Below are 72,089 nucleotides of genomic sequence, written 5' to 3' on the forward strand. Positions count from 1 at the left end.
CTCTCCCACAACTCCCACAACTCCATATTAATGGTGCTCCCGAGCGGCCGCACCCCCATCATCACCACACACACAATCCTCTCTCTCTCTCTCTCTCTCTCTGCTTGCATCCTCAACCCTGCTCTCAGCCCTCAAAGCCGTCAGTGTATGAGGATGTTGCTGAAGCGCCCCATCGGAGGGAGTGGCGGCGTCGGGGATGCTGAAGCACCGGAGGGCGACATGGAGATGGATAAAGAGGTTGCCGTCATCGCCGACGAGTTATCACTACACCCTGACATCGTTGAGCTTCCACATTCGGAGGCAGAGTTCCACACCGAATCTGGTGACGACTGCAGCGAAGACTCCGACGACCACTCCGGTGACGACTCCGACGACAAGGACAACTTGTTAGTCATCTATACCCATTTATGTGTCAAATAGATCATAGGGTTTCTCTTGTTACTTCCGCCTCCCCCTTTTTGGAATATAAATCCTATGGCTATGTTCTTCCAATCCATGAAATTTGAGTAAGTTTCGTTAGATCTGTGTAGTGTATTGATTGTTTGAATGGTACAAGTGATAAGTGATTAGTTGTTTCATCTGTGCAAATGATTTCTGCTAATAATCCAACTAGGGTTAGTGTTCGTGCTAATAATTCCTAGCCAGGACTTGAGAATTGATTTTGAATGACCTGCATATGTTTGTGCCATTATTTTCTTCAAGATTTGGATGTACATAGACGATTGTGCTTAAAAATCGAACCATAATCTCCGGATATGTATAAATAAATATCCATAAATTCCTAATCCTACTTCACGGCATGTAAACATTGATTTGATGCCAAATTTGTGTTACTGTTTGTATTGGTGTTGTCTGACGATGTGGACAGCGAGGATGAAGATGGCCAGAGGAGGTACAAGATGCAAATCCCGAGGGAGCTTTATTCATGAAAGCATAAAAGGCGTATTAGGACCGGGAACGGCGGCTATCGATATGCATTTTGCAACCACGAGCTTCATGACGTGTATCTAAGTGTTCTGGCGCATGCAAGAGGATGGGTCGTTGGCTCCTTCAAGCAGAAGTATTCTCATAGGGTGGCGTACGACGCGTACGCCGAGTACCTGGAGAAGCTTCAGGATCTTGCCAGCATGTGAGATGAGATGTGGGATCGAACTATGTATGCTTGAGTATGCTTAATGACGGTTGAACTATGTACTTATGGTTGAACTATGCTTGTGTACGTGTACGCTTATTATCTATGTATGAGTATGTTTAATCTATGTTTACTTATGTCTAACCGTGAGATATGGATGCAATTAGTTCGGTTGATGGAATCTACCTCCATCTTGGTTTAGTGGTCCCCTTTATAATTTGTGTTAAATTTTGACGAAAGGTTTAACTGACAAAATGTTAGTGTAGGTCAGCAAAAATTATATCGTTGGATGGGTATTTGAGCATAGTGTTCAATGATATAATTTTTGGTGACATGCATAAACATTTCTTAGTTAAATATTTTGTCAAAGTTTGGTAAAAATTACAAAGGGGGCCAATAAACCAGGACGGAGGTAGTACGTTAATCACACACGGTTCCCAAAACTAGAACCGTGTGCAATGACTTTCATTTTGCCTATTGTGTCAAGCATACATGGTTGGCTCTAGCAAACCGTCGCCTCCAAAATTATTTGTGGGACAGAATACCCTAACCACCCAATTCAAAAAAGAAAAAAGAAAACCCTCACCATCCCCACGTCACAAAAACCCTCACCTCGCCCGCCACCCCCTCCGGTCCCCATTCACACCTGCACAAGCTCCTCCGCGTCTATGCATGGCACTGCCTATCACGGCGGTAACCACTTAGCTCGACGCCTGCCGCCGCCGCTTGGCTGCCGGCAAAGCCCACCACATTTCGCCACTTCCACTTGCCGCCGCCTCGCCATCGACTTTTCTCAACGCTGCTCGCGGTCAACCCAGCTCCGCTCGGTTGGGGAATCTGCCGTACTAAGGGTTCTTTCTCATGGACAACAAGGTAACTTATTTAATGAGATATCACTACAAAAAAAGACACATCTGTGACATTTTGGGCCGAACGATTTTTTTTCTGTCATACATATGACACTTCTATGACGATAATTGTGACAAAACTCGGTATCATCATAGATGTGGTGGGCTCCTACTTCTATGACAAAAAATCATGACAAAAAGTGGGATTTTCGTCCTGGGCGGGCCGGAGACGCAGCTGCATGACATTCTTTGGGCCGTCCATGATGGAAAAAACCGTGGAAGAAGCGAGGGCGAGGAAAATTTTAGGGAGTTCCCGGTTATGGTGGGAGGTCGGGGGCCGAGCGATGCACGTTTCTCTCATACACGTACGCGCGTGTGTGCGAGGCATTGGCTCTAATTGAACCCGAGCGAGGCGTCGGACTCTAACTGAACCCGAGCGATTGCACTGCAGGCTACGCGTTACGGAACCCGAGCGATCGATCGATGGCTATTAACTAAACCCGATCGAGCGATTCCTTCGCTACTGCTGCTAACTGAAGCCGATCGATTGGATTAACAATGAGTGTTGCAGGGGGGTTGGATGAACACTGAGCCATGGCGTTGCCTCTGGATGAACAGGACCCCGTGGTGTGGTGGAGGGCTGGATGGATAGTAGACGATGGAGGGGTGCCCGTGGAGGGGTGGTTGAACATGACCCTGTGGTGTGGAGGGCTGGATGAACAGTAGACGGTGGATGGGTGGTTGAACAGTAGCCGGTGGAGTAGCACGCGGTGGAGGCTGGATGAACAGGAGCCCGTGGAGTCCCGTTTTGCGGTACGCCACACCCCTCCCGATGAACAGTACCCCCGTTTCGACCGTAGGAGGTCCATTTCGTCCGTTTTGCAGTACGCCACACCCCTTCCGATCAACAGGACCCCCGTTTCGACCGTAGGAGGTCCGTTTCCTCCGTTTTGCGGTACGCCACACCCCTCCCGATCAATAGGACCCCCGTTTCGACTATAGGAGGTCCGTTTCCTTCGTTTTGCGGTACGCCAGACCCCTCCCGATGAACATGATCCCGTTTCGAACGTGGCCGGTCGAACACAAGGCCGTTTCCTCCGTTCTGCGATACGCCAGGCCTCGTTTCCATCGCCTGTTCCATCCAAACCCTCTTGATGAACACGACCACACATTCCATTCTGACCCCAGCCGGTTGGCTCCCACGCGTTCCATTGCCTCCCGATGAACATGACGCATTCCGTGGCCTCCCCATGAACACGACGCATTTTGTTGCCTCCCCATGAACACGACGACGACGTTGATTCTCCGTTCTGACCCAGCCATGTACACGAGCCCTGGCCGTACGTATGCGCGAGTAGGCCTTCGAGACCCCGCCCGTATGTGCACAGACGTGGCCGTATGTTCTTTCTTGCACCCTGGATGTTGTACGTACGTGTACATGCTACGTGCGCGCCTCTACTACGACACGTGCGCGCCTCTACTACGACACGTGCGCGCCTCTACTACGACACGTGCACGCCTCTACTACGACACGTGCACGCCTCTACATCGACCAGTATGTGCGTACACATTCGCGACCAGAATGACAATGCTACGTACGCTTCGACTAGGAGGGTCCCGACTGTCAGGCACTTCCTTGCCTGCAAAGATGTAGCTGGTGGGTCCCAGCAGTCAGGGGGAAACATTTTTTTTGCGAAATACAGTGGCCCATCCGGTGGGTCCCAGCTGTCAGGTGGAGGAATCATTATTTTCCGTGTAATAAGGAGGCACTTCCTTGCTGCGACCGTGGACCCAGCTGTCAACCTCTCCACGTACAGTCCACGTCCGATGGAAGTTGTTCCTTGACCACGTTGACCACGCCGCGCTGAGAGCACTAGGGCGGTGGACGATGGCGAGGCCTAGGAAGGGGACGACAGGGAGCCGGGGAAGACGCGGCAGTGGAAGCCCGTGCGGAGAGGAGTACGAGGGTTCACTGGTTCGGCTGCGGTGTGAGGCTGCCGTCGCCGCAGGGCCTGGCCAGCGGTGGGAATAGTAGCAGGCGGTGAGGCCTCTGCGGCAGCACAGCCGGGAACGGGAGGCAGGAGCATGCGGCATGACCGGCGCTGCTTTGGGCGGCTAGAGAAAAAGAAGACCAGAGGTTGAAGAAGCACGACGGCCGTTGGATGGACATCGTACGGTCACTGCAGCTAGAATCGTTTATATTGACTAAGTTGACAAAGCCCTTGGTACGTCAACTTAGTAGGCCCACAGGTCAGCTTCCAAAATAGTGCGCCCCAGATGTCAGGGGGAGGAATCATTTTTTGGGCGGGTGAAGCTAGAATATCCGAGATTGAAGAAGAAGCACGGAATCCGTTGGATGGACATCCAACGGCCACTGCTACTAGAACCGTGTGTTTACTATAAGTTGACAAAGCCTTGCATACGCGTCAACTCTATTTTTTAGGGGACGCGTCAACTTAGTAAGGCCAGAAGTGTGTGGCAGAGAACTTATAGCCCATTTGAGATTTGTAAGAATGTGTAGCCCATTTTGGAATTCTAATGGAATTTACTACATCCCATTTACAGTTTGTTAAAAGTACAGCCCATTTCAACCAACCGTTCAAAACAGAATTCAATAAAAATTACCACATTTTGATGGGATCCAAAATATTTTTATCCCGAAATTTCTAGTCAGATTAAATACAATTTCAATATAAATTAATATTACGTAAAAATCCAAAGAAACATTGCGCTCGCAACAATTAATGAAATTAAAATTTTCAATATCCAAAAATAATATTTTATAAAGTAATCACGTGTTTGGTGCATTTTTTATAGTTACTGCCTAGTTTTTATAATTACATCCCATTTATTATTTCTTAAAGCCCATTTTCTTGTTAAGCCTAATGCATCCCTCCTAGGAAAGATTTGCAGCCCAGCGGGGCGGAGAATAACAACTTGACCTTGCCTGGGTATTCCTAAAAAAAGTATAGCTGGGCTAGCCATTTTCAACTTGAAAAAAATTAATATCTGGGCTGGATATCTGGCCTGGGCTAGACGGGCCACAGCCCGCCCAGTTAATACCTGCAGCGATGTTTTCGTTGTTGTTCAGAGGAGAAAAATTAATATCTGGGCTAAACATCGAAAAACTCTGCAGTGCTCACACCTCAAAAACACAAATACTGCTCGAGCTGCTTGGTCCCAGCTGTCGGCCGCTTCTTGTGCAATTCTCTCGTTTATTGACTACTCCCTCCTTTCCGGTTTATAAGGCTCAATTCAAAAATCTCACCAACCAAGGTAGATGATGAGTGGTGGAATATTTTTTGTAGTTTGCAAAAGCACCCAATTAATGCTCTTGTTTTCCTCAAACAATTATGTTTACGAATGCATTAATTGCAATGCATGCATGCATAAAGTGCATGCATTGGTCAGTTTTCTCTTAATACTTGCATGCAATGATTTAATGCACCTTGAAGTCTGAACATGTGATGGGGAACAACCAAATTGAGCCTTATAAAATGGAAAAACTAAAATTTTAAGATAAGCCCTATAAATCGGAAAGGAGGGAGTACTACATAGGTTGACAATGGTGTGGGACCGTGATGTCAGGAAACCAGGAGGAAGCAAAATAAATTATAGTTATATATATATATATAATAAGGAGGCACTTGCATACGTGAGGCTATGGACCTGGTGGGTCCCCATTGTCATCAACTCCAAGTAAAGTCATCTCCTCGCCCGCGCGCGCTTTCCGCCCGAAACAGTCAGCGCCGCCCTCCCCGCTTCCCGGTGCAGGCGATTGCTCCGCGTTCAAACGACACAAGTGCCGTCCGTCCATCCATCTGCCGCCCACATTAATGATATGCGGTTGCCGAGGCGGCTACTCCGGCTCCACACGTCCGTCCCTCCGCCCGCCCACCATTGCTATATAAACTGTTGCGCCGGCCATAGCCGCAGTCATCCGCATCCATTCCCTTTCTCCTGTCCACACCACTGCTGCCCACCATGGCTTCCTTGCGCTCCAGCGCTCTTCGGGATGGGCGGAGGACGGACCACAAGGAGATGGCAGCCATTGCTGTCGACCGGCTGGCCGGCAGGCAGCCGGAACACGACGACATCCCAATGGAGAACATGGTAGTCGACGATCCGGCGCCAAGCCCCTCCTCCGCGCCATCCTCGCCAGTGCATTGCACCATGACCATTGGCGAGGCCTGTGCCCAATATATGGACAGGGTGAGGAAGATGCGTGAGGAGCAGTTCCGGGAGGCGCTAGCCGACGCCGCCTACAAGCACCATCTCCTCGAGGAGCACCTGCAGGCGGAGGAGCAGATCGCCACGGAGCGAGCGGAGCAGGAGGCGCTGCTCGACTCGTACCGCTCCGCCCGCAAGGGCCGCCTCGAGTGCTGGCGGTACCGCATGTAGGTGGCGGAGGTTGCGGCCGCCTATAAAGAGGCTAGCAAAGAGGGCAATGAAGCGGGCGAGGCGCTGTTTGGCGAGACCGAGGACGAGGCAGAGGACAATGCCAGCTCCGACGAGTCCCCGCTCCATTGGTGTCAACGAGGCTCTACTCCACCGAGGCTCCGCAGCGCCAACAACGAGGCAAAGGACACCGCCGGCTCCGCGAGGCCCCACCCCGCCAACAATGAGGCAGAGGACACCGCCGGCTCCGCCGAGGCCCCGCCCCGCCAACAACGAGGCAGAGGACATCGCCGGCTCCACCAAGGCCCCGCCCTACTGCCAACGAGGCCGCACCACACAGAAAATGAGGAAGAGTAGAACACGGTAGGTCGCCGCCGCTCGGGTCCAAGTAAGACCACTGCTGCTACCCTCCGGTTGAAGCCAAGCTAGGCGGGTTGACCATTGACGGCCGGTTAGCTTTCTTGGGGATGACGTGAAGTCGGAGAGCTGCACTGGAGAAGAACGCTCCTTCTACTTAACTGCTGGTGTAGTTGGCTGACTGACACGTGGGCCCAACAGACCACATGTCAGTTACGCAACTTCACCTGCAGTTAAGTCACTGAAGCTTCTGTTCGGCTCAGCGGGACACAGGTGGGTAGCTTTGGTTAATTAATTATACCTCCAGCGCACCCCTTTTTAGGTGAAGAATGTATGAAATGTAATAAAATTCGGCATGTTTATATGAAATCCGACCATGTATGAATGAATTTATTTCGATTAGTTTGAATTCCTGTATCACTAGCATTGGATGAACATGCAAAACAATACGTACTAGCATTATTCCCAGGGTGATCACCTCGTTTGCAGCAGTTTCACATGTACTCCCTCCGGTCCTTTCTAGTATGCATACAAGTTTTGTCCGCAGTTCTGCAGTCAAAGTATCTCTACTTTGACCAATCTTATACAAAAAAGTATGCACTTTCACAATGTGCAAAGTAAAAAGGAACAGAAGGAGTACAAAGAGTTTGAGCAGCTTTTTAGCGTTTCTGTACATTGCAATCAAACACACAGGCCTGGCAATTCATAGAGAACATTCAAAACAATCGATGATTATGCATCTCAGCGACTCACATGTCAGAGGCAATATTTACTTCACAACTAAAGAATAAAGAAAAAATTGATCGACGCTGCTGACAGCAAAGGGCGTCCCATTCGAAAATATCAAACGCATGTCTTGCTAAAATCAATGAGCAAAATTTGACAAGGTTGTCCCATTCCAAAATATCAAATGCCTACGATTGTGGAATGGGCAGGGTTTGCCATCAGTTCGGACATTGACATGGCACCTCGTGCTAAATAAACCAGCTGTTCTTTTTGTGCAGTTCCACCAAAATCAACCAAATTCGCGCGTAGCTTGTATGATTTCGCCCTTATATGTTGCAACGCCTTGAACTTATCGGCACCTCCTTTCTTGTGGTGGAAATGAATGATTCGATGTATTCATGAACATTTTGTGCAGTTCCCATTGAAATCAAGCTGAGCACCCCTGTTTGCACAAATACAAAAAAGTGATTAGTATAAAGCAAACTGTACTATGAATTGACAGTTTCAACAGGCACATACATGGTCCATGTAGAGCACACTTTTAGAAAAATGGAACTCACCAGAAAGAATCCTAGAACAACATTGTACTCGCGCATCACAGCAAAAAGATGGAGATTTGTCAGTCCTTCTGAGCTGAAGTTAGTTTGGTCTTGTGGGGAGTAATGTAACCATCCTTCAACTGCTCCTTCTGATGAGAAGATAGACAGGGCTTCTTCATCCTGGCATAATCGGAACTAGTCACTTCACGTACTCCATATTCTTCTTCAGAGGAAGATGATCCTGTTGTGCAAAGACAAGAGGACTACTAAATGCTAGCATCCCTGTTTGCTCGAAAAAAAGGAAAGGAAATATTTAAAACAGCACAGATGAAGCACTTCTCAAGGACAATACCACTTTTTCATGACAGTATCTAAACAGTAGCACAACACCAATAGAGATGACAAAGCTCAATCATATGGATGAAATCAGTGGGCGAGTACCAACCTTTGTCAGGAGGCTTATTGTGTAGAGCATACAGATGAAGCACTTCTCCGGAACCATCTGTTGCTATCTACGGTGGTGGCCATGCTTACTATATACTCCTCGATTAGTTTAATGTTTCCAACATCTTCTTGTGCAGTTCCACTAAAATATATGGTATCTTCAAAGAAGATCCCTGTTTGCACAAGTTGAGATAATTACATATTACATTAAGAGTGGCATCAAATCAGTGGCAAAACAATTGCTCGTTCCAGCCATAGCAATAAATTAAGATGCAAAACTATATCATTACTTGTGTCATCACAGTTCCAGTGCTTCATTACAGCACCGGGAGTTGATTTTTGTTTTTCTTCCGCTTGTTCTTCCCCTTCATCACTTGGTTCAATAACAGACAAGCTTCACCTTCAATGTAAGATTTGGCATGTCAATTAGGGAGCACAAGTATAGTACTAAACTTAATTTTCTGATGAAAGTGGCAAAATACAGGCCAGCAGTTGTGAAATATCCTTATCTTACCTCAATGGGATATTACGGTGCACATACAGATTGGAAGTCTTGTCTCCATTTGTGCAGTTCACTAAAATCAAGCAACATTATCGTACAAGTAGCACAACATATGAAAGCACACTGCAGAATCATGTGAAAGAAGGCTAGTACTGACCTCTCATGATGCGGAATTCAAACAACTCACAAGAAGAAGATCTGAACCAAATTCGCCTTAACGGATAGGAAGTAAGATCTCCTCTTGTGCAGTTCCACTAAGATCAAGCAATCAAGCAACGTTGTCGGTGTGACATTTTGGTTGAACTGCACAAAACACTCTTAAAACAAAAGTGTTTTGTGCAGTGCAACAAAAGGTCACAATGGCAACGAGGTGAAGTAGATAACCCTGTTTACACAGAGGTGCAAAGGAAACAATTAGTGGTCAATAACGGTGGATGACACAGAAGCCAACAAAAAGAAGCATCTACCTTATCTAAATGGGAAAGAAAGCAAGACAGTAGCATTTCTCAAACGGTGGCATTGATTAATATTAACATAGAGATTATATTAACAATAAAATTCGTTAAACATGTAATTTGCTTTTAACTGTGGCATTGCATCAATTTTCCAGCGGCATTATTAGAGGGTGTTTGTTTACAGGGACATTTTGGTGTAGGGACTAAAAAAACTCCGTGTCAGTCCCATCTAAACCAAACAGGAGGGACTTTTAGGGACTAAAAGTGGGCATTTGGGACTAAAGAAAGAAGACCCCGAGGGAGTCTTTTTGGGACTTTTTCCAACAGTTGCCCCTGCCACGCATCGCACCTTGTCTCTATTAGTTCATTACTAGGGGTAACATGGTCTTTTAGCATGTCATTTAATAACCTCTAGTCCATGTTTAGTCCCTGGAACCAAGCAGGTAGGGACTAGGTAGTTTTTAACCAAACAGGGCCTTAGATTAACAACAGCTAATGAGTTGCACGGGACAGTGGACGCACCAGCACCATGTGCATCTACCGATGTACTGTGGTCATGCACAGTCTGTTGCAACAAAGAACAAACAACCAAGGAGCATATTTGTGTTGGTCCCAGTTTTGTTATCTTTAGACACCTTTCCCTATGTGAGCGCAGCAAATCTAGTCCTGCTCAAACTCTACAGCCTTGTCCCTTCCTTTCCTTTTTGAACTAGTACTTTCGCCCCTTCCTTTCCTCTTTGAACCACGTCCTAGATTTATGCGATACAACTTTCCCCACTACTTTCCCCCATTCCTTTCCTCTTTGAACCACGTCCTAGATTCATGCTATACAACTTTCCCCCTTCATTTCCTCTTTGAACCACGTCCTAGATTCATGCTATATACAACTTTTCCCACTACTTTCCCCCACTCCTTTCCTCTTTGAACCACGTCCTAGATTCATGGTATACATGCAGCTAGAGCAATGCATGTGGAGTAAGTAAATTATACCTTAATGTTCTTGGGGCGTGGTTCGGTGGGCGACGGGATGGCGGCAAAGAAGAAGGGGTGGAGGCCCTCCCGCGCCACCGCTGGGTAGAAAGTGAACAGTTGCACTAGTAGTCCCTCGCCGACGGCGACAACGTTAAGCCTCCTTCCCTTCCTGGCAGACGGATCATGTCGGCTCTTTGAGCAGCAGTGAGGGGAGAGAGAGGCCAACGAAGTCTTGTTTAGATCTGGAGAGGGCGAGAGAGTGTGAAGAGAGCAACAACTCCCTCTATTCCAAATTACTCATCGACGAAATGGATTTATCTAGAACTAAAATATATCTAGATACATCCATACCTGCGACAAGTAATTCGGAACGGAGGGAGAGGGCGAGAGAGTGTGAATAGAGCAAATACAAGCGCTGAGGCTCCAGCGTGTATATATATACTTGAGAGAGAGTGTGAAGCATGCAAACCCTAGAAAACATTTTGACCAGTCAAAGAATCCTCCTGGCAAAAATTATGCTCAAGTGTAGTTATCGAACCCGAGACCTCAAGTTAGAAGGTGCAACGGGACCAACGTGCGTGTGTGTGTGTGTGTGTGTGTGTGTTTAACACCATGTGTGTGTTAGAGAGAGCGACAAATCAACCTACTCCTACAAAGAGATGTTGTGTAGTGTACGATTTTAGCCGCGAGAGTCGGTGCATCCTATCATTTACGGGCATGTCTAGTAGGGACATGCGGACAGTTGCCACGCCCGCTCCTGACCAGCCTGGCCCACCCAAAGCCCCTCCATCTCCCCCGCGCGCTTCCTGCCCGAAATGGTCAGCGCCGCTCCAAAGAATTGGTGCCGCATTAATGCCCGGGCAGAGCAGACGCGACCTCTCATTGGCGCAAGAGTGATGGTTACTTCTGGGTCTATGTGATTTGATGGATCATTAGTCTTTATTACTGTGGTGGTAGGATTGCTAGATGTCCCACGCTTTCGACAAAAGGAGGTACTACTACTAGATTACAATTTTCTCCATTCTTACAGCGGAGGCGTGCAAGAGCAGTGAAAACACGCAGGCTCAGTGATTACATGGCCCACCTCACACTATCACCGTGCGACACCTAACTCTTTACATAGTACTCCCTCCGTTCCTAAATATTACTAGATGAGTCCCCGCGCGTTGCCGCGGAACAGCGGTATATCTCTCTGCGCAAAATTATCGATTTCATAGAACTAAAAAAACTCTATAACCGCATGACAAATGTGGTAGCCAAACTAAATAAACTCCCATCATCATTTAGATCATCCCACGTAAGGAAAAAAGATCAGCCAACTCCTACTGCATAATGGGATTATATTTTTCTTTTTGACATGTTAATGGGACTTAAAAGCTCACTTACATGCATGCTACCGGTGCATGCTTGCATGCAGACATGTTGATGTGATTTAAAACCCACTCACATGCATGTGCCACGGTATTTCTGCATGCTTGCATGTGGCTTAGTGCGGAGCCTCTCAACGTCTAGATCAGACGGCTATTATGGACTGATTTACTTCATCTAACGGCTACATCAATTTTGATGATGTGGCTCAAGGAGAGGATAGAGAATTCCTAGTAGTGGGGGCTAGCTATTACTAGTAGATAAGTCTTTGTAGAGATTCCACTACATACGGAACAAAATGAATGAATCTACACTTAAAATGCATCTATATACATCCGCATGTGGTTCATGGTGAAATCTCTACAAAGACTTATATTTAGGAACGGGGGAGACGGCGTACTAAGCAAGCTTCTCCTCGTTCTGCGAGTTGACGGGACACATCAAAAGTACTCCAGTGTATAGAGCCTTGCCTCTAAGGTAGGCCCCACATGGTTTGCCTCTTTTTTAACATAACACGTCAAGTCGCAATTTGTTTGTTCACCCGTGGTAGACGATCCTCCCTCCACCAAGTGGACAACCAGTACACGTGCCAAATTACCACGTGGGCTGCCTTTTTCGTACAGAAATGAGCTCCACAGTGTACCCGCGCGGGTGTGGTTGGGAAAGAGACGGGAGTACGTGCGCCGTGCATGCACCTCTTCTCTTCGTGCACGTCCCCCACCTACGTGGGTGTGTGTGAGAGATACAAACCGCGTTCGTGAGTGTTTTTTGTTTTGGGGTGGGGTGGGGTGGGGGGTTGATTTCGTGAATTATTTGTGGGAATATGTGTCAATGACATCTCAAACAAAATTTTGCATGCAATGTGTGTGAAATGGAGGCCTATCCATATCATACATAGAGGGTCGGGCAATCCACAAGAAGAGAGGGAGGGGTCATAGCTATCGATAGAGTCGAAGAGAGGATCAAGTGGGTGGGTGCGAGATCGATGAAGAGAGCCATCAAAATTGTGTGTGTGTGCAAGTCAAAGATATAGGGCGACTGGCCTAACGAAACGTTAGAGGGCACATGTCAAGTTTGTGTGTGGCAGGGAGACATGACTAGAGCGCTCGATATGTGTAGGCGGAGGCCTAACTATAGAGGTAGAACGACTCGTATATGTGTTGAGAAGGAGAGACCCAGCTATGTCTTGAGGGAGATCGGTGGACATCCATACATAACTGAAGGACGGGAAATATGATGGGACAGAGAGTGACAGGAGAGAGGGAGGGAGGGAGAGGGAGGGAGGGAGAGGGGTAGAGTGCTGGATGGGTGATGGAGTTGCCTCTCGAAGATGGTGGGAGAGGCCTACTAGACAAACTGAGGGTGGAACTGCAATGTTATCAATAAGAGTGGGGATGTGTTTCTGTGTGTGCCTGTGCGTGATAGATCTGTCGAGACGCATCCATGGATGATGAAGGGGAACCATGTGTTTGGTAAGCAAACCTAACTAGATCGGTAGATCAATTGTTGTTTGTCGGAGGAAGGGAGAGACACAACTAATGAGGTAGATCGATTGACGTGTGGGTAAAAACGAGTTATAAGGACCTAGCTAGCTATATGTATAGCGAGAGATCGGTCGGTGTACGTCCATTTGTTAGAGGCAAATAAGGCCCAGCGAGACGGATAGACAGAGAGAATGGAGCTAGGAGGTGGTGCGAGAGGCCCAACTACTAGCTAGATACGGGGAGGAGTGTGCGGTTGTGAGATCGATGAAAAGAGGGGCGAGAGTTTACACGTGTGTCTGACCGTATGAGAGACACGAGGCAAGGACACATAAAGGAGGAGATTGAAGGTGTGTGTGTATGTTGTAGGCAGGCATCGCTGGAGAGGTTTATCGATCGGTGTGTGTCGGAAAGGAGTTGTGGAGACTCTGGGAGAACGACCTAAAGAAAAAAATGAATGTGCCCGGTGTATAGAATGCCGAGGGAGGGGGAGGGCGAGGAGGGCGTGTGCATGCACGAGAGAAAGTTAGTGGTAGCTACAAAGGTTAGAGGATTGTGTGGGTGTAAGAGACTAACAAAGATCATAATTTGATATGAAAGCGGATTCATATATTTGAATAGGAGATCATAGTGTTTTAAACATTGCATGCATGAATATAGCGGTGATACACGTGTTGTGCACATGTTATACCATAATGTGATAATGCATGGCGTTTGCAACTCACAGCTAAATGCCGAACAATCTAAACCATACTATACATCAAACAATCTCACATTTTATTTGAATTTGTGATAATGTGTGGCGTTTGCAGCTTACAACTAAATATCGAACAATCTAAACAATACTATATATCGAACATTCTCACATTTTATTTGAATTTGTGGTAATGTGTGGTGTTTGCAACTCACATCTAAATACTTGTAGGCGTAGGGGGCGGGGCACCATACATAATGTGATAAACACATTATACATATGAGACATGGTTTAGATTATGAAGATCTAGCTAGAGCTAGAAATGTAATGTGACTTGAAATCAAAATAAAGTGGATTCAAAAAATCTAGTTCGAGTTCATATAGTACACATAGTTCATATGTAACTCGAGACTAATCATGTGGTGTGCTGTGAAGATAATACACAAACGATGGTTTAACTTGACAATAATGATGATTGTAGATCTTATTAAAACAGAGAAACGAATTCAAATGCTTTGACTTCACAACAATCATTACTGTAGATCTTATTCAAATAGAGAAACGAATTCAAATTTAGTTCATATTGAAGCGGTAGTATATACGTTTGGAATGCACTAAAACGTTCATTTGAGTAGTAGGTTGCATGCATTATACACGTAGCGAAATATTTTAATTGAACATAACATGAATTCAAAGTTTTGAATGACATTTGTAGTGCGCATTGATTTGGTACGGTACACGTTAGGCTTGTCCGGAAATTTCAACCCGCGCCTTGTTAGCCCGAAATATTTAAGATATATCTTTGTCTCGTTGTGCTCCGACAACTCCCTCCATCTCAACCCGCGCCTTGCTATTCCGAAATTACAACGCGCGCGAAAACTCCCACCTCCTGTGAAATCCCGACACGCGAAATGCCCGTGGTACCCTGAACCGAAAGAACCGCCTCAAATCGGTGGGGGTACTTTCATAACTTACCCCACATTTCGAACAAGCGCGTCTCTAAGCCATGGTTCCCCACTGCCATCCCATCCGCCCACCCATTCATACACCGAGGCCATGAAAACCCGCGATGAAACCCCACACCCTGCTACGTCCGCCACCCAGCCGGAGCCTCTTCCCCGACGACGTCGTCCACAGCAACACCTTGACGTCCCTCATCCACCATACCGGATGAGGATCCATCATCATTCTCATCGTGCCGCCGGTTCAACCATCCCGTCCTCCACCTCCAAGGAGCTGCCCCGACGTTCCCCTCGTCTTTCGCGCCACCTCCATTCCCACACCGCCGTCTTCACCTGCACCACTTGAAGAGCATCATCATCACCGTTTCCTCGGATGAAGCTGCGGCCTAATCGGCGCCACCAAAGAGGTTGTACACTAATCGCCGCATTTTCTTCTTGATTTGATCTCACGGTGCTGCCGGTGCTCGGTCCCGAGCCGACACGGCGCGGCTCCATCCACGGCAGCGTCGCCAGCCACTTCCTCCACGACGTCGCTCCCTCGGTGGTGACGTCCACATAAGTAGGAGCTGCTGCTGCTTTAGCTCTCGCTCGCGCTGCTGCTCTGCTCTTGCTCTCGGTCCCCTGCCTGGTCTGCTCTTGCTATTGCTCTTGCTCGCGCTGCTGCTCTCGCTCTTGCTCTTGCTTGCGATGCTGCTCCGATTTAGCTAGACGTCATTCGACTGAATTGACTTTTGGGTCAGTCGATTTTCAGGGGGTGGGGGGGGGGCTCGCCGGGGTGAAGGAAGAACTAGCCGCAGCGGGGAGGGGGGCTCGCCGGAGAGGTACCCCACTATCTATCTTAGGGTTCAGGATGGGGGTGGTGGTCACCGGCGGTGGCAGCGCGTTGGCGGGGCGGTGGCGTGGGGATCGCCGGAGAAAAAGCTCGGCACAGGGGGGCCTAGAGGGATAGCCGGGGCGGTGGCGGACCGGCGGTGGGGAGTGTTTTCGGGGCGGGCGGGGCGGCGCACCGCCGGCCGCGGGCGGCGGGGGGCTGCTGTTTGGCCGGTGGTGGCTGGCGGCTCAGGGGGGTGGAGGTTGAAGATGAACCGCATGCCCTTGATTTCGTATCCAAAGGCTGCAAAATCGACTGACTAGAGATGAAAAAGTCAGTCGACCGACGTGTAGCCTCACCTTGCTAGTGCGTTCAATTTCAACAGCAAAATTCAGTTTCGACGGCAAAATTTAGTTTCGACAGTTAAGTTAGTTTCGACAGTTAAGTTCAGTTTCGACAGTTAAGTTCAGTTTCGACAGTTAAGTTCAGAGATGAGCGGCTGATGTATTTTACATCTAGCACTTTGTGGTTATGTATTTTACGTCATGTATTGGAGATGCTATTAGAATTCCACTCAGGTTAACGTTGTTCGTTGTCTCTCTTGTCCTGCTTCAGCCTCGGCGTCGTACAACTCACCGGAGCTGCTCCAACGACGAAACCCTCCATCACAGCGGAGCAGTACCTCGGGCTCCATCTCCAGACGCCTAAGATCTTCTTCCCCTCCTCCGACAGCAAAGTCAGCCGGAGCATCCTCACCGGCCAACCCAATCACGCTGAGATCGACATGGCTTCGCCAAAGAGGTTGTACACTTGTTGCATCTCTTTTTTACTCTACATGTTATATATATTGTCCACTGAGCACACGGATTTGTTCCTTTAGTGTCTCCTTGAAAGAAAAAACGTAGGAATTTTAATTTTCACTTGTCCTCCTTTTCAAATTCCTATTCATGAAGCACAAGACTAAGAGATAGTAGCATAATAGCATTATAACCGTACATTTTCTTGTGGTTTGACTTAATCTCACCATGCTTCTTTGCATCCTGTGATCTTCCAATTGTTGTGAATCAAACACCCAGATTGGCAGAAATCCTGTGTTTTTAAATTCTCTGTTTTGCACGTGCATTCCTATCCTATTCCTGTCTATTTCCTATCCCTGCATTGTTGGAATCCTCCAATTCAAACGAGCCCTTACAGAATTACTTCTCTTACAGATAGTTGTCAAAGAAAACCTTGCGTGGTTTGTCCCGCTCCTGCTGCGCCGTCGTCCACCCCAGCTCAGCTGCTCCAACGACAGAAGGGTCCAGCACAGCAGGGATCCGGCCTCCAGACTGTCTTTCGCCGCCTCAGATCTTCTTCCCCGCCGCTGGCAGCCATGAAAACTGCATTACCATCATCAACCGAGCAGATGACCTCGAGGACTACACGGGTCCGCAAGAGAGGTCGCACTCTTTCGTGTCTGCTTACGTTATGCATCGCTTAATATTACATGCTACTTTATCGTCCTGTTCACCGATTAGACTCTGAGTCAGCTCCAAACTAATGGTCAAACTTGAGTTTTTAAATGGTTGTGGGGTACATATCGGGGCCGCTATCAATAGTATCTATCTACTATCTGGTTAATCTCCGGTGTCTACTATGAGTTTCATGTTGGGTGGGAAACAAACAGTATTTTTAACTGAAGCCATTATCTGCCTGCTATTATTGGTTTTGGGTCTATCCACAGGTTGCTACCATCACTCTGGATTTCTGCATGCACTCCTTACATAATCTCACTATGTTTTATTCCTATGCATGACAGTTATTGTAAACAATGGAACTGAACATGTAGAGCAAAAGAGACGAGCCTTGCGTGGCAATAAAATTTCATGCAGACGTCGCTCCATGGTAGGCGCAAAGGCAGCCCCCCTCCACGCATTTCGGATTGTAATCGAGAGGAAGATATCTGTTCTGAGGGGGATTCAGAAGGAGAAGACAACTCCTATTTACCCCCTGAGGTCTTCTAACTTGGCATGCTGATGTTGGTTATATCATGCATATGGTGTCTTGCATTGCTTACTTTATACATCAAATATGTCATCTGCTTAGTTTAGACATCCTTTGTGCGAATGCCATCTGTTTAGTTTATTCATCGTTTATGTGAATTATGCAACGCCATGTTGTTTATCCAGGCATCATACATGGGAATTTTGCAATGCCATCCTGCTTAGCACGTCATCTTATATGTAAATTATATCAGGCCATCCTTTTTTTCGTTACATATTACATTTGTCAACAATGTTAGTACATTCAACTGCTCTTCGTGTGCATCAGCCATTTGACACGGTGATGGCAAATTCTGGAGTGAAAACAAGGTCTTCAGAGCAGACTATGCTATCTGACGAAGCGCATATCTCGCTGGTTACGGATAGCTCCTCAGAGGAGGATTCAGAGACAGATGACCAGTCCTATCCCCTCCCCCCTGAGGTGTATGCTCTAACTTGGCAGGGTTATGTTGCTCATATCGTGCGTATGGTGTCTCGCATTGCTATGTCATTTGATTAGTTTAGACATGCTTTGTGTGAATGCCACCTGTTCAGTGTCTAATTACCATATATGTGAATTATGCATTGCCATCTTGTTGCAAGACATTATATATGTGAATTATACAATGCTATCTTGTTGCAAAGGCATTATATATGTGAATTATGCAATGCCATGCTGTTTAGCCAATCATCATGTATGTGAATTATATCATGCTATCATTTTTTGTATTACGTGTTCCATTTGTCGACAACGTTTGTATATTCAACTACTCTTCCTGTGCATCAGCCATTTGAAGCGGTGATGGAAGTATCTGGAGTGAAAACAAGGTATTCAGAGCAGACAATGCTACCTGCTGAAGCAGACATCTTGCTGGTTACAGAGAGCTCCTCAGAGGAGGATTCAGAGACTGATGACCAGTCCTATTTCCCCCCTGAGGTCTATGCTCAAACTTGGCAGGGTTATATTACCCATGTCATGCATGTTGTCTTGCATTGCTTAGTTTTTACATCATATATGGATTGCCATCTGCTTACTTGCTTACTATATAAATCATATATTTGAATTATATCATGCCATCATGTTTACATAGTACATACACATCATCTATCTGAATTATGGCATGGCAACCCATTTAATAAAGACATCATATAGTTATATCATCTCATCCTGTTTAGTGTTTACAGTCATCATATTTTGAATTATGGCATTCTATCCGTGAATGTATGTGAATTATGGCATGCCAACCTATTTAATAAACACATTATATAGTTATGTCATGTCATCCTGTTTACATAGTCTCATATTTTGAACTATGTCTTTCCATCTTTTTTAGTTAGCCATCATAATGTGAAATTGTGTCATGCTATCCTGTTTAGTTAGCCATCATATATGTGAAATTGTGTCATGCTATCCTGTTTGGTTAGACAACATAAATATGAATTATTTCATGCCCTCTTTTATTCCCCACTATCCATTGCACCTGTCTATCATACAATGTCTATACTTTCAATTACTTTTCTTGTTTATCAGCCATTTGAATTGGAGAGCGTGATGGCAGTATCTAAGGGAGTAACAACACGGTCTTCAGAAAAGATAGTGCTACCAGTTGATGCAGATAGAACCACGGTTGTACTTGCCCAAGGACCAGATCCACCACACATAACCCAGACTCTCGCAGATTGTACCCCTACCCAGTTGGACAGAGAACCAGCTACACCCCTTCTAACCCCAACCCCGGCAGATAGTAACCCAGTTCCAGTTGACACAGCACCGTCTCCACCACAGAGCACCCAAACACGAGCAGTTAGTAAGGGAACTGCAGTGCCCAAAGCACGAGGACCACCACTCCGAATCCCAACTCAACGCTTAAAGGAGAAGAAGATTTGTTCTCAGGTCAGGTTCTGTAGCTATGGTTCATACTCCTTTGCTCTTGCATTACTGTATTTACTCATACCAACTATTTTCAAATTTGAAGGATGGAATTGAAACTCCAATGGCGCAACAGGTATGTTTTAAACCTGTTTCTTTAACTGGTTTGCTGTTGTAACCTGCTCTATGTTGATTTCAGTTTCAATTGAATAAACAGTTATGTTCTCATGTCATGCACATTACAAGTGTTGTTATTGCTCTATAGTTACCCACACTTATATTCTGTCTATTCTGCTTTGTCTTGAACAAATATTATTTGAACTGTGTCTCTATCTTGATTTGGCAACAAAAACTAGAATGATATAGACCATAAAGTGACCATGGTACATAGATATATGTTTGTTTCATGCTGTTATCCTGTCCACTTTACTACTGAACTCATTTACCAAAATGAGTTTCATATACAACATGGTAAACATGTGATGTGTCTGCTTGTTTCTCTTTTAGAATGCGGACAAAATATTGGAGAACAGTACCGCGTTATCCAATGGTAAAGGAAGTAATGCAGATAAGGTTCAAGATAGTGAGACATCCCTGTTGGTCTCCAAGAAAGCTGATAAAAACTATCTTGACGACAGTGAGGGAACCCAAAAGTCCTGTCTTGATGTAGTGTTCGAGTTACTGGCCACTACTGCTGGCACAAGCTCTTCGAACTCGCTGCCTGAATCAGTTCGTCTTCTTGAGTCTCAACTTCAAGTTGAAAGACATCGATCAGATGTGCTGCGACAGGAAGCTGAAGGACTGAGGAAGTCCCTGCAGAATTCAGATGCATATTTTCTGGTGCAACAGCAAGCGCTGGAGGATTTAAGCGCCAAACAAGAGAAAGTTAATAAGCTTGCTAAGCATCTTGCCCGCATTATGGGTACCCAGGATATTGTTTCTTGAGATCTTCTGAAGTGGTTTCAGTTCTGGATTTGTTTTGCTGCGGCGTTTATTTGCGCTGGTCGCCCACTTTGACAACCAGTGTACATGATATGCTACTTTGTTCCCTATATTTGCACTGGTGGCGAACTTTGATGCCCAGTGGATGTAATATGTGTAATAGCCGTGATAGCCTAGCATTAGTTGCTTGCTTATTTATTTCCTTGTTATCTTGTTTATTTGTTTGCTTGTAGTCATTGCAGTTCTTTTTCCGCGGTTAGCTAGTGGCTGCAATAACCTATTTTTTAAAACTAGTCCACAATAACCATGGGCTAATATTTACTATAGTGACACTGGGCCTCCTACTGGCCGTAGAAATAGTGGGCCTTCTACGGGCCGTAGAAACAATGGGCCTTCTACGGGCCGTAGAAACAATGGGCCTTCTGCGGGCCGTATCATCAATGGGTCTAATACGGGTCGTATGATCGATTGGCCAAACATGGGCCAAACAGACCGCATTATGGCCGTAAACGGGCTAGAGTTGGAATCATCCGTTCATGGGCCGACCATAACAGGCCATCGTTAATAGGCCGTATTTGATGACACTATGAAAACATCCCAATGTATTAACGGACCACAAATGGGCCGACTGTAACCACAAGCTGAATTTGGCCCACAAGCAGAAAATGACAGTAACGGGCCATATGTAAACGAATGCTGGAAATGAGCCCAAGAATAAATGGGCTCTGAGAAGGCCGAAAGATAACATGGTCTGGAAACGGCCCAACAGAATAACGGGCCGTTAATGGGTATAAAGTGATACACTGTTCATTACGGGCCAGTTTCACCATGGGCCGTTAATGGGTGTAAAGTGATACACTGTTCATTACAGGCCAGTTTCACCACGGACCGTTAATAGGCCAAGAGTTACATAGGGCCTCCTATGGACCGAAAGACGTCATGGTCCAAAAGTGAAAACATGCTGGAATCATATTGGGTGGCCCAGATGACGCTACTAGGCCTAATTCGGATAGGGCGTAACGGGCCTTGGGTTAGCGGGCTATAAATGGGCTATATGCGAACATGCCATTAACATGCTTTACATGGGCCGGCTCGCCACCTTTTGACCAAGTCAAACGGGCCGGCCTTTTCACAGGAATGGGCCTCTGTTGGGCCGTACCACGTGTCGACGTATCATAGGCGCCTTCTGTCCAATGAGTGGATGACATCTGTCCCAACGATGAGCTGACACGCGTTTCCTCCAGCCAATGATGATTTTACACATGGAAAATCCCCATTGGTCGGGGCTGTTAACGGGTTATCGGATCCAAAACCTGACCCGATAGCTTAACGGTGTTCCGTTACGGTGGATGCCACGTGTCGGTCACCCTTGACGAAAGCACTTCTGTGACGCGGTATTTATCGTCATGGAAGTGGACACTTCCGTGATGATAATTTTGGTAATGTCATGGAACACTTCTACGACAGCACAGGTATGACTATCTTGATTCTGTCATAAAATCGTCATGGATGTACATGCATGACAGAAAATGCGACCTACTGTGTCAAACACGTATCATCACGGAAGTGTATTTTTTTGTAGTGTATTATCTCATCTCTTATCCTAGTTCATCTGCCTCCTTTAATCAACCGGTCGAAATCACCATGAATTCATTTTTATTCGAGCTGATTTTAGGGCTTTCTTCCGTTCATAGAGTGTACTGTGCGCGTACACATCAGGACCTTGAGGCCTCCGCTAGACATTCCATCTCACCGTACCAGATGACTTGAGGATGCGCGCGGTATGTTCAATCTCACCCTGAATCGGCTGGCATGGCCTACTTTCCTGAACATATTCTAAAAATTATTACATTTGGATAAAAGGTGCCACATGCACCATATACGTCAACGGGGATTTTCTCCCTCTTCTTTCTATATTAGGCAAATTAATGATGTATTGTTCTTTCGATTACTCTCATATTTCCATGAGATCATGTTTACCCAATCTGTTTAATTATAGATTTTTTTCCATCGATTTCGACTGTTGTACAGCTCTTTCAATTTGGGCCCATATTTGCATGTTACCATATTTTCTTTAACAATCCTACCATTTTCTGCAGCGCGTCCCTTGCTATGCAACAGAATCTATAGTGCACAATCTTTCCCTTTACATAAATCAAGACTGCAGGGATGTCATACTGCACACAAACCATGGATTTACAATCGTTTATACTATAAGACTTGATGAACATGGTGACTCCTATTTGGCACTGGCTTTTGGAAATAAATTTCTAAGTTTTATGAACTGAAAGCTGCCACTAGAATTGCACTGCACATAAAAGGGCCTGGTCATGAGATATATGGTAACTTTCCCGACGATATCATCCATGCAGGCTTTGTTCGAAGTAAGTTTTCTTTTCAACTATGTGCATGTTGACTTACCCAGCAATATCAAATGAATTATGTAGTATTTAAGCAACCAACTATTATTCCCTTTTCTTACTATATTCCTACCTAATAACTTCTAGCTACCAATACACTTTTCTACTGCCCTTTTTAAATTAAATATTCCCTGTACTGCCATTTCTATCAGAAAGTGCCGCTGACAAGGAGACTCCGGAGGTGGAGAACGGGGCTGCCAACAAGTGGAGGTGGGGCGAGCTAGAACCGCAAGAGACTCTAGCAGGCCTAGACTTCATCACCAGCCTCCCCGATGATATGTTGACAGTCATCATCTCCCTCCTCCCAATCAAATATGGGGCACGGATAACCGTCCTTTCCTAGCGGTGGTGCCCCCTATGGAACTCCAGCCCTCTCGACCTCATCGACACCCATGAGCTCTGCCATGGCTATCACAAAAGCTTGGATGCATTCTCCAAGATCCTCGATAGTCACCTTGGCCCAACCAGAGGCCTTAGAATGGGTAAATTCCATTCCAACGGCAAGGACCAAGCCAAGCTTGAATACTGGTTCTGATCCCCCACCCTAGATCAGCTCGAGGAGCTTACTTTTGATGATGGGCATATGCGGTCGCTGCCAACGTCCACACTCCGCCTTGCGCCCATGCTGTGAGTCGCCAACTTCAGGAACTGCCCCCCCTAAATGACGCGCCCGCTCTTATTCTACCATGACTGAAGCACCTCGAGCTCATCACCGTCTGCCTCTCAAATTGTGAAATGGAGTGCCTGCTCTGTGGTTGTACTGCACTCAAGTACCTTCGTCTTCAGGCAATCAATGGGTTGAGTACCTTCCACATCACCTCCATGACTCTCCGGACTATTTATGTGTATTGCTGATGTGGCAGGAAGACGTCACACGATGTGTACCATAGTATAGTCACTGTGGATACACCTGCACTTGAGAGATTACTTGTAGTTGATCAAGAAGGTCCAACAAGAATCAATGTCACTCCTACACCGAAATCGACAATGGTGGGCTACTCGTCTAACAAATACTCCGAACTTATTATTGGATCCACACCCGTTCAGTTACAACAGCCGCCTTCTACCTCTCCTTCTAAAAATTATAATTATTTCTAATTTTGAAGATGTTTGTTTGTCTGTCATTCAAAAATGATTCCAACAAGCTTGACGCTGAAACTGCGCACAATGAAGGTCTTGGCACTAGAATCTATCAGCCCCAACCTGGAGCAAGTTGTCAGTTTCCTGAGATGCTTTCCGTGCCTAGAGAAGCTATATATCGAGGTGATGTTCCTTTCCTATTAAATGTTAACCATAAGGGAGTTCAATTTGTGACACCTTTTTCCAAGTTTACAATGACAACGTACTACGATTTCTGAAGGATTCTTTTGGAGGATTTCAGTATATACATGGTTCCCCCCATATTGGTTGCTTGATCTGAAAGTGCAACTATCCCTGGGTGGTTTTGGAAATTACTACCAACATATAGCTCATTGAACTAATACCATTTCAAGATGACCATTTCAGAAAGTTCAATGATTGGCATGGCATGGATTAAAAATTTGGACCCCTCAAAATGCTAAGGACACACATTGGCTCAAGCTCGAAACTCTACATTTTCATTTTAGTGATCCAAGATCACATTGAGTCCATAGGAAAAGCCAATACTATTAAAAGGGGATGAGGTGTTGCTTAATGAATTACTTGCTAAAAATCCTTAGGTATATGCTCCAAAAACCCTCAACCATTTTCTCATATCCACATATGTCCCAAACTAAAAGTCAAACTCGGACCCACAAAAATGTTCTATCCGGCGCCATCGAGTTCACTTGACATAGCCACCGCTAGAAACCCTAGTCATTTCGGTCACACTGATAGGGATCTTGGTCTCACCGAGATGGGATTGCAAACTCTCTGTCTCCCTTCATAATGTTTCGGTCCAACCGAGATGAGCGATCGGTCCCATGGAGTTCGCAATGCAAACTCTTTATTTCCCTTTCATAACATTTCGGTCTCACTGAAATGAGCAAATCGGTCCCATCGAATTTGCCTGACCAACTCTCTAGTGAGTTTATTACAAAAATCGGACCCATCGAGTTTGTGTAATCGGTATCACCGAGATTACATTATGCCCTAACCCTAATCGAATTGGTCCCACCGAGTTGACATGTCGGTCCCACCGAAAGGCCTAATGTTCACATTTTGAACTGAATCAGTCTGACCGAGTTTTCTGATTCGGTCCCACCGAGTTTGGTAAATTGTGTGTAACAGTTAGATTTTGTGTGGAGGATATATATACCCCTCCACCCTTCCTTCATTAGCGAGGAGAGCCATCAGAATGTGCCTACACTTCAGCATTCATTTTCTGAGAGAGAACCATCTACTCATGTGTTGATACCAAGATATTCCATTCCAACCATATGAATCTTGATCTCTAGCCTTCCCCAAGTTGCTTTCCACTCAAATCATCTTTCCACCAAATCCAAAACTATGACAGAGAGAGAGAGAGAGAGAGAGTTGAGTGTTGGGGATACTATCATTTGAAGCACAAGAGAAAGGAGATCATGATCAACACACCATCTATTACCTTTTGGAGAGTGGTGTCTCCTAGATTGGTTAGGTGTCACTTGGGAGCCTCCATCAAGATTGTGGAGTTGAAACAAGGAGTTTGTACGGGCAAGGAGATCGCCTACTTCGTGAATATCTACCCTAGTGAGGCAAGTCCTTCATGGGCGATGGCCATGGTGGGATAGACAAGGTTGCTTCTTCGTGGACCCTTCATGGGTGGAGCCCTCCGTGGACTCGTGCAACTGTTACCCTTCGTGGGTTGAAGTCTCCATCAACATGGATGTACGATAGCACCACCTATCAGAACCACGCCAAAAATCTCCGTGTCTAAATTGTGCTTGCTCCCTCCAAACTCCTCCCTTTACCTTCATATGCAAATGTTTTACATTCCGCTGCTATACTCTTAGACTTGTATGTCTAGGTTGGTTGCTTGACTTGTGCTAAGTTGATAAAATCTGCCAAGACTTAAAATTGGGAAACGGCTAGATTTTTATTTGGTCAAGTAGTCTAATCACCCCCCCTCTAGACATACTTTCGATCCTACAAGTGGTATCAGAGCTTTGGTCTCCATTTGCCTTGATTTCCATAGCTTTGCTGATCATAGCCTTGGTTTCACAACCTAGGAGAGTATGGCGTCTAGCGAGGGAAATTACCATCGTAGAGGTCCTTACTTTGATGGTACTAATTTTGCTAGTTGGAAGCATAAGATGAATATGCAAATTCTTGGACATAACCCCGCCATTTGGGCTATTGTGTGTATGGGCTTGCAAGGTGAATTCTTTGATGGGAGAGAACCGAACCGTGAAGCTAGCGCAGAAGAGTTGAAGATGCTGCAATACAACTCTCAAGCTTGCCATTCCTCTTCAATGGATTGTGTCCCAAAGAATTCAACAAAATCAGCCGTCTTGAGAATGCAAAGGAAATTTGGGATACTTTGATTGATATGCATGAGGGTACTAATTCCGTCAAGGAATCAAAATTGGATGTGCTTCAAAGTCAACTTGACAAGATCAAAATGAAGGATGGTGAAGGTGTCACCGAAATGTACTCTAGGCTTGCTCTCATCACAAATGAGATTGCCGGCTTAGGAAGTGAAGAGATGACCGATAGATTCATCATCAAGAAGGTCCTAAGAGCCTTGGATAGAAAATATGATATCGTGTGCACATTGATCCAAATGATGCCCAACTACAAAGATCTCAAGACAACTGAAGTCATTGGAAGAATTGTTGCTCATGAGATGTCTCTCAAGGATAAGGAAGAGCTTCACAGCAAGTCAAGTGGTTCTTACAAAGCCTCATGTGATGCTCCTACATCATCAAGTGAGAAACAAGTCTTCAATGAAGAATTGAGCCTAATGGTGAAGAACTTCAACAAGTTCTACAAGAGTAGAAGGAAGGAAATAAGTTCCAAGTCAAGGTCCTACAATGAAAAAAGATCTTCGAGTCGTGAACGAAATTGCTACAATTGTGGAAGACCGGGACACTACTCAAATGAGTGTACGACCCCATACAAGAATATTCAACCAAAAGGAGAAGTAGAAGAGAAGAATCACCACCAAGAGAGAGAAGGAGTAGAGATGGTCGTTATGAACAAAGAACATCACGAAGAAGCAAGGATTTGGAAAGGAAGGACAAGTCATCAAGGAGCTACACAAAACGAAGACATAAAGCTCATGTTGGTGAATGGGTATCCGGCTCCGACTCCGACAATCACTACGAGAGAAGTTGTCACTCCGACTCTGAATATACTCAAGATGAAGGTGTTACCTGTCTAGCACTTGTGTCAACCAACTCCTATGACATATTTGACTCACCAAATGAAGGAATTGGAAGATGCTTCATGGCCAAAGGCCCAAAGTTATCACACCCCGAGTATGTTGATTTCAATAGTGATGAAGATGATTTGCTAGGTGATGATGATTTACTTGTTGACAACTCTAGGGATGAAAACTATGATGAACTTGCTATTAATCATGCTAATCAAGATAAAATGAATGATGATGATAAGAAGGAGATTGAGCATCTAACTAAAGAACTAAACACTCTTAAGCTAGCTCACGAAACTACCTTGGAAAATAATCGAGAGATTTTAAAGACTCATGAGAAGTTACGCTTTGAAAAGCTCAACGTTGAGCAAGAACATGGGTTCTTAAAAGCAATCGATGATGATCTTCGCAAGAAAAGTTCTTCTTACATTGCCAAGCGTTTACTCTTGTCTACTTACATGCCACAAGTTAAATCTAGCAACAAGAGTAAGAAAGATTCTTCTTCTAGTAGTAACAATAATCATGTTAAATCAAATATTGTTGCTTCTAGTAGTTCTTTTGATTCCACTAATGATTCTCTTAGCCAAGTTACACTTGAGCAAGAAAATAGCTTATTGAAGGGAATCACAAAGAAAGGTGTTTACAAGAGCCTTGCCGGGAGTAAGCAATTTGAGGAAATTGTATGCAAGCAAGGAAGGCACTAGAAGAATCAAGGTATTGGTTTTGAACGAAAGTTCAATGCCAATGGAGTTGAGTGGGAAGAAGATCAATACCCCAAGACAAAGTTTGTTCCTCAACAAGAGAAGTATGATCCTACTTCCTTCCAAGGGACACAAGCTCAAGATGATCTTCCACCACAAGACCACAAGCAAAAAGGCAAGGACAAGCTTCAAGAGGAGATTGATGCATTTGAAGAAGCTCCTAAGGCCTTGGTCAAGTGGGTTCCCAAGACTACATCAAGTTCCAATTCATCAAGTATGACTATAACTCCAAGGATTCCCATCAATATGATGTGGATCCCAAACAAAAAGAAGAACTAGAGAGTTCTTGAGGGTGACTCCGCCAACATACTTCACTCATATCATTTTGGAAAGGACAAGTGCCAACAACTTCCACATCTTGCACTAGTTCAAGGAATCACAAACCCTATTGTTGGTAAGACAAGGGACAAGGTACCTATTGCCTTCATGGACATCATCTTGTGTGAACGTCACTCTATGGATATCGTTGTTTGTTCCTTGTGGGACTAACCCGTGTAGGTATTGAAAGTGCAACTCACTCCAATGGATTGCTCCAAATGATCTACATCAGCATTGAGCATCCACATCTTCAACACCTACATGAAGTCATCATCGACAAAACCCAAGGGTAGTTCATCCCTCTTAGGGGGGATATCACATCTAGGGGGAGCTTTACTCTAATCAATTGAGCTAAAGCAACTCTAATGGTGTGAACACAACAATGCTTTACGTAAAAGTGGTAACCCCACTTGTGCTTAAACGATGAGTATGACCTATGATCAAATGTTCTCATTTGACTCCTAAGTCAATATACTCATATATAGATGACCTGGCCATCGCCAATTTCTTGATAGATGCTAGAGTGTTTGTGCATGCTTTGCCACATATTTCATTTACCATTTTATTGTGTGAGCATGTTGATTGCATATTTTACTCATTCAAGGACATCCACTTGTTGTTTGATTGTTTAGCGTTTTCTCTTTTGCCCAGTGGATGGACAATAATGCCTAAGAATCTCCTCTAGCTATCTATGCTTTTCTTGTCTCAAACTCTATTCGTGCTACATCACAAAGTTTGATCAAGTAAGATTCGAACCACTCTGTGTGAGGAGCACCCAGAGTCCCCGATTCGTCATAGACTTAAACTTCCAAAACCTCTTTGTGCATTTTGGTCTGACCGATCCATCCATTTCGGTCACACAGAGTTCACTGAGTTGATCTATGTTTTAAATCTCGGAACAACCGATTTGAACTTTTCGGTCACACCGAGTTGCAGTAACCACTTGTGATTCTACATCTCGGTGCCACCGATTTGTTCCACTGGGTCACACCGACGGGGTCAGAATATATATACCCACGGGTGAGATTTTCGAAATTTCTTCAAACCTCCTCAGCCCGCGCGTGTCCTACTCTGCCGCCTCAGGTCTCCGGATCGTCTCCTTGTCGCCAACGACCTCCTGCCACTGGTTTCCGTCGCCGTCAACGGGATTCTGCCCCGCCGTTGTCGCCGTAGCAAACTCCCGCCGAACTAGGGTATGCGTTTGATTTTGTGTGATAATTCCTTATTCCGATTATTAGCACATTGCTTTGCCATGATCATTAACACGTATGAAATCAATCTATCCATAGAAAACTCCCTTTAGGTTAGGTTTGATTCAAAAATTTAGGGTTAGGTCTCCGCCGAACTCAGCTCGGACCGACCGAGTTGTAGAAATCGGTCCCACTGATTTGGCTTAGGCCATTGAACATGCGCTTTTCGGTCTGACCGAAAATTGCAAATTAGTGCGACCAAATTCGATTCTCTGTGAAACCCTAGCAATCTCGGAGCTGCCGAATTGTGACTCGGTCTGACCGAGTTCACTAGTTTAGACTCCAACATTTGCTTCGGTATCACCGAGTTTCACAAATCGATAGCTCTGAAATGATTTCTGTGGAGAACTAAAACTAAGTTTTTGACTCATTTGTTTTGCAAAAACTCTACACTTTCTGATGCTCATCTATTCTACCTCATCTATATCTATTCACAGGGTTTGCTGTCAGTTTGTTTGCTAGGATGTCTGACCAAGGTGATAGTCAGAACAAGTCAGAAGAGCAAGTGCAATTGAGTGAGGGCACTAGTCCCTGAAGCAGCTATGATGAGGGCAGCAGGAGCACTCCCAGTAATTTGCCCAAGGCAGCCACCAGAACAAGGAAGAACAAAACCTCAGATTCTGAAGATGAGGACTATGTGGCTGTTGAGGAGGAAGTTAGCTCCAAAAAGAAAGTGTTGAAGAAAGAGTATGGTACTACTGCAACTACTAAGCCTGGATTGCACAAGAAGTCCCTGCCAAGAGGGTGCCAACTTTAAAGGCCAGAGCCTCAACTGCTGAAATCCCTAAGCCAACTGAAGATGCTGCTGGAGAGGGAAAGAAAAGGAAAGAGAGGGTCAAGAAGACCACTGCTAGAGTCATTGGTAGATCCTCTATAATGAGAGATCCAGAAGAAGATGAAGAGGAAGAGGATGCTTCACTAGCACCCAAGTCCCAGAAGCTTATGGGGGATGCCGTTATGTCAAGGGCTGCCATTTCAAAGCCCAAGACTGCCCCCAAGGCAGCTCAAACTCAGAAGCCTTCTAAGCCCAAGAGAAGCACCAGGAACATTCCAGCTGAAGAGAAGAACAAGGCCCCAATGCCTGAAGTTGAGGAAGAAGATGCAGAAGCCCAAGTGCTGAGAAAACTGAAACCAAAGATTCCAGAACATAATGAAACTCATCCAGTGGCTGAGGATATGAACATCAGGAAGGATGCTGGACTGAGACTTTGGAGACAGTCTGATTCCTATGCTGTGAGGAGGAGGATTGAAGTGGACTATAGGTTCCACACCAAGGAACAAAGGGATTTCTATGAGACCATTCTGCTTGACAAGAAGCCTATAGTGTGTGATATGAAGTGGGTTGATTGGGAATTCATTGATGAGAATGAAGACTATTTCCCAGGAGTGCATGAATGCTTCAAAGCTTGTGGAGTTGATGAGTTTGTGGGACAGAAGCTTACCAAATGGAATGATGAGATCATTATGTAGTTCTATTCTACAGCTCAGTTCTATCCAGATGGTAGAATTATATGGCTCTCTAAAGGTACAAGGCACCAATCAACTGTTGATGAGTGGGCCAAGTTGATCAATGCCCCAGAAGAGCACGAGGATGATTTGGATGTGTATGCCAAGAAGAAGAAGGACCACAACTGAATGGCAAACATGTACAAGGAGATCCCAGACAAAGCTTTGGAGACACACAAGCTTGGATCTGTGCATTATATGTTGTCTGGTCTGCCTACAATCAACAGAATCTTAAGGCATACTCTATTACCCAAATCTGGATATCACAAGATGATAAGAGGACGTTCAATCAACTTGCTGCAGAAATTTGATGTTACTCAAAAATTCAAGGTCATGAGTCTGATTGTTGACACAATCAAGAGGATTGCTGCAGATCAGAAAAGATCTTGTGGGTGTGCTCCACACATTCAGGTGCTCATCAACTCCAAGATGGGCACATGCACCTACTTGTTGGACAAGGAGCACCTAACATTGCACCCAGAATTTGAGGATAACAAAGTTGTGATGAATGAGGATGATCCTTCATCAGCACAAGCACAAGATAAGAAGGCAAAGACAAAGGCAGAAAAGGTTGCAAGGATGCCAAGTGCTGAGTAAGCGTCTCAGGTGTTCTTAAATAACAAACAAGATCAGCTAGGTTATCTGATTCATGCAACTTTCAGGATTGAGAAGCGCTTGGCCACCCTGACTCAGAATCAGGAGAGCTTGGAGAGGATCGTCGAGACAATGTTTTATGATCTTTATCTCAAAGTGACTGAGATACAGACTGCAGTGGAGCAGCTGCAGGAGGTAGCGGATGAGAAGAGAGGGAAGGCAACTACAGATGCTTTTCAGCGAGTGCCAAGAGGTTAGAGGTTAGCTGCAGTGCCAGTGTTAGATACAAGAGCTACTTCATCTGCACCAGTAGCAATAGCTTCAGTGTCACCTCCAGCACCTACTCCACCAGCTCCAACTACATTTACGGATGCCTTCGTCCTTGGGAGTTCTCTCTACACCACCTCCCAAAGACCAAGCCTGAGAGACGCATAGCACTATGCATTTTCAAACTTTTTGGTAACTTGTTGCCAAAGGGGGAGAAATGTATAGATCATAGGCTTCGAGAGAGAGTGTTTTGCTTCTTTCTCTCTCTTGCTATTTGGTTGAACTTTTGTGTGTGCTCGCTTGATACTTTTTATGTTTGTGTGTGAGATACGTGTATGATCATGTGTTTGATCATATTCTACTTTAATGCTTGCTTGGATGACATTATCTTTTATATCCCTATATGTTCATTCACTTTGCTTGGTGATGAGTGCATGTTTTAATTCCTATCATTTTGAGTGCTCCACCAAGATGTATGTGACATGGAAGAGTGACCCATGATCCTAATCGATTGTGCATTTGCATTCAAAAGAAAATCTTAAATAATGCACCAATTTAGGGGAAGCTCTTGCTTATCACATACTTCTCAAAGCGACAATGTACTTTAAATCTTATTATCATTTTTCGAAGCTTTGATCTATATGTTCTCATCAATTACCAAAAAGGGGGAGATTGAAAGTGCAACTATCCCTAGGTGGTTTTGGTAATTACTAACAACATATAGCTCATTGAACTAATACCATTTCAAGATTACCATTTCAGAAAGTTCAAAGATTGGCATGGCATGGATTAGAAATGTGGACCCCTCAAAATGCTAAGGACACACATTGGCTCAAGCTCAAGACTCTACATTTTCAGTTTAGTGATCCAAGATCACATTGAGTCCATAGGAAAAGCCAATACTATTAAAAAGGGATGAGGTGTTGCTTAATGACTTACTTGCTCAAAATGCTTAGTGATATGCTCCAAAAACCCTCAACTACTTTCTCATATCCACATATGTCCCAAGCCAAAAGTCAAACTCGGCCCCACCAAAATGTTCTATCCGGTGCCACTGAGTTCACTTGACATAGCCACTGCCATAAACCCTAGTCATTTCGGTCAGACCGATAGGGATCTCGGTCTCACCGAGATGGGATTGCAAACTCTCTATTTCCCTTCGTAACATTTCGGTCCAACCGAGATGAGTGATCGATCCCACCAAGTTCGCAATGCAAACTCTCTGTTTCCCTTTCGTAACATTTCGGTCTCACCGAAATGAGCAAATCGGTCCCATAGAGTTTGTCTGGCCAACTCTCTAGTTAGCTTATTACCAAAATCGGTCCCACCGAGTTTGTGTAGTCGGTCTCACCGAGATTATGTTATGCCCTAACCCTAATGGAATTGGTCCCATCGAGTTGACATGTTGGGCCCACCGAAAAGCCGAACATTCACATTTTGAACTGAATTGGTCTGACCAAGTTTTCTAATTCAGTCCCACCGAGTTTGGTAAATTGTGTGTAACGGTTAGATTTTGTGTGGAGGCTATATATACCCATCCACCCTTCCTTCATTAGCGAGGAGAGCCATCAGAACGTGCCTACACTTCAGCATTCATTTTCTGAGAGAGAACCACCTACTCATGTGTTGAGACCAAGATATTCCATTACAACCATATGAATCTTGATCTCTAGCCTTCCCCAAGATGCTTTCCAGTCAAATCATCTTGCTACCAAATCCAAATCCGTGAGAGAGAGTTGAGTGTTGGGGAGACTATCATTTGAAGCACAAGAGCAAGTAGTTCATCACCAACACACCATCTATTACCTTTTGGAGAGTGGTGTCTCCTAGATTGGTTAGGTGTCACTTGGGAGCCTCCGTGAAGATTGTGGAGTTGAACCAAGGAGTTTGTCGTGGTTTTGTCACAGCAGATGTCCTAGAGAAAGGACTTAGTCGTGGAGCCATCGTGACGGGTTAGCTTGAAGGGGTTAAAACGGACACAGGGACGCAAGAGAGTTTATACTAGTTCGGCCCCTTCGATGAAGGAAAAAGCCTACGTGTAGTTGTGATGGAATTGATGGGGTTTCGATGACTAGGGAGCAAACAAGCTTCGCCTATGTCTCAAGTTGTTGTCTCTCCTTGAACCGCCGCCGGGTCGTCCCCTTATATACACGGGTGACGCCCGTCGGTTCACAGGGTCCCGACACCGGTCCATATTCGTATCCGGGTTGGTCTCTTCTTACAATACAAGTTTATATGCAAATGCCGGTGTACAGCTACAAGTCTAAAACCGATCATGGGCCTTAGGCCCTTGTCTGTCTTCTTGGACTTTAGCACTCTTGAACTACTGATGAAGTTGACCCGACCTAGATATGTCGGTTTACGCCCAGCGGTAATATCCCCAACATTAGGCCCCAGATTGATTTGAACGGGTTCATGTCAATCCTTTAGCAAAAACTTCATCTTCAACATCTTCTCATAAATTGGGGAACCGCCATGATGTCATCTTTTCTGATTGCTGTAAACCGGAGTGACATCACCTGTCATAACGAATCTTATACATTATGCTTCCTTGCTCAATAGATCTGCGGAAATCGAGGCAACAGCTCCGTTTCGTGGCCCCTTGATTGTCGCGCCTGACACATGTCCTTTTGCCTTATAAATAGGACCGAAAGGTCATTTCCTTTCTCCCCTTCGTGCCTTTCTTCTTCGTCTTCCTCGCGTCACCATCCTCGGAGCTCCGCCGCCGCCGTCAACTTCTGCACCAACCTTGGCCGCTACATCAACCTGAATGCACCAGAGCACCGCGGCAACCTTCCGCGTCTTCCTCCACTCTGGTAAGCCTTCTGCTCTTCTCAACACAGATCTGTTCTAGGGTTTCATGTTCTTCTAGTGTTCATCGCCTGTTTCGTGTTCATACGATAGCTCCTAGATGCATCTGTGAATCCTTGCTCTGTGTAGCAGTAGGTTTTAGCATCCACCTTCAGTTTCATGCCTCAAGACCATAGATCTATATATATCTCTGCCCATTGATTCAGTATTGTTCTTTTTTGAACCTTGAATATTTTCCTTCCTTTCTGAACTTGCTTCAAATCCGTTGCTGTTAGAGAAGTCTTGTGAAATCTGTTTCTGTAAACTTACTCATCTGCTTCAATGTTTAGACCAGGCGGTTTAACTTTGTAGAAAAAATTGCCAAACCGGTATATACCATTAGTCCCCTTGTTGAACCGCCAGTTGTTGTTGCTTCAAAAAACTCCAGTTTAGATAGATCTATTTCCGGTTTAACATTTTTTGAACCGGGATCATCTACCTTGTAGATTTCATCATGGCCAAGCAAGTATATGAGTGCAACTGGGTTCCTTCTCGCGTCACAGAGGCTGAATTGAACGATTTAGTCCTGATCGGCGCCTTAGGGAGTAAAGATACCATCCATTGGAGGGCTCCTGGTAACGAATGCCCTCCCACACCTCAAGAAGGAGAGGTCGTCGTTTTCGTAGATCACTTAGCCCGGGGCTTTAAACCGCCCGGTTCTAAATTTTACCGGGACGTGTTAGCCGATTTTCAACTCCATCCACAAGATACTGGCCCCAACTCGGTTACAAACATGTGTCATTTCCAAGTGCTCTGTGAGGCGTTCTTTCAAGAGGAGCCCACAGTGGAATTGTTCAGAGACTGTTTCCATCTAAACCGCCATACTGAATTTACTGACGGCTCCAATACGGAGTTGGGTGGCATGGCGATTCAGAAAAGGAAAGAAGTCACATACCCTCACGCCAAACTGCACAGCCACCCCAAAGAGTGGAATCAAACATGGTTCTATTGCAAAGACACCTCCCCTGCTGGTGAAAATCCCTTGCCTGGCTTTCGTCCGGAGCAGCTCAGCAATACACACCCCTTTCCGCAAAGGTTGAGTGCCCAGGAGAGAAGCAAATATGCTCCTCAATTATCGAAGCTCAGAGCCTTTATGGCTAATGGTTTAACAGGGGTTGACCTCGCCCTTGTTGGATATCATGGAGCATACTGCCCCTTAGCCAATGCTCTGGTTTGATGTGCGAGTACACTGGCAGTGTTGATGACCCACTGTGACATTCCAACATCCAGCTCATCGATGAAGAAATCACAGAGGCTGTGAATAAGATGCTGAATGAACCGGAACACATCTGCGCTAAAACCGGCCTGCTTCCCTTCTGTGCCACCAACAAACTGCCAGCTGTAAGAGTTTGACTTTTCTTTTTGCTAAATCTGCTATTGATATATGTAGTCATTGTTTAATATCAGTGTTTGTGTAACCAGGGTAATGATCCGTTTTGGAGCAAGAAACTACCGCAGGAGAAACCAGAAAAACCAGCCAAACCGGAAAGAGCAACCCGGCAAAAGACTAAAGCTATGAAGAAGACTGCCCACAGGAAAAGAACCACTGCATCCTCTAACCCGGCCCCTGATGATGACATGGATAATCTGGACCTTGAGGTAGGGCTTGACTCACTTGGCTTATTCTTCATGCGTCTTATTGATGATGATATTTGTCAGGATGATGCCGAAGCCAGCCATGCTGATGCTGTAGAGGTAATTATGCTCTCTTCCGATTCAGAACCTTTGCCTTCACTAAAAATCCGTCAGGCAAACCGGAAAGTTAAATTTTCTCATCCTCTTGCTTATTTGGATCCCAAATTTCTTATGAAGACCCAACAGCACGAAGCTCATCGCACAACCCGGCACAGCGGCCAGGTAGTTACCTCCGCCGGTTTACCGAACAGTCCGGTTTGGAAACGCCGTTCGGAGGTCTCTAATTTTTTTGTCAGTGCTTGTCCTAAAGCAGGCTGCTTTCGTCAACCTCTTAATCCATCTGACTCCAATTACCAGGTTACTTCCCACTCATCCTCTGGCGAGTCATCGGCTACTCAGCTGCCACCGCTCAAAATGGTGCTTGGGTAAGCTATACTTATCATAATATTTGCAGCACATCGCCTTGGAACATATGCTGTATTTGATTTTGTTATTCCTTTCAGGGCCAAACCTAGGCCAAGCAAGAAGGCTCGCCTAGACAAAGCGGCCTAAAAAGATGCCGTCCTTGAACCGGGCAAGACACCAGATCTTGAAGCGGCTATTCCTGAGGATATACCCAATGATCCACCGCAGCAAGACGACGATCTTATTGCTGAAGATAGACCTATTGATACCTCCAATCCTGTCAATCAGCCCACAAGCTCTATCCGGATTGAGACATCCACCGGTCCAACAAAGCCTACTGACAAGCCAACAGCCCCGGTGCAAACCAGCGATACCAAGGATGATGAGGTTGTCATTACTGGCACTGGTCATACAGAGCCAAGCCATCCTGTCGCTTTGTCCAAACACTCTGCTAAGGAAGAATCTGCTGCCTTTGGCAAAGGCAAGTGGAATGCTGATCTGGCGACTTACGCTGCTCTGAACGCCCAAGATATCCATTCCGGCTACCTGAACCGGCTGTATACCAGTCGTGACTATGAAGCCGGTCTGGTTAACACGATGAAAGATAAATATGAGGTAATTTCCATATGCTCTTTCCTATTTGTATGCTTCAATTCTTGCTGAATCTCCTAGCCCCCAAGGGCCGGTTTGTAATCTTCTTTCAAACCGGGACTTACTAATATAAATTTTAATGTTTTTGAAATTCGCTGATGTAGCCCCCAAGGGCCGGTTCAACTTAGCATAGTTAAACTGGGACTTTAAGTAATTGAGATTGCCGCATCAAAATACATACGAGCGAATAGCCATTAGCCCCCAAATGCCAAGTTGAATACTTGTATTGATCTTGGGACTTTGTAAGCAATTGAAAGACGAAGATCAAATATGCATTAGTCCCCAAGTGCCAAGTGCATAACTTGTTATGTGGTTGGTACTTTAATCTTGTATCGTTTTGCTGCATCGTATAATTGTCTGCCTGCAAGCTGAGCTGAAGACGAAAGAAAGCCAAGTCGCCGATCTCCAAGAAAATGTGAAATCCCAACAAGCTGAAACCTCCAAAGCCAAAGAGGAGTTAACCATCGCTTTAAGTGCCATGGAACAGCTCAAGGAGGGCTTTAAGAAAGAATGGGTGGATTGGATTACTGAAAAATCCGCTTTAACCAAACGAGCACAAGATGCCGAGGCTGCACTTAAACCGGCGGCGGACGAATTGGCCAGCATAAAGCAGCATGTGCATGCCATGACCAGTGCTATCTTTGGTAAGCTGGTTTGATTTCTAGATTGCCTCAACCGTCTTATAGAGCTACCGGTTTATTAATCCTTTTTGACACTTCAGGGACACGCATTGGTCATCTGGGGTCAGATGTGCGGAAGAAATTGAAGGCCGCCTATACACTGATCGAACAACTATATACTAGTGCGCAGCGGATCATCTGTATTGCATCCAACCAACCGGCGCCCACTTTGATTCAGGACACTCTGCATAAACTGGCAGTGCCTCCTGCTCTAGTTGAAGAACTGAAGAAATCTGCTGCCCGAACCGGCGCGATCAACGCCTTAATCCGGGCTAAAGCTTGGGTGCCAGATTTTGATCCTATTGAAGCGGCTCAGGGCTATCCCAGCCTGAAGGAAGACGGGTCAGAATTTGGTGAAGCGGAACTGCGAGAAATAAACCGGGAGGTGCGTCCGCTGGCTTGTCAATTGGCTGAAGAAGCAGACTTTTCTCACTATGAAGCTCATTATGACAATCAAAACAAGTGAGTAGCTGCACCAATTCACGAAGTGGAAAATCTTATCCCTCCAATCCGTAAGCATACTTATGCTCCCGATATTGAACCGTCGTTGCTGATCCATGATGAAGCTGTCTTTCGAGCATTAATGGGAATCGACTGGACAACTATTGATTTCCAGCTGCTGGGTAGAGAAACTGGAGCTGAAGCGGCGCGGGATGACCCATAACCATCAGGCCAGGCTGGTGGCCAAGCTTGAATTGGAAGCCGGTTTAAAACTGCTTGTTCCTTGCGAAAAACAATAATCTTATTGTGGGCACCATGTTGCCTTGTAATAGGCTAGCTGATACTTTTGAAGTTGATATGCCTCCGTGCATAATTACTGCAACTTGCTCTTCCTTTGGGTGATGAACTTTCCAAAGTACTTTATGTAATAAAAAATCTTAAAGTACCACCACGATTGTACCGTCAGGAGGAATATGATGTCTGCATACATAAAATCAAGACATCTGGAATTTTTTAAGTATATGACCAAATTTTTGAGAGTACATAATACCTGCCATCATTGAGCGTGAAGTTGGCTTGGCCAATCTTGAAGCGGAGTTTTATATGATGTCGGTTTACCATGTAAACCGTGCCGGGTTATAATAAACACCGTGTTACTCCATAATAGGATGTTAACAAAAATCAAACCGAGCAAATAGTCAGCTGGAAAAAATGGACCATGTTCCGTCAATTGACAGTGTGAACCGGTTGGAAACTTTGTTAGTTTAAAAACGCAAATAAAAAGAAAGAAATATCTTTCAAAGAAAAGTGCAAAGCAAAGGCAATGACAAAATTTATTTGAACTGATCAGATGGCGTTACCATGGCCGAACACGAACAAGCTCCCGATAGGTGTAACTATGGTTCTAGTCAGCCAGGTCCCCAAATGAAACCGTGGAATTTACGTCGATCAAGTGGCATGGCAATGGTTCGGGTTCGACCAAGCCCCCAAGTGATTCTGTTGCCTTAGGCCGATCAAGAGGCATGACTGGTTTAGATGTGACCAAGTCCCCAAGTGATCTGGTGGCTCTCGCCTATCAAAAGGTATTGTATTGGTTCGGACACGAACAAACCCCCAAGTGATATAACATGACGCTTTTAAAAAAAGCTAACTCAAGGGGTAAACCGGAGGCCGCTTTAGAACAGCTCCGTGTAACCACACATGATGTAAAAGAATGGATACCCCGCTTTAGCTAAGGTTCCGGTTTATTATATTTAATCATAATATATACATCGTCATAATATGTACATAAGTAGAGCCAATGGCTTAGGTATAGTAAGGCCAAAGATGAGCTATGTTCCACGGCCTGTTGGTCTCCTCCTCTAATGTACGTGAGTCCTTATGCTCTCGAATATCGATCAAATAATATGACCCATTGTGTAGATTCCTGCTGACCACGAAAGGCCCCTCCCAAGGTGGGGATAGCTTATGCATATCAGTCTGATCTTGGATGAGTCGAAGCACCAAATCTCCTTCCTGAAAGGTTTTGGTTCTGACTCGGCGACTGTGATAATGACGAAGATCCTGTTGGTAAATCGCCGAGCGGGCAGCTGCTATGTCACGTTCTTCATCCAACAGGTCCAAAGCGTCTTGCCGTGCTGTCTCATTGTCCGCTTCAACATAAGCCATCACACGAGGTGAATCATGACGGATATCACTGGGGAGAACCGCCTCCGCTCCATAAACCATGAAAAACGGTGTGTATACTGTTGATCTGCTGGGTGTTGTATTGATGCTCCATAACACAGATGGTAATTCTTCTACCCAACAACCCGGCGTTCTCTGTAAAGGAACCATGAGCCGGGGCTTGATGCCTCTCAAAATCTCTTGATTAGCCCTTTCTGCTTGACCATTGGACTGTGGGTGTGCCACTGATGAAACGTCGAGCCGGATATGCTCCCGTTCGCAGAACTCCTTCATGGCACCTTTGGACAAATTGGTACCGTTATCTGTGATGATACTATGTGGAAAGCCAAACCGGAAAATCACTTTTTTGATGAACTGAACCGCCATGGCCGCATCACACTTGCTAACAGGTTCTGCCTCCACCCACTTTGTAAACTTGTCAACCGCCACCAGGAGGTGGGTCTTCTTATCTCTGGACCTTTTGAAAGGCCCAACCATATCCAGCCCCCAAGTCGCAAACAGCCAAGTAATTGGAATCATTCCCAATTCTTGAGCCGGCACATGAGCACGTCTTGAAAACCTTTGGCAACCAGCACATCGTCTTACCAAATCCTCCGCATCAGCATGGGCAGTTAACCAATAGAAGCCATGACGAAACACTTTAGCCACCAGAGATTTTGAACCGGCATGGTGACCACAATCTCCTTCGTGGATCTCACGCAAAATTTCACGGCCTTCTTCAGGAGACACATAGTGTTTAAACGCCCCTGACACACTGCAATGATGCAACTCACCGTTGATAATAGTCATGGACTTGGATCACCGGATTATCTGTCAGGCCAGAGTCTCATCCTCTAGCAACTCGCCCCGGTTCTTGTACGCCAGGTAAGGAAGCGTCCAATCCGGAATAACATGAAGAGCTTCCACCAATTGAGCCTCCGGATCAGGAATAGCCAAATCCGCTTCACCAGGGATCTTGACCGACGGGTTGTGCAGCACATCTAGAAAAACATTGGGCGGGACCGGTTTGCGCTGAGAGCCCAGCCGGCTTAAGGCGTTCGCCGCTTCATTTTTCTGCCGGTCCACGTGGTCCACCTGATAGCCTTTAAAATGACCTGCAACAATATCCACCTCATGACGATATGCTGCCATGAGTGGGTCCTTGGAGTCCCAAGTACCAGACACTTGCTGAGCCACGAGGTCCAAGTCACCGAAGCACTTAACTCGACTTAGATTCATCTCCTTAGCCATCCGGAGACCATGGAACAAGGCTTCATACTCAGCTGCATTGTTAGTACAAGGGAACATTAAGCGGAGAACGTAACAAAACTTATCACCTCGTGGGGAAGTTAATACGACTCTAGCCCCCGAGCCTTCCAATTGCCTGGATCCGTCAAAATGGATGGTCCAATATGTGTGATCTGGCTTCTCTTCAGGTGCTTGCATTTCTGTCCAATCATTGATGAAATCAACAAGTGCTTGAGACTTAACCACCGTCCGAAGCACATACCTCAAACCGTGCGGCCCAAGCTCTATAGCCCACTTGGCAATCCGGCCAGTTGCTTCCTGGTTCTGGATGATATCCCCCAAAGGAGCAGAACTGACCACCGTAATTGGGTGCCCTTGGAAGTATTGTTTAAGCTTCCGGCTCGCCATAAAAACTCCATACACTAGCTTCTGCCAATGTGGATACCTTTGCTTAGACTCAATGAGTACCTCGCTGATATAATAGACCGGACGTTGAACCGGATGCTCCTTACCTGACTCCTTTCGCTCCACCACAATAGCCACGCTGACTGCCCGAGCATTAGCAGCAACATATAGTAGTAACGGCTCCTTGTCAATGGGAGCGGCGAGCACAGGCGGATTGGCCAACTGCCGCTTTAAGTCCTCAAACGCTTCATCAGCAGCGGAACTCCAAACAAACTGATCTGTCTTCTTCAACATCTGATACAAAGGGATTGCCTTCTCACCAAGACGACTGATAAACCAGCTTAACGCGGCAATCCGGCCTGCCAGGCGTTGAACATCATTGATACACTTTGGTTTAGCCAGGGAGGTGATGGCTGTGATCTTCTCCGGATTAGCCTCAATTCCCCTATTGGACACCAGAAAACTCAATAACTTGCCCACCGGTACACCAAAGACACACTTGTCCGGATTAAGCATCATCTTGTATGTCCTCAGGTTACCAAAGGTTTCCTTCAAATCATCAATCAGAGTCTCCTTCTCTCTGGATTTAACCACGATATCATCCATGTAAGCATGTACATTACGGCCAATCTGCTTGTGAAGACAATTTTGCACACACCGTTGATAAGTTGCCTGGGCACTCTTGAGCCCAAAGGGCATAGACACATAGCAGAAGGCTCCAAAGGGAGTTATGAACGCCGTCTTCTCCTGGTCCTTAACTGCCATTTTGATCTGATGATAGGCAGAATATGCATCCAAAAAACTTAAACGCTCACAACCCGCCGTAGCATCAATAATTTGATCAATACGGGGGAGGGCAAAAGGATCTGCTGGACAAGCTTTGTTAAGATCTGTGTAATCCACACACATACGCCAGGTGCCATTTTTCTTAAGGACCAGCACCGGATTGGCAAGCCACTCAGGGTGAAAAACTTCAACAATAAAACCAGCTGCTAAGAGCCTGGCTACCTCCTCTCCAATCGCCTTGCGTCTTTCTTCGTTAAACCGGCGGAGGAACTGTTTCACCGGCTTGTATTTAGGATCCACATTAAGGGTGTGCTCAGCGAGTTCCCTCGGTACACCTGGCATGTCAGAGGGCTTCCATGCAAAAATGTCCCGATTCTCACGGATGAACTCGATGAGCGCGCTTTCCTATTTCGGATCCAAGTTGGCATTGATGCTGAACTGCTTGGACGAATCGCCAGGTACAAAGTCAACAAGCTTAGTTTCTGCTGCCTATTTGAACTTTAGGGCCGGATCATGCTCCGTAGTTGGCTTCTTTAATGGCGTCATGTCTGCCGGATCAACATGGTCCTTATAATACTTCAGCTCCTCGGTGGCACAAACCGACTCTGCATAGGCCGCATCTCCTTCCTCGCACTCCAAAGCGATTTTGCGGCTTCCGTGAACCGTTATTGTCCCCTTGTGACCCGGCATCTTGAGCTGCAAATACACATAACAGGATCGTGCCATAAACTTGGCATAGGCCGGTCGCCCAAACAGGGCGTGATATGGACTTTGGATTTTCACCACTTCAAACGTCAATGTCTCCGACCTGGAATCATGATCATCCCCAAAGGCCACCTCCAAAGCTATCTTACCAACAGGATATGCAGATTTGCCACGTACTACCCCGTGGAACACCGTATTGGACGGTTTGAGATTTTTATCTGTTAGTCCCATACGACGGAAGGTCTCATAGTACAAGATATTAATGCTGCTCCCTCCATCCATGAGCACCTTGGTGAACTTGTAACCTTCCACCTGAGGCGCCACCACCAGAGCCAACTGACCCGGATTATCAACCTGGGGAGGGTGATCCTCTCTGCTCCATATGATTGGCTGTTCAGACCAGCGTAGATAACGGGGTATGGCCGGTTCAACAGAGTTGACCGCCCTCCTCTGAACCTTCCGGTCTCGCTTGTCCAAGCTAGTGGTGAAGACATGGTACTGCCCACTGCTCAGCTGCTTTGGGTTGCTCTGGTAACCTGACTGTTGCTGCTGTTGGTTGTAACCACCCTGGTTGTTCTGACTATTTTGATTATTATGTCCGCCCGGATTACCATTAAATCCTGAACTGGAATTTCCTCCACCGTAACCCGGCCCGGACCTTGAGCCACCGCCGGAGCCGTGATCATACCGGAAAGCATTAGAATTCTTGAACTCCTACATAATGAAGCAATCCTTCCAAAGGTGGTTTGCTGGTGCCTCCTTCGTCCCATGTCTTGGACAGGGCTGGCTCAGTAGATAGTTTAGGCGGTCCGGGTTAGGGTTGGGCGCCCCGTTGCGATTTTTCGGTTTACCCTTGCGTCGCTGGCCATTGTCCTGCGTGTTGGTATTAGCCACAAAGTCCATGTTACCATCCGCTTTACGCTTGCCTCCACCACCGTTGCCTGCCCAATGATGCTGCTGACCTTTGGAGTTGCTGTTCCTCTTTCCCTTCCCTGCCTTGTCATCATCAGAATCGGGATCTTTGGTACTATCAGAATCAGCATATTTTACCAAAGCAGCCATGAGGCCCCCATGTCAGTGCAATGGCGCTTCATTCGTCCCAACTTCAGCTTTAGGGGCCCAAACCAGCAATTGCCTTCTAGAGTTAATACAACGGTGTCAGCGTTGATGCGGTCTGATGAATGTAACACTTGTGAAACCCGGGGCACCCAATGAGTCGTCGATTCTCCTTCCTCCTGGATGCAGGCAGCTAAGTCCACTATGGACATAGGCTGTTTACATGTATCCTTGAAATTGCTGAGAAACCGGGCTCATAACTGGGCCCATGAACTGATGGAATTAGCCGACAAGCTTTTCAACCAAGTACGGGCTATTCCTTCAAGCATCATGGTGAAGTATTTCGCGCACGCCGCATCATCCACATCCAGCATCTCCATGGCCATCTCATAGCTCTCCACCCATGTCTCTAGAGGTTGATCCGCCATGTAATTTGGTACTTTGCGCGGGCCTTTGAAATCTTTGGGCAGGCGCACATTGCGTAAAGAGGGGACAAGGCAAGGCACCCCCAAAGAACTAGAAGTAACACCAGGTTCAATCGAGATAGTCGGTCGAACCGGCATGAGCTGCCGAGCTTGATGCTGTGCGGCTAACTCGGCCTGCCTGCGTGCTCGGGCCCGGTCCAGCACTTCTTGAGCGTTATCATCCCCACCCACCGGGTTGTTGCCACGGGGTGCTCCACGTCGTTCATTGCTCGACACCGCCGCTTCATCCATATGTCTGCTATAGCTCCGGCTTGGACGGGGGGGTCGAGTGGATCCGGTCGCGGCTGTACGAGTATGCTTCCTGTTGGACCAAAGTTGTTCTCAGAAGCTCCTTGACCCGTCATGTTTCTATTGCCTGCGGTGAGTCACCTTCGACTGGAATGGCCACCAGCCGTGCAGCAGCGGTGACGAGATTGTCCATTGGGTTGGAGTAGTGACCCGGAGGTGTTAAGACAGCTTGAGGTATAACAGCGTTTCGACGAGGCGGGTCCATCTGACGAGGCTGAACCGGTGCACCGGTCCCAGGGGCTTCCACCCGGTTTCCCTCCAGCGGATTGCTGGTTCCTGCTCCTGGGGTGTTGAAAAGGTCTCTGGCCTCGAAAACCGGAGGCAATCGGGATTGGTACTTCCTCCTCATGACTTCATGTGACGCGCTCTGGTCCAACATGAGCCTGTAGGCTTGTGCGTCTAAAGCGGCCCGCTCTGTGGCCATCCTGGTGTCGTCAGCTGCCAGATCCGCCTTGGCCTGGGTGATCTGTTCCTTTATCTTTGCAATCTCCGCGTTGTGGACGTCCTAATCCGCCGGATTAGCTTCTGCCATAAGCACAACCAATGCATCAAATAGCTCTGATAGAACTTGAGCTGGCGGGCGCACAGGGCCTCCTACCCCGGCAGCCGTCGCCGCTGCTGAACCGGAGGTTGTTGCCGCAGCGGTCGAAGAATAAAGCGCTGCTTGTGTGCCGGCCATGAATATTCCAACTCGGTTGGGCAGATCAGAGGGGTCCGGAATACTGTCGCCATCGGAACAGCCCCCAATCCGGCCATCTTGTAGCTGATAAAGAGATTCGGTTTCCCTGGTCGATGACTCGTCATCGGAACAAACAACGGTCTCGCCGCGAGATTCCAATCTATCCTCATAACTTCCCCCATGGATGACTCCCACGAAGGCACGCTTCATGGCCGATTTAACCCGGGCGGATCACGCACGCTGAGCCATCTCGATGAGGTCGGTGCAGATGTCCGGCTTAGGGCCCGGTTCACCGACCTTGCCAATGAAAACATGAATGCCACCAAAGGGGACCCGGTACCCGTACTCAACTGAACCGGCCTCGGGGCCCCAGCCTGCATCGTCGATGTAGAGCTTGCCGCAACGACTTTTAGTCATCCGGCCTACGGTGTAACCCTCGAGTCCTTCAAAGCGGCCCTCCAAGAACTTGAAACCATCGTGCGATGGCCCCACGGTGGGCGCCAACTGTCGTGGTTTTGTCACGGCAAATGTCCTAGAGAAAGGACTTAGTCGTGGAGCCATCGCGATGGGTTAGCTTGAAGGGGTTAAAACGGACACAGGGACACAAGAGAGTTTATACTAGTTCGGCCCCTTCGATGAAGGTAAAAGCCTACGCCTAGTTGTGATGGAATTGATGGTGTTTCGATGACTAGGGAGCAAACAAGCTTCGCCTATGTCTCGAGTTGTCTCTCCTTGCACCGCCGCCGGGTCGTCCCCTTATATACACGGGTAACCCCCGTCGGTTCACAGAGTCCCGACACCGGTCCATATTCGTATCCGGGTTGGTCTCTTCTTACAGTACAAGTTTATATACAAATGCCAGTCTACAGCTACAAGTCTAAAACCGATCACGGGCCTTAGGCCCTTGTCTGTCTTCTTGGGCTTTAGCACTCTTGAACTACTGATGAAGTTGACCCGGCCCAGATATGCCGGATTACGCCCAGCGGTAATATCCCCAACAGAGTTTGTACGGGCAAGAAGATAGCCTACTTCGTGAAGATCTACCCTAGTGAGGCAAGTACTTCGTGGGCGATGGCCATGGTGGGATAGACAAGGTTGCTTCTTCGTGGACCCTTCGTGGGTGGAGCCCTCCATGGACTCGCGCAACTGTTACCCTTCGTGGGTTGAAGTCTCCATCAACGTGGATGTACGATAGCACCACCTATCAGAACCACGCCAAAAATCTTCGTGTCTACATTGCGTTTGCTCCCTCCAAACTCCTCCCTTTACCTTCATATGCAAATGTTTTACATTCCACTGCTATACTCTTAGACTTGCACGTCTAGGTTGATTGCTTGACTTGTGCTAAGTTGATAAAATCTGCCAAGACTTAAAATTGGGAAAAGGCTAGATTTTTATTTGGTCAAGTAGTCTAATCACCCCCTCTAGACATACTTTTGATCCTACATGATCCTTATGGTTACAATCAATAAGCATTTCTCCTTTGGATTCATATGTACTAGTTTTCTTAGGGAACTTTTCATCCACTCCAACCTTTTGTGAAGAAGGCAATGTTTTTCTAGAATGTATTCAAATGCCCATGTTAATCTTGTCAGATCGAATATGGCATGTTAGTGCATTTTACAAATCCCGCAAACCTAATAGGCCTGTAGTAATGTTCAAAACTGCATGTAGGCACTAACATGTTTTCTTCTTTTGCAAATAAGATTAGGCCCAGTGGTGGATAATGTGATACAATATAACAATCACGGCGAATGCCTAGATCTGCATCTCTTAGAAATTACTTTGAACTCCAACCAAGGGACCTTACCAGAGATTATATTCGCCAGGTTCTTTGTTCTCAGAGGAAGGGTGCTGAAGGTAATGAAGTTTGCCCTACATTTATTTTGCAAAAATGAATGGTTTGTTGATCAACGCTAGCGCCTGCGGCGGAATGGAATATGCTCCAAAAATGCTGAATTTCATTTTGGAGCTTCAGATGACAGAGTAATCGGAAGTCATCGTGTTAACCCCATACATGACTTCTCAGTGGCTGACGCGTTTGCAAAAATTGTGAGGTTTCGAAACCAGACTTGGAAGTGGTAATATTAGTTTGAACCTCTCTGATATCCATGTTCAGTGGATCAACATGAGTGTTTGCGGCTGATGAGCTGAATTTCATTTCTAATATCAGTTTGAACCTTGTAACCTTCGAATTTGAGCCATATAACTCTGGAATTTGAACCTTGTAATATTTCGAGCTTTTGGGGTACAATCGTTGAAGTGGCGGCGTATGAGACTCGTATATTGGTAGCACTATTTTTACCTTAATATGCAATGGTATTAGATTTTATTAACCATTCTCGAATCTGTTTACCTTGTCAATCTCACAACACACGATCTGTATACCTAACTCGACTGCGATCTTAGACATTATTGCACATAGTTGGTTTCTTCCATCGTGTGCCCTATAGAGCGTAGAATTAATTATCACACTCGAGTGTCCATCATCACCCTTCTGCGTAACTTTGACATCATCACCCACGGGTAAACTTATGACTAAAGTCATTCCCAACACTTCGTTTTTACAAAGCTTTTTGCCAATAAACGCCCAAGATTTGTCCCTCTTCTAGCTGACGCATGGTCAAACTAGCCGGGTGGGAAGCTTGTGCGGTAAGCTGCGCGGTAGTGCAGGAATAAGCTCATCGACGATACATTTGGCGCCCCTTCGAGCCCACGCATGCGGTGCAGTGTTGTCAAGCGTGCACTGGAATCGTGCGCTATGAACGTCGTGACAAGAAGTGACGATTACAGGTCGGCCGGCCCCCATTTATTACAGCGGCCATTTAACCCTTGTGTCTCTTCCGCCCCACCATTGCAAGAAGCACACCCACCACGAAAAATTCTTAGAGGGTATCCTGCGCGGCTCCAATGGCGCTCCGAGCGGCTGCCAACGACGAGCAGCAGTTCACCATGCGTGCCATGGTGGAAACCCACAGAAGGTTCATGGACCTCTCAGTGGTGTACACCAACGACCCGGTCTGGGTGGAGCACTCCATCCACATCATGGAGTTATTGCTTGCCGAGGAGAAGTACAAGGTGGTTGGGTTCGACCTCGAGTACACCTGCGCTCGTGCCGGGTCTCGTCCCAAGGCCGTCGTCGCCCAGATGTGCGTGCACCACCACGTCCCCATCTACCACTATTGCCTGGCCACAAGGCCTTGCGAGCGTTTCGCTAGGTTTGTCAACAGCCCCCACTACATGTTCGCTATGGTGGACATCACCAACGATGTAAAGGTGCTCGAGAATTCGGGCATCACCTGCCGGAATCTTGTCAACATCTAGGGCCAATACAAGGTCTCGGGTAGCAAGGAGCATGAGAAGGACTCACTGGTTCACCTCACCGAGGCCATCATTGACCCCTACTACAGAGACATGAAGGATTCGTGCAACAAGGACAAGCATGCCTGTCACTCGGCCTGGATGGAGAAACTCGACAAAGCTCACTTCGTGTACGCGGCTAAGGAGGCATACATGAGCTACGACATGTACAGGCGGATCGTTGGCATGAGGAAGTTCCTCCTTCCTCAAAACAGCTAGGGATCTAGCTAGAAGCAGAGCAATGTCAAGCGTCGTTGCAACAATAAGTAGATGATTAGATCCTCGTTTCTCCTAGTTTAGTATGCAAGTAATTGCTTACTTTGGTGTGTGGAAATGTTATGTGTGTAGTCACTTGTGTAATTGTATGCTTAATTTGGTTATGCAATGCTGTCTTTTTAAGTATATATGTTGATGCTCTGTAGACAAAGCGTAGATGTTGTGCGGACAAAGAAAATCACATCGCACACGTACTAAACAATGGAACCCGTCGGTGGTGATTTCATCAATCACTCACAATTGTATACCAGCAATCGTTTTCTCACAACACACATGGCTTGTTAGCAGCAATCGTTTGTGTTGTTATCGCTATTCGCACACGTTTCCGATTATAGACTTATTTGCCGCGTATCACACACATCTTCTTAGGTTGAACCATTTCTGTTCTATTGTCTCAACACAAACAATTTATCCGAGTGAACCGCATGTCGTATATCGCACACACCTTGATATAACTGATGGTTCCTTTTGTGTTGCCTGATCAGAAATAGTTCATCACTGTGAACCGTATGCTATATATCGCACACACCTTCATCTGGCTGCCCGTTTCTTTAGTTCCTCCGCATCGGAAACAGTTAATTGAACTAAACTATATGCCCTGCATTGCACACGCCACTAAAATCAGAACAGTGGTTGATGCATCCTCCATTGCTAATGTTTTGCATCTTTTTGATGGTTTTTTTACACCATCATTTGCAATTATTGCATCTCACACAGTTTCGTCGAAGGGTCTCTGATCATAGTGTCACATTAGCAGCATCCTGCAGTAGTGACTATAAAGGCAACTTCCACAAGTGCTTAGTGGCTAAGGTGTTGAAGATCATGATGAGCATGATACCTCCCCAACAAGCCTAAGGTATCATCCATCCAAAGCCCCTCTATTCATCCTTAAGGCCTCTATTGATGTCTATTGCTACTTCTTGAGCTTGCGTTGCTTTTTCCCTTCAAGAGGAAAGGGTGATGTATCAAAGTAGAGATAAGTATTTCCCTCAGTTTTGATAACCAAGGTATCAATATAGGAGGAGGTACATGCAAGTCTCCAATCTATGCACCCGCACAAACAATCAAACACTTGCACCTAACACGATAAAGGTTTTGTTAATCCTTTCACGGTCACTTGCAAGGATAAGATCTGATAGAGATAGATATAAAAGATTACTAAAGCGTAAAACAAGATAAAAGTAAATAAATTGCATCAAGGTATTTGGGTTTATAGATCTGAACATATATGATGGAAAATAGACCCGGGGGCCATAGGTTTCACTAGAGGCTTCTCTCTTGAAGGAAAATAATACGTTGGGTGAAATAAATTATTGTCGAGCAATTGGTAGAAAAGCAGAAAGTTTTGATGATATCCAAGGTAATGGTTATGAATATAGGCATCACGTCTATGTCAAGTAGACCGACTCTGCCTGCATCTACTACTTGAAAGTGCATTATATCGACTAGAGGGGGGTGAATAGGCGAATTTTACAAATTCATCAGTGACGAATTTCAGGGTGAGGAAACTCCTAAGCAACGAACTACTTAGTAGCGGAATAAGTACTCAGATGCAAGCATAATAGGGTAGTAGAACAATCATCATGATGAAATGAACACAAGCACAGAGTACAGGTAGCATAAACACGGGATAAGCAGGCTGAAGACAAACTGACTGAAGAAATTGAACTGAGGAAATTGAGAAAGTCTTCAGTCAAAGTCTTCCAATAGTAATGATCAAGTACAACAGTATCCGAATGAGGAAATGGAAGAGTTGAGGAAATAGAACCAGTAGCTTGGTGAAGACAATGATTTGGTAGACCAGTTCCAACTGCGATGACAGTCTTACATCTGGTTGGAGCGGCTAGGTATTTAAACCTGAGGACACACAGTCCCGGACACACAGTCCTCACCATATTCTACTTCAGCTAAGGTAACACATTCCTCGCCCAATCACTCGTGGTAAGTCTTCATGTGACTTCCAAACCTTCACAGACTCGGTCACTCGGTGATCCACAACTTCATCTTGGATGCTCTAGACCATGACGCCTAACCGTCTGGAGGATGCACAGTCCTCAAAGGTAACAAGCGTTGGTTCCACACAGGAACAATCTCTTCAGTGATGCTCAATCACTTTGGGTTTGTTGGTGTTCGGTTTGGGTTTTGGGTTTTTCCTCACTTGATGATTTTCGCTCAAAGTCCTTGGAGGATGAGATGCTCTCAATGACAAGTGTCAGTTTCTCACGGAGCAGCCAACTAGCTATTGGTTGTAGGGGCGGCTATTTATAGCCTAGGGAGCAGCCCGACATGATAAGACATAAATGCCCTTCAATGATATGACCGGTAGGTGGGTAGATATTTTGGGACAGCTAGCGCATAGCACGTCAATGGTCAGAAATTTGGGTATCAAATTCCTCAGGGCTATCATGTTCCTCACTTGTAGGCAATCCGCACTGGCAAATTCCTAACTCCTCAGTCAGAACAAATTCCTTAGAGACCAGAAGAACTTCGTCTCTGTCACTGAAGAAATGGACTGAACTGTATGAGATTTCCAATGGCTTCACTCGAAAGGATTGGTAGGTGTAGGATTTTGAGATGAGCATCACTTGGAAACTTTTCCTTAGTTTTGCCTCGACGCCCTTTAATAGTATGGTATTTCCTATGACTCAAGAAAGAGAAAAATGAAACTAGAAAAACAAGAGTCTCCAAGATTCATATTCCTCGCATGAATATCAAGTCTTCACAGTCACACCAATTTCTTCACTTTCAAAGTCTTCAGAAAGCCAAAGTCTTCTGTTGAAGACATTCATTTTTAGGGGTCGACTTTCTCTGTAAATATCAAACTCCTCATAGACTTATAGACCTGTGTACACTCACAAACACTTTAGTCCCTTAACCTATAAGTCTTCAATACACCAAAATCACTAAGGGGCACTCGATGCACTTACAATCTCCCCCTTTTTGGTGATTGATGAAAATATAGGTTAAGTTTTCAATGGGGATAAACATATGAAGTGTAAATACTAGAATTGAGGAATTTGATTGCAAGATATAGATGAACTCCCCCTGAAGATGTGCATATGTGAGGAATTTGCTTTTGAGAAGCCATGCACATTGAAGAGTCGAATTATGGAGATCTCCCCCTATATCTTGTAATTCACACATGCATTTAACATATGATATGAGGAATTTGAAATTCATGATGAAATATGATGACTGATGTAATTCAACATGCATGCTTTAACATATATGAGGAAATATCATGCAGAAGAACACAGTAAAAGTATCAGACCACCATCGGAGGTAAGATTACAACTCGATCCAACAAAGTTTTCAAAAGAACGAGAGTTGCATCTTAAAAAATGCCCATATATAGACCCGCTTGAAGACTAACTCAAATTTCTCCCCCTTTGTCATCGAACGACCAAAAGGGACGAAAAATGAGGACTAACGCCCCTGAAAAATATCATCGGGAAGTTGACGGTGGAGCGCCAGCGTTGTTGGGGTCGTCCGTTGGAGTAGGGCCTTCTTGAATTTCTTCGACGGTAGTTGTGCCCAGTCAAAGTCCTGTTGAAATTCCATCTTCTTGAGATCTTCAGCACTCTAGAGGTTAGACATTATGGCCCATTTGCGGTCAAAGACTTCATGCAGATAATAGTGATTCTTCTTCACAAAATTTTGAGTGACTGTCATGTTCTGAAGAATAGCACCAAACTGGCGCTTGACCCACTTATGGTTGCGATCAACCTTCTGACGAAGACTGAGGAGAAGCTCATGATCAGCCATCACCCTAGGAGCAGTGGTTTGAGGGTTTTGCTTAGAAGCATTTGCGGCAGTGTCATGCGTGGCAGAGTCATCATTGGTGGAATATGACGCAGTTTGCAAAACTGTCCATCCAATGGACGAATGCCTTCATCAATAACAACATTCTTGCCCTTCTCATCAGATGAGGAAATAGGTCGTTTGAAGACTTCAATGGGTGGCAAGTAACTGAGATGATTTTGAAAGTCAGCCTTGTAATTGATTGAAGACCTTGATCTGAGGAAACTCATAATCCAGGGAGCATAAGGCTTCAACTCAAAAGGTGATAGTGCAACATTTGCCAGAGTCCTCATGAAGAAATATGGTAGTTGACAGGAACTCCATGAATATTGTTGAATAGCAAATTCTTCATGATGCCAACGACTTCTTCTTCATTAGAATCGTGGCCTTTAATTGGACTCAGGGTCTTAGTCAGAATCTTGTACACGGTCCTTGGCACATATGGAAATTCCTTCACGAGGAATTTTGTCCTTGGGGCTTGACCAGGCTTCAGAGACTTCATCAACACTTGCATGTAGTGATCAGATAACTCAATTCATGGTAGAGGAGTCACGCACCTTCAAGGGGAGGACTGGTAGGTAGGGCATGAAGCAATTTAGAGGCTGGTGCCTTGTAATGTGTGTTTTCTGTCATCCAGTCCAGAACCCATGAATTCACATCGTCAGCGTTGCCTGTGATGTGCAATGTAGCATAGAACTAAAGAATTAGCTCTTCATTCCAATCGATAGTGTCGGTGCAGAAGTTGAGAATCCTAGCATCATGAAGAACACTCAGGACGGGGTTGAAGCAAGGCAGCGACTCCATGTCAACATGAGGAATATGCTCATGGTCGAAGATTTTTTCTTTGTTTAAAAGCAGAGAACAATAGAAATTCATCTGGTTGCTATCCAGAAACGCTTCCTTCGAAGAGGAGCAGAGTCATAAGGGGTGTAGTCAGTGAAGAACACATGCTCATGAAAGAAGTCATCATCTTTGAAATTCATTTTCTTTGAGAAGGGATTCTTCGGCTTGGGCTGAGGAGTATTAGTCAATGTATGTCTTCACAGCCTTAGGAATCACAGTCTCGGGAGTTGTAGGCTCAGGAATTTCAGTAGCAATATCTTAAGTGGCAGCCTGGGTCTCCATGTCTTCAGCATTAGCACTGGTGGCTGGAATTTCTTCTCGGATGGTGAGAACTGAAGCTTGAGGTTCATCAGAGGCCATCGAAACTTCTTCAGTTTGGACTGGGGACTGAGGAATCTGTTGCAGTGGGGTAAACATGGGTGAATTGGGGTGATGACTTTCCCAATAGTCATCATTCAGAACTGGAGTGGTGCACCCAATGTCCACGTCTTCTTCTTCATCCATTTCCTCAACTCCTACCTCTTCATCTGTGAACTGAGGCATGGGCGATGATATCACTGGAGTGGACATGATGTTGTCCACATCAATTTCCTCATCCAACTACTCTGACGAAGCAGTAGAAGGATTTTCTTCGTTGGATCCACTAGGGATTTCTTAATGCTCACCAAAGGGAACGATATCCTTTGATGGCATGCTTGAAACAGCAACAACGTTAATTGGATTTTCAAAGGAGCTCATCAAAGTCTTCACCTTCTTTGGTGCTGAAGACTCTGAGGCGGATTGGCTAGGAGCCAATGTCATATTCATCACTGTATGGTGACTTTGGCTCCCAGCCAATCTGCATGCTAGATGTCAAATTCATCACTGAGTGCCTTGTTCTCAGCTTGCAGTCACAAGTTCATCAGTTGTCGTCTTGACAATGTTTTTCTTCATAAAATTCTCTTTCTTGTACTGAGCCTTTTTGAGCTTCCTGGCCTTGTCAAATTTCCATTTTTCTTCTCCTATGAAGGCGTTCAGCATGTGACTTTGGCCAGGAGTGAGCTTGAAGTTAGGCATAGGAGTGTTGGGGCCATTGTGCCAGAGATCAATGAAATCAAGGATCAGCTTGGGATCCAACAGGAGAGGCACATCTGTGCCTTTGGCTCTAGCGGCCCTCTGCTGTCTATCTCTGATGATCTCAGTGAGTTCTTCATCATCAGCTTCGTCTTCACTGGACAACACATGAAAGGCAACCTGCTTCTTGTCAGGACTTGGTCTAGAGCCTCGTCCAGCAGTACCCTTGGTCTTCAGCAAAGTGGGGTCAGTTGAGGATTGTGGAGGAGCTGAAGAACTTGCAGAGGCTCCTGAGGCAATTGAGATGCCTGCGGTCCTTTGGCAAGTGGTGAGATGCATAGGTGCTGAGGACTTTGCCGGAGGAGCTGAGGGCTTTGCAACAGGAGGAACTGGAGCAGCTTGAGGAATTTGTCGTGAGGGCATAGACGAGTTGGGTCATGAGGGCATTGCTGAGGAACTTGATGGTTTGCGAGCTGGCTTCTTGGCCATAGTCTTCCTAGTCTTGCTGGCAGAGGCCTCAGCAGCAACAACAGCAACGTCTTCATTGAATTTCTTCATTGCTGCTTTGGCCACTTTGGCCAGTTTTGCTTGTCGCTTGGCCCATTCAGCTGGAAATTCCTCACCTCTTCTGATGCTAGAGGGATTAGCTTCTTGACCAGGTGCCAGTGGAGGTCTAGGGCATGTAGGGTGTACAACGATTTTTTTCATGTACTTGGGAGTGACATAGCGATATTCCCTCCATTCTCCGGCCCATCTCCTCTCAATTTTCTAAATGCACACTTTGCGCTCATTCTTTGTTTCTTCAGGGGGTGTGCAATACCCTGCATACATGTCTTCAGGGGTTTCATAGGCAGTGTTGACTTCCAATTTCTTCCCTCCCTTCTGAGGTTTCTTGCCATCAACCATTTTCTTCAGCTGAGGATTTTGAACAATTAAGTTCTCAGAAGAGGTATGCAATCTATCTTCGAGGAAGGCTACAAGTGAGTTAAGTTGATGAGAACCTAGTGATTCATCAGCAGACATGAGTACCTGTGAACAAAGTATAGGTGTGAAGAATTTGCAGAGGTCACATGCGTTCTTAGAAGTTTTTGCAAAAAGAACAAGTTTGAGGAATTTGACCAGAGGTGTCCTAAGGAATTTCACTAAGCATTCTTTGACTTAGGTTCTAGAGTTGTGTAGATTGAAAATCCACACAATTGAGGAATCTTGAAGAAAAATGTTGCTTAGAGAAACAGATCAAGAACAGATGCTTATGAGAGGTGTTTAAAGTGTGGAAGTTGAGGAATAAACACCTTTTGAAGATTTTGTAGAAATCATCAGAATCAACAAGGGTGGTAAAAGTAACTTTTAATTACCCTAGACGAAGAACACGACGAACTGGGAGTAGTAGATTGGAAGCTCGTCAGTACAGATCTTCCACGCCCTAACTTGGAAGAGGAAGACAGGTACGGCGGCGGCGGAGAGAAGAAATCCGCGGCCGGCGCAAGTACGATGGCGACGAGGTCGAGGCAGTGAAGCTCTTTCCCACCAGCGATGATGGAAGTAGCGGCGGTGGTAGGTCTAGAAGCTCGAGCGAGGAGAGTGAGGTCGAGCAGGGTAAATGAAGTCTGAGGTGGGTGAGGGATGTTTATAGCCGAAGTGAAAAACCGCTCGCCCAAAGAAATTGGACGAACATGCCCTTGACTCTTCTCATCCTAGCGACATGTGTCACCCACGTACAGATCGGTGGTGATCGTGCGATGTCGTGGGTGAATAGATAAGTCTTATCTAGGGATGCAAAACGATTTGAGCGGCAAGAGCCGGAAATTTGAGATAAGAATATTTTAGCGTTTCGTTCGCAAATTCTTCAGCTGACAAGGACACAGTGAAGATTTTGAACGAGTTTCAAATAGAACGCACATGAAGAATTTGTGAACAGGTTGGGTTGAGTTTAGCATAGAGGGGGAAGGGTCCAATCACATTCACTTAGCAGAAAAGGCAACTTGAAGAACTAGCAATAAGTGAATGTTGTAGAGGACTAAAAAATCAAATATATATATATATATATATATATATATATGTGTGTGTGTGTGTGTGTGTGTGTGTGTGTGTGTAGTCAATGAACAACAACGTCGGAAAGAGTGAAGACAAATCAAAGTGAAGAAATCGAATCAACTGAGGAATTTCAAAACTAAAGAAAAACTCAAATTGAAGAATTTCAACTTTTCTTGGTGGCGTGACCCACCATATAAGAATGATGATTTTAGACGCCGTGTACAATTGTCGTAGGGATCTGAGAATCCAATTCTTTGTTAATTTGTTCACACTTAGAGGGTTAGTCTTCATTGATTGAAGAGAAACTTACTTCGTGTGTTGCACATCTAAGTCATCAATTTTGCATAAGTGTTAGGATGTGTGTCCTTTTCAAAGTACATTCGAAGATTCTAAGATATTTTGCTCACACCACAACTTGCCAAAATCTCTTCTCATTCAAGGGCTCTGTGAAGATATCGGCTAACTGTTCTTCAGTCTTCACATGCTCAATAGACATGTTGCCCTTCAACACATGATCACGAAGAAAATGATGATGAATCTGAATGTGCTTTGTCTTCGAGTGTTGAACTAGGTTATAAGCAATCTTGATGGCACTCTCATTGTCACAGTGGAGAGGCACATTCTTCACATTGATGCCTTAGTCCTTGAGGGTTTGCTTCATCCATAGCAACTGAGCACATCACGAACTAGCAGCAATGTACTCCGCTTCGGCAGTAGAAAGTGATACGCATTTCTGTTTCTTCGAGGACCAACATACCAAGGATCATCCGAGGAAATGGCATGTGCCTGATGTTGACTTGTGATCCACATGATCACCAGCATAGTAAGAGTCAGACTATCCAATGAGATCAAAAGTCGAGCCCTTGGGATACCATAGTCCTAGTGTTGGTGTGTGAGCTAGATATCGAAGAATATGCTTCATAGCCTTATGGTCTGATTCCTTCGGTGTAGCTTGAAATCGGGCACACATGCAAACACTAAGAATAATATCTGGCCTAGATGCACATAAATATAATAAAGATCCAATCATGGAGCGGTATACTGATAACCCACAAGTGTAGGTGATCGCAATAGTTTTCGAGGGTAGAGTATTCAACCCAAATTTATTGATTTGACACAAGGCGAGCTAGAGAATATTGTCAAGTATTAGCAACTGAGTTTTCAATTCAACCACACCTGGAAACTTAATATCTGCAGCAAAGTGTTTAGTAGCAAAGTAATATGATAGTGGTAACGGTAGCAAAAGGTAACAGTGGCAAAAGTAATATTTTTGGTGTTTTATAGTGATGATAACAATAGCAACGGAAAAGTAAATAAGCGAATAACAATATATGGAAAGCTCGTAGGCAATGGATCGGTGATGGAGAATTATGTCGGATGTGGTTCATCATGTAACAGTCATAACATAGGGTGACACAGAACTAGCTCCAATTCATCAATGTAATGTAGGCATGTATTCCAAATATAGTCATACGTGCTTATGGAAAGAACTTGCATGACATCTTTTGTCCTACCCTCCCGTAGTAGCGGGGTCCTATAGGAAACTAAGGGATATTAAGGCATCCTTTTAATAGAGTACCGAAGCAAAGCAATAACACATAGTGAATACATGAACTCCTCAAACTACGGTCATCACCGGGAGTGGTCCCGATTATTGTCACTTCGGGTTGCCGGATCATAACACATATTAGGTGACTATAAACTTGCAAGATAGGATCAAGAACTCTCATATAATGATGAAACCATAATAGGTTCAGATCTAAAATCATGGCACTCGGGCCCTGGTGACAAGCATTAAGCATAGCAAAGTCATAGCAACATCAATCTCAGAACATAGTGGATACTAGGGATCAAACCCTAACAAAAACTAACTCGATTACATGATAAATCTCATCCAACCCATCACCGTCCAGCAAGCCTATGATGGAATTACTCACGCATGGCGGTGAGCATTGTGAAATTGGTGATGGAGGAAGGTTGATGATGACGATGGCGATAGATTCCCCTCTCCGGAGCCTCGAACGGACTCCAGATCAGCCTTCCCGAGAGAGTTTAGGGCTTGGCGGCGGCTCCTTATCGTAAAACACGATGAATCCTTCTCTCTATTTTTTTTCTCCCCGAAAATGAACATATGGAGTCAAGGTTGAGGTCGGTGGAGCATTAGGGGGCCCACGAGTAGGGGGGCGCGCCTAGGGGGTAGGGCGCGCCCCCACCCTCGTGGACAGGTGGAGGCCCCCTGACGTGGATCTTCCTTCCAGTATTTTTTATATATTCCAAAATAATTCTGCGTTAATTTTCAGATCATTCCGAGAACTTTTATTTCTGCACAAAAATAACACCATGGCAATTCTGCTGAAAATAGCGTCAGTCCGGGTTAGTTCCATTCAAATCATGCAAGTTAGAGTCCAAAACAAGGGCAAAAGTGTTTGGAAAAGTTGATACAACGGAGATGTATCATATACCTTTTGATTGAAGTCTATACCATTTTCATCAGTGCATAGATGGCCATTTGTAGGCATAGGGATTTTGACGCTGTCGGATTTCAGGTTTCGGCTAAACCCTTGAGGTTCGAACACTGCAGTGCGCACGAAGATCTCTCGCCCTCTAGCTCTCGCCCTCACCGCAATCTCAAGTCTTAGTGCGTTGAACCCGCAGAATAAGGGACACGAGATTTATACTGGTTCGGGCCACCGATGTGGTGTAATACCCTACTCCAGTGTGGTGTGGTGGATTGCCTCTCGGGCTGAGGAAGAACAGTCACAAGGGAAGAATAGCCCCTTGAGGAGAGGTGCTCTTGTGCTTGGTGAGTTGATGTGGTAGAGGATCGCCCCTCTTCTAAGGTGGTGGCTAGTCCTATTTATAGACGCCCGGGTCCTCTCCCCAAATATTAGGCGCAAAGGGATACCACAACGGCCAGTTTGAAGGGGGACAGCTAGTACAAGCTATCCTAACAAAAGATGGTCTTCGCCTGCCAAAGACTCTGGTGGTGATGCCGTCATGGGCTCCACGATGACCTCCATCCTGCCGTCCTGCTGGTCTTCGTCTTGCTGTCTTGTTGCACCTATATGGAAACCTTTGCTTGATGCCTCGGGACTCTGCGCCTGCGCTTGCCTCTTTATCACCAAAGGGGAAATGAGGACACTGGGCACGCTAGCGGCCGCCTGGTGCCTGCCTGGCCTTGGTCGTCATGGCTTACATCATGGGGACCTCACGAGGTGCCCCTTGCCTTGATCTCTCTGCCCCTCGCGAGCCAGCCTGGTGAGGCCGTCCCCGAGGAAGTCTTGCATCGTCCGCCTCGCAAGGGTCTTGGTGTTTGTTGGTGCATATGGGCTGTACAGGGCCGCTAGTGGAGCCACGCCGTGGGCGACAGGCAGGCAAGTCTGGGGACCCCCGTTCCTAGGACGCCGACAGTAGGCCCCGGGCCCAAGGCGCGTTCAGGCCTGGCGTCGAGGCGAAGCCAAGGGGCAAGTGCGGAGTGCCTTGGGCCCTTATAGCCTGTAGCCTCGGTTGACACATGGCGGTTGATTGGATGTGGGAGTCTCCGCTTCCCCACGCCGCCTCAGCAACTGCCCGACTTGACGAGTCCTTGCTGCATGCAGAAAAAGATCATTATTACCTTAGATCGTGGAGGTCGGCGGTTGGCCTCCCCTTGGCTATAAATGGGAAGATGAGGGTGGAGCCCCCGTCACCCATCTGTTCCTTCGCTTCCCTCGCTCCTTCTTCTTCCTCGCTTCATCGCTTGCTGCATCGACCATGGCGCCGATACGGAGGTTCTCAGCCGCGGAGACGGGAAAGACACCCCTCGACAAGCCCGAGCCACTTACGTCGAAGAAGAGGATGTCCCATCGTCGTGACATAGACGTGAGGCCAGAGGTGTCGAGGCCCTGGTATGAGCGGCCACCTCCCGGGTATCCGTTGCCCTTGTACACCTGAGCCGAGGGCTCCGGAGGGACGAGCGGCCAACGACGCCGCCCATGTTGTGACCGTGGTCGCCGTGCCGTGGTGATGCACGCCACCGCCCCAGGAGCCCATGTCGTGGACTCCTCGCGCAAATTCATGTTGTGGGCGGCGATGCCTCCACGCACTTGGATTCGCTTCCCGCAGTTCATCGCTGCTGAGGGGCCCCCTCGAGCTTTGGCTGCAGCACACCGACTGTGACGCCCCGGCGACTAGGGCGGAGGTTGAAGCCGTCTCCTCCGGGAGGATCTTCATGACTCGCGGCTGGGGCGAGGTCGCTTGAGTCTTCCATGTGGAAGGTGCCTCCACAATGTTCTTCAAGGTCTTCAACGAGGAAGGCCGCCGCTTGGAGTGCTGCCCTGAAGGAGGTCGCCAGGATGGCACAGCGGCCAATGCCGAGCCTGCCACTGGCCTAGCCAGCAGCTCCTCCAGCGACAGTGGTGACTCCTTGTGGTCGAGCGATACTCCCGAGCTCGACGAGACTCCAGAGACAAGCAACGACAGCTACGTGCCCCTGAGCTCTCGCCGTGCTCGGAGGAAGGCCACGGCGTCTAGTCGCCGCCATCACTGATCTAGATGAGGTTGGCGCCGGCCTCCAGAGGCCCACTATTGATGATGGTGTCGGCGGTGGTTGGTGCGTGTAGACAGGGCCTCTAGAAACTTCCTTCTTTTGTTCCCTGTGAGGAATCAAGACAGACCCCATGGGGGCGTGTAAAGGGTCTGTAATGTCTTTTGTTGATATTGCCCTTATTATGAAAATTTGCGAACACATGTCCTGCTTCGACTCGGTCTCCCCTTTCCAACCCCGCGGTAGCTTGGTGCTCTATGCGGACAGGTCCCGGTCCCCAGGCAGGCTGCAGCCGTCGCTGGTATGCCAGGCCACGATGCCGTGGTCAAGGCCATGAGGTGAGCGGCCCGAGGTCCGGTAAGAGCTCCCGAGGCACGATGCTCAAGAGGTCCCCATTAGCATGCATGCAGCTACCTGAGGATGGGAAAGGGAGGCGATGTCTGTCAGATCACGGGTTCCGGCAAAACCATTGAGGTTCGAACACTGGGGTGCGCGTGAAGGTTTTCTCCCTATCGATCCACGCCCTAGCTCTCTAAGATCTCATGGATGCACTCAACGAACTCACAACCCAGAAAGACACAAGATTTATACTGGTCCAGGCCACCGTTGTGGTGTAATACCCTACTCCAGTGTGGTGGTGGTGGATTGCCTCTTGGGCTGATGATGAACAGTACAAGGGGAAGAACAGCCTCTTGAGGTTGAGGTGTTCTTGTGCTTGGCGAACTTGTGTGAGTGAGATGATCTTGGATCCGTCCCCCTCTGTGGTGGCTAGTTCTACTTATATAGGCCCTGATCCTCTCCCCAAATATTGAGCGGGGAGGGAGCCAACAATGGCCAATTTGAAAGGGGACAGCTAGTACAGCTTATCCTGACAAAAGTGGTCTTCGCCTGCAAAAAGCTCTGGTGGTGACGCTGTCTTGGGCTCCACGGTGACCTCCATCTTGCCATCCTGCTAGTCTTGGTCTCGTTGCACCGATATGGAAACCTTTCCTTGATGCCTGGGTACTCCGCGCCTGCGCTTGCCCCCTTGGCACCAAAGAGGAAACAAGGATGTTGCGCATGCTGGTGCCCACCTGGTCTCGATCATCATGGCTCACATCATGAGGACCTCGCGAGGTTTTCCTTGCCTTGATCTCTCCACCCCTCGTGAGCCTGCCTGGTGAGGCCGCTCCTGAGGAGGTCTTGCGTCATCTGCCTCGCGAGGCTTGGCCCCTTGCGAGGGTCTTGAACACCTCGTCGATGAAGATGGGCCATACAGACCTGTCAGCCCAGCCACCATGTGGGCCACAGGAAGGCAAGTCTGGGGACCCACGTTCCTAGAACACCGACAATGTCGTCGCAGCAGGGCAGCGAAAGGTGAGAATCTTATGCCGTAGCGCTCGGCCGACCCGGGTGCGGGACTTATCTTGGTAGCCCGGAGTTGTTTCCTCGTGTTGTGCCAGACTCGTGTGCCGGCAGCCGTAGTTTAGCCAGGTTAGGTTCGTGCAAGCCTCCCCCTCTTATCCGCGCTATTCTATGGGCTCTACGTCCTCAGGTCCGGGCCCTCGAGCGAGCTTAGCCGCCGCTGGTATGCCAGGTCATAGTGCCGTGGTCAAGGCCAGGGGGTGAGGGCTGGAGAGCCAGTAAGAGCTCCTGAGTCTTGATGCTCAGGAGCCCCCCTTTTAACGCGCAAGCGAATTGCATGGGAGAAGAGGGAGCTCGCGGTACTGCCCGCTGCAGTCCTCAGGAGGTTCCTGCAAGTTAGCGTGAGGAAGGACACAAATTTCCGCTATGATTGCCGGTCTGCCACTGGTTGCTTTGCAAGGAGGTGAAGGCACTGAGGGTCCGGTGAGGTGATGTGCACGGGTGTGCCACGAGCCAGAGCTCGACCGCTCAGATTTATTAGCATTGCAGGGGCACACCCGAGCACAAGTGTTGTGCCGGCATGAGAGGCTCCCGTGGTGGGAGATAATTAAGCAGGTAGTGACCATAAGAAACTCATGCATGGAGAGCAAACTAGCTTAGGTAAATGCAAGAACGATACATGCCATTGGGCCGGACCCGAGCGGCCTGGGGAAGATGCAGCCCGAGGGGCGCCCCCAGCAGGGTAAACTAAAGATGCAAGAGGGTACATGCCATAGGGGCAGGCCCATGCGACCTGGGAATAATGCAGCCCGAGGGGCGCTCCCAGCTGAATGAACTTGGAAAATGTCACCTGGTTTGGTTGTCAAAGGAGTGTTGGGGTAGCTGAAGGTGCACGCTGAAAAAGTCGCTCCTCACAAGCCGTTGAGACCCTGAGCCTCGGGAGGCTCTAGGGGCTCATGTGGCCTCCTGAGAACCGTCTCCATCTCCACCAGGACCACGTGATGCCTAGCTTCCTGGGTCACCAAGATGCTCCGTAGATTGCATTGGAAGGCGGTTGCTACGCTCGACAGGCTGAACGGCATGCGCACGTAGCTGTGAGGTGGACCCTCACACCGACCAGCACGCGAAGGCCCGAAGCACTCCTGAGATGCGGCACTGTTGAGCCCTGGGATGTCGATGCAGATGCGCAGCTCACCACCCTTGCCCGGGTGGGGAGCTACACTAGGTGGGCGGCGGTCGCCGCGTATTGCCCTTGTTTCCTGAAGTCCTGAGTGGTCTTGACGATGAACTCCTGAGCGCCGGGCGCTCCTCGCCCGGTGCCCTCCTGAGGGTAACTTGCCATGAAGCATGCCTCCACGTGGTGCCCAAGCACCTCCCTCGTGTTGTTGACCAGGTCTGAGGCCCTCCAGAAGAGAGCCCCCGAGCCCTGCCCGAGGAGGGTGCCGGGCATGCTTTCCTATGTGAGGGAGGGAGGCTCCCCAGGTGCGGGCACCGATCCTGAGGTGGCGCCGCTAGAGGCGCCACTCCCCTGAGGCCCAGTGCGGAGTAGCTGCTTCTTCTTCTTGGGTTGGCCTCAAGAGGGTATTGCACACACGCGCTGTCAGGGTCTTCGACTGCTTTAGCTTGGAAGGCGCGCTCGAGGGAGCACACCGCGTCTCTTTCTTCGTAGGGGAGTGTGATGATTCCGCCGCTACCCGACATCTTGAGGACGTTCTAGCCATGGCGGGTGATTTCCATGAATTTGGCTAGCGCTGGGTACCCGAAGATGGCATTATACGACAGGCGGATGTGGGCGACGTCGAAGTCGACAAGCTCGGCGTGGTAGTTGTCGCGCTGACCGAATGTGACAGGGAGACGAACTTGCCCTGTCAGGGTGGTGGAGCCGTCAGTCACTCCTGAGAAAGGCTTGGTGGCCTGAAGCTGATCGTATGGCACTTGGAGGTTGTCGAACGTCTCGACGGATAGGACACTGAGCCCTGCACCGCCATTGATGAGGGTCTTGGTGACTTGGACATTGCTGATGACGGGTGAACAGAGCATCGGGAGGACGTCGACGGTTGCCACGCATTTGAGCTGGTTCGCCAAGCTGAAGGTGATGGCGTACTTGGACCATCTAAGCGGGCGCGTGGCCTCGAGCTTGGGGAGGGCTGCATTCACCTGCGAGAGAATTGCTTGTAGATGCGCTGGGAAGCCGGGGCCTGAGCACCACCCAAGATGCAAGCGATGGAGCTCGGCTCCTGGAAGCCCCCAGCCCCTTCGCCCTGTTGGTGGTCGTTGTTCCTCCTTGGTGGTGGAGGCAGTGGAGGGAGACCAGGATTTCCCTGAGGTTGTTGCTCGCGAGGCTGGTCCCTCTAGGCGCCCTCACAAGGCTGGTCCTGCCAGCGGTCCTCGCGAGGCTGGTCGCGCCACTCCTGGCGGGGCCGGCGGCTTTCCCAAGGTCATCCGCCTTGTCCACTTCCTCGGTCGTAGCCCCGGTCGTTGTGCTCGGGGCGTCGATCGAAGCGTCCATCTCGAATGGCTCTAAGCTCTTGACAATCGTTGGTGTAGTGGCTGCGCACGTTGTGCAAGGCACAAAACGTACGGCTGCCCTTGGAAGCTTGGACGACTCGGGAAGGTCCCGGCCATGCTTTGTGTCTGGCTCTGCCGCGAGTACGGCCACTCCCTTGCGCTTCACATCCTTGACCTTGGCCTTCTTCTCCTTTGGAACTGCAGTAGGGAGCTCGAGGAGGGAGATACGCCCCTCCTCAGCTCTTGCACACTTGGTTGCTATGTTGAACAAATCCAAAGTCATGCACAACTTCTCATGGATGGCGAGCTCCTCCTTCGTCTTGATGTCGCGGACGCCATCGGAAAACGTTGAGATGATGGCCTCGTTCGTCACCTTGGGGATCTTGAGACGCACGCTGTCGAAGTGCTAGATGTACTTCTGCAGGGTCTCTCCCGGCTGTTGCTTGATGCGGCGCAGGTCACCCGCGGCTGGAGGTCGGTCGTGTGTGCTCTGGAAGTTGACAAAGAAGCGGTCGTGCATTTCACCCCAGGAGGAGATCAAGCCTGGAGGTAGGTTCAAGAGCCACGAGCGGGCGCCGTCCTTGAGAGCCATGGGAAACCAGTTCGCCATGACCTTTTCGTCGCCGGTGGCTGCCTTGATGCTCAGCTCGTAAAGCTGCAGGAACTCTACGGGGTCGGGGTGCCGTCGTAGCATGGAGGCAGGTCCGGATTGAACTTGCCTGGCCAGACGACGCTACGCAGCTCGGGAACAAGGGCGCGACAGCCTGCAGTGGCCACCGGGGCCCTCTGCAGGGGCGGAGCTTGCCCTTGATGCCCGCGCACAGCCGCCACAGGCGGCATGCGGCCTTGTCGTGGCGCCAGGAGCGCTGGAGCATTTTCTTGCGGCCAGGGAACCTCTTGGCAGTTTCCTTCTTCGTGCGCGGGACATGGCGCGATGGATTACGCTGCGGAACCGCACATCTTGGGGCAAGGACGCCGTCTTGACGCGAAGGAGGCGAAGGCGCTCCATGAGCCGCGCGTCTCAGCGTGAGGGCGCCGTATTGATGCGGGGGAGGCGGAGGCGCTCCGTGAGCTACGTCAACCGCAGCTGTAGGTGGGCGAGGCAGCCAGAGGGATGGCGCAGGAGAGCCTCCAGCGGCGCTAACAAGCACAACGATGTGGTCCAACCAGTCCTCGTAGAGGTCGTCGACCGGGCAATGACGCAGCTTCTCGCGTGCCATGAGCAATGCGTCCTTCGCGTTTGTGGGTGCGGAACAAGCATGAGACGACGAGCTGGCCGGAGTCAGTGACGGGGTGGCGGTGCGGCCGTCCCGCCACATGGAGGGGTGCAGTGAGGACTCTTGCTGCTCGTTTGCCGCCGGGCCGGTAGCGGCGTTGGCAAGAGGAGACGGAGAATGATGGGGAGGCCTGCTGATAGGGGCCGTCTGAGCGACACGGGCGGCGAGGGCGGCCCGGCGCTCGGTGCGGGCTCGGCGCGCGTCCGACATGGATGTGGTGGAGCAATGGGATGCGGATCAGCCGAAGGAAAGCTTCAGCGCACCTCTACCTAGCGTGCCAAATGTCGTATTTCGGGTTCCGGCTAAACCCTTGAGGTTCGAACACTGGGGAACGCACAAAGATCTCTCCCCCTCTAGCTCTCACCCTCACCGCAATCTCAAGTCTTAGCGCGTCGAACCCGCAGAACAAGGGACATAAGATTTATACTGGTTCGGGCCACCGATGTGGTGTAATACCCTACTCCAGTGTGGTGTGGTGGATTTCCTCTGGGGCTGAGGATGAACAGTTACAAGGGAAGAATAGCCTCCTGAGTAGAGGTGCTCTTGTGCTTGGTGAGTTGATGTGGTAGAGGATAGCCCCTCTTCTAAGGTGGTGGCTAGTCCTATTTATAGACGCCCGGGTCCTCTCCCCAAATATTAGGCGGGAAGGGATCCCACAACTGCCAGGTTGAAGGGGGACAACTAGTACAAGCTATCCTGACAAAATATGGTCTTCGCCTACCAAAGGCTCTAGTGGTGATGCCGTCCTGGGCTCCACGGTGACCTCTGTCCTGCCGTCCTATTGGTCTTGGTCTTGTTGCACCGATATGGAAACCTTTGCTTGATGCCTTGGGACTCCGTGCCTGCGCTTGCCTCTTTAGAACCAAAGGGGAAATGAGGACACTGGGCGCTGGCGCCCGCCTGGTGCCCGCCTAGCCTTGGTCGTCATGGCTTACGTCATGGGGACCTCACGAGGTGCCCCTTGCCTTGATCTCTCCCCCCTCATGAACCAGCCTGGTGAGGCCGTCCCCGAGGAGGTCTTGCGTCATCCGCCTCGCGAGGCTTGGCCACTCGCGAGGGTCTTGAGTGCTTGCTGGTGAAGATGGGCCGTACAGGGCCGCTGGTGGAGCCACGCCATGGGCCGCAGGCAGGCAAGTCTGGGGACCCCCATTCCTAGGACGCCAACAGACGCCTTTGCAATCTTGCATGCCGAATTTCCTCAACACATCCTTGAGGTATTTCTCCTAAGATATGAACATGCCATTGTGTTGTTGACGTATTTGAAGACCTAAGAAGAATTTCAATTCTCCCGTCATAGACATTTAATATTCTTCACTCATCATATAGGCAAATTCATCAATGTAACGTGGGTCAGTACAACCAAAGATGATATCATCAACATATACTTGGCACATGAATAATTCATCATCATAGGTTTTGGTGAAAAGAGTTGGGTCAAATGAACCGGGTTTGAAGCCTTTCTTCATGAGGAATTCCTTCAAAGTATCATACCACGCCCGAGGGGCCTGCTTGAGGCCATAGATGGCCTTATTGAGTCTGAAGACTTTGTAAGGATACTTTGGATCTTCAAATCCGGGGGTTGAGCAACATATACTTCTTCCTGAAGCTTACCATTGAGGAATGCATTTTTCACATCTTTTTGATATAAGATGATATTATGATGGTTAGCGTAAGCAAGAAATATGAAAATAGCCTCAAGTCTAGCTATAGGTGCAAAAGTTTCATAAAAATCAATTCCTTCAACCCGTGTGTAGCCTTGAGCTACAAGTCGGGCCTTATTCCTCACCATGAGGCCATTTTCATCTTGCTTGTCGCGGTAGATCCATTTGGTGTCGAAGATATTGTGCTTGCATGGGTCTGCTCGCTTAACAAGTTCCCACACATTGTTGAGCTCGAACTGATGTAATTCCTCTTGCATTGCTTGAATCTAATCAGGCTCCAGAAATGCCTCATCTACTTTGGTGGGCTCAGTGATAGATACAAAAGCAAAGTGCGCACAAAAGTTAGACAAATGTGAAGCTTTTGAGCGTGTGAGAGGACCTGGTGCTTTGATGTCGTTGATGGTTCTCTCAATCTGCACTTCATTAGCAACGCGAGGATGAGCAGGTGGACGACATTGAGGGGGCTCAACATTTTCTTCAGAGCCATTTTCCTCAGGTGCACCATTATGATGTTCTTCACGATCAAGAATGACTTCTTCAGTGGATTCTTTGGTAGGGATGACATCCTCAGTAGCCTTGAACTTAATGGATTCCTCAGGTGGTATTTCATCTAGCACATGAGGTACGTGCTCTCTTTGTGAGCCGTTAGTTTCATCGAATCGCACATCTACAGTTTCAACAACCTTGTGGCGATAGGTGTTGAAGACTCTGTAGGTGTGAGAGTCCTTTCCATAACCAAGCATAAAACCTTCAAGTGCTTTCGGTGCAAATTTAGAATTGTGATGAGGATCTCTAATCCAACATTTGGCACCGAAGACTTTGAAATAACTCACATTGGGTTTCTTCATATGAGGTCTTTCTGAAGAATTTGTGAAGCTATACCCTATTGATGATGTGGCACGCGGTATCAATTGCCTCAGGCCAGAAGCGGCGAGGCGTCTTGTATTCATCAAGCATAGTGCGAGCCATCTCAACAAGAGTCATGTTTTTGTGCTCCACGATGCCATTCTGCTGAGGAGTATAAGGAGCAGATAACTCGTGAGTAATACCAAGTTCATCAAGATAGTCATCAAGACCAGTATTCTTGAACTCGGTTCCACTATCACTGCTGATGTGCTTGATCTTCACACCAAAGTTGGTTCAAGCCCTCAACGAGAATCGTTTGAAGACTTCCTGAACTTCAGTTTTTGTAAGTAATGATATGAACCCATGTGTAACGAGAGTAGTCATCAACAATGACAAATCCATATAAAGATGCAGCATTAGTAAATGTGGCATAATGAGTAGGGCCAAAGAGATCCATGTGAAGCAATTCAAATGGACGAGTGGTAGTCATGATGGTCTTTGAGGGATGCTTGGCCTTGGTCATCTTTCTAGATTCACAAGCTCCACACAAATGGTCCTTGAGGAATTTGACACCCTCGATGCCAATGACATGCTTCTTCTTCGCTAGAGTGTGCAAGTTCCTCATGCCAACATGACCAAGTCATCCATGCCATAGCCAGCCTTCTAAAGCTTTTGCAAGTAGACATGTAGCAGGTTGTGGTCCTATAGAGAAATCAACAATATACAAATCCCCTCTCCTAAAGCCTTCGAAGACTTTGGAATTGTCAGCTTCCATGATCACAACACAACGATACTTGCCAAATACAACAACCATATCAAGATCACAAAGCATTGAGACAGACACGAGGTTGAACCCTAAGGACTCGACAAGCATGACTTTTTCCAATGTGTCGATCCTTTGAGATTGCAACCTTACCTAGACCAATACCTTGCTTTTGCCTATGTCAGCGTAGGTGATATGCTTCAGATGTGATGGAGAGAAAGCAGTTTCCATCAATAAGTTCCTGTCAGCAGTCATGTGATTTGTACATCCACTTAGAGGACCCACTCAGTGGCTTCGGGTTGATCATCCTGCAGATGAATTAGTGCATCTTACGAACTCATATACTTCAACAGTGAAGAATAAGACATCAAATTCATCAAATCAATTTCATCAAGTGATAGAACAGATATAGCAGTATGAGGACGTGAGAAATGTAAGTTCATTTCTTCATGACTAGCTTGCGTCATTTCAAGCATATTCAGGTCTCCAGAAAAATCTTTAGACGTTTAGTTTCATCTGGAGACTTGACCCTGCATAAGAAATTAGTTCTTTTTCTTCACCACCCACATCTGGAGGGGTGGCAAAGAGTTCATCATTCTACGAGCTCCATATGAGAAAGGTGGCATAGAAGCCAATCCACTTCGTTTCACATGAGAGGGGTTAGAGTAAGCATACGAATAAGTAGAGAAATTCTTCAAGGGCTTATGAACATAATGATTTGAAGAATAATGCACATATTCATAACCCTTAGATCTTCCCTGTGAAACATAAGTGTTAGCACGATGATGTTCATATGAGGATCTGGATCTGGATCCATATGAAGGCTTTGGTCCATATGAAGAATTTGATCTGGGTTCCTATTCTTCACAGGTGGTGTCATGGTGACATTTACCTGAAGACTTTCAAGGCACCTTTTGGGAACCCATATTTTCTTCATAGGTGGACCGTTCCTACAGTTAGTGCCAACATATCTAGCAAATACTTCACCATTCTGATTTTTGGACAGTTTATAGTCGGAGTCAAAAGACTCATCAAAAGAATGTGAAGATTTACACATAAAGCCAGATAAAGTAGATAGATCCACTGAAGGTCCCTTTTCAGCAACCCATGAGATTTTGGGATACTGCTCAGGTTTCAAGTAGGTCCCATCAGCATTGAGTTTCCTCTCAAAGGAAATACCCTCTTTCCTAGGGTTCCTGTTTAGGATCTGCTTTTTAAGCACATAACAAGGTGCCTGATGCCCTTTGAGGCTTTTGTACATGCCTGTCACATACAATTCCTTCAACCTTGCATGGTTAGTGATACTAGTAGCATCCTCACATGAGGAATTTGTGATAGCAGAGATAGTTGAAGAATTTGTAGCAATAGAAGTATTTGAACTTTTAGGTGAAGAATTAGCAGATTCACGTTCAATGCATTTCAAACATGGTGGAATGAATTCAACCTGAGGAATTATTGATAGCAGAGACAGTTGAAGAGTTTGAAGCAATAGAAGCATTTGAACATTCAAGTGAAGAATTAGTAGATTCATGTTCAATGCATTTCAAACATGGAGGAATAAATTCTTCCTGAGTAGCGCTGATTTGTTGAGCAAGTAACGAATCGCGCTCCTTCTGAAGATCTTCATAAATTGCCCTTAGCTGCTCAAGATCTTCCTTTGTTTGAAGAAATTCATAAGAAAGCTTCTCATGATCAGATAAGAGAGTGCTATGATGATTCTGAAGGTTATCAAACTTAGTCTGAAGTCTCTCAAGAGTTTCAGCAAAAGCTTTAGAATGATCCATTTCTTCACCCAACATATCATCGCTCTCATCTAGCATGTTTTGAACTTTTTCCGAAACTCTTTGCTGTTTAGTGGCAAGGGAA

This window comes from Triticum aestivum, chromosome 2A, assembly GCF_018294505.1.
Source record: "Triticum aestivum cultivar Chinese Spring chromosome 2A, IWGSC CS RefSeq v2.1, whole genome shotgun sequence".
NCBI lineage: Eukaryota > Viridiplantae > Streptophyta > Magnoliopsida > Poales > Poaceae > Triticum > Triticum aestivum.